The sequence below is a fragment of the Pipistrellus hanaki genome (genome assembly GCF_964339955.1).
Source record: "Pipistrellus hanaki genome assembly, chromosome: 3".
Classification (NCBI taxonomy): Eukaryota; Metazoa; Chordata; class Mammalia; order Chiroptera; family Vespertilionidae; genus Pipistrellus; species Pipistrellus hanaki.
In genome coordinates this window covers 142,172,340-142,237,397 of record NC_140505.1, presented here as the reverse complement: position 1 = coordinate 142,237,397, position 65,058 = coordinate 142,172,340, and the positions used below count along the sequence as shown (strand labels likewise).

The window sequence follows — 65,058 nt, the reverse complement described above, 5'->3', positions numbered from 1 at the left end:
TCACTGTTTTGAGAAAAAATGAACGTGGGTCTCTACGTCACATCATATATAAGGATGGACTCCAAATGTGGAGTCCAAAGGACCAAAATGTAAAAGGCCAAACAGCTCCTGGCTGGTGTGCTCAATGGGTAGAGAATTAGCCTGCATACCAAAGGGTCTCAGGTTCAATTCCTGGTCAAGGGCATGAGATAACAACATTAGTGATGAGACAGAATCATCTATCAGCTGCCTCCTGCATGCCCCACACTGGGGATCAGGCCGGCAACTTAGGCACATGCCTTGTCTGGGAGTCGAACTGTGACCTCCTGGTTATAGGTTGACGCTCAGCCACGGAGTCACACTGGCTGGGCAAAAATGATACAGCTTTTTAGCATGACTTAGTGAAAGTGGGTAAGCCTATGTGAGTTGACCTCGTGAAACCATATCTGAGTTCATACCTCAGAGAAATATGAGGACCAGCAGGAGGAAGTCCAGCACAGTGCTGCCTGTGAGAGCAGGGAGCCCGAGACAGCCTTGGAGCCCACCCTGGAGGAACGGATGATACAATGTGCGGACAAATATTTCAGAATGCTGTATCATCCAGAAGCATCGAGCCCTCCAGCAACATGGCTATCCATACAGCAACAAGGAGAGAGCTTCAAAACATAGAATTGATTGGCAAAAAGGGAGTGATGCTTATAGCACAATCCCTTTTATGTAAATTTAGAACGCATAATAGAACCACAATATGATCCAGCAACCCCACTGCTGGGTGTATAGCCAAAGGAACTGAAATCAGGATCCCAAAGAAATCTCTGCACTCAGGTTCATTGCACCATGGTTCACAGTCGCCAGGATATGGAAGCAAACTAAATGCCCACTGGCAGACAAAGGATAAAGAAAATGTGGTATAGACATACAGTGGTATAGCGTTCAGCCTTTAATTAATTTTAATATTTAAAACAAAAGAAATGTGTGACAACATAGATGAGCTTGGGGGACGTCAAGCTAAGCGAAATGAGTCAAATACAGAAGAACCAATTATGCATGTTACCAGTAACACTAGTATCTATATGATACTGGTCAAATCATAGAAACAGGAAATAGAATGGTGGTTGCCAGGGCCGGTGGGAGGTGGAAATGGGGTGGTATTACTAGTCGTCAAACGGTACAAAGTTTCAGCTCTACAAGATGAGCAAGTTCTAGCTCTAGTGTGCAGCATAGAGCCTAGAGTTAAAATACTGTATTGTTGCTGCAAACTAGGCCGAGGGCAGGCCTATGTCCCGTGTTCTTACCCGCCCCCCCCCACACACACACACCCTGATAACAGAATGCATACATATCCCAAACAACACCACACTCTTCATCAGGATTGGCATGTGTTAAAGGACACAAGCAAGCACACCAGAGTGACTGTGGGGTGAATGAGAGATCGGAAAGGGGATTGGAGAAAGAGGTAACAAATAATCTGAGAAGGGCCTTGCCTGCTTGCACAGGCCAGTGGTGATAACATGCTATCACGTGATTAACCTGTGGCCCCTGCAGGGGGAAGAGAAAACAGGACCAAGGACTGCAGAGTTTGAGTCCTGACTCAGCCAGGCACCCGTTCACGATCCTGGGCGTGAAACAGCACATTCTCCTCAGCTTCCTCATCCCGAAGTGGGGGTACGACATAGGTGGTCGTGAGGAATCCATCACGTGTTGGGCCAGAATTGCTATTCAATAAATAATAATAATAATAATAATAATAATACGGCCGAGACCGGTTTGGCTCAATGGATGGAGCGTCAGCTTGGGGACTGAAGGGACCCGGGTTCGATTCCGGTCAAGGGCATGTACCTTGGTTTCGGGCATATCCCCAGTGGGGGGTGTGCAAGAGGCGGCTGATCAATGACTCTCTCTCATCGATGTCTCTAGCTCTCTATCTCTCTCCCTTCCTCTCTGTACAAAATCAATAAAATATATTTTAAAAAAATAATAATAATACGAATACTGCCCAATCAGCGTGACTCAGGGGTTAAGCGTCGAACTATGAACCAGGAGGTCACAGTTTGATTCCCAGTCAGGGCCCATGCCTGGGTTGCAGGCTCCATCCCTGCTGTGGAGTATGCAGGAGGCAGCCAATCAATGATTCTCATCACTGATGTTTCTATCTCTCTCTCCCTCTCCCTTCATTTCCGAAATCAATAAAAACATATTTTAAAAGTAATACTAATACTAATAATAGCCGAAACCCGTTTAGCTCATGGATGGAGCATCGGTCTACGGACTGAAGGGTCCCAGGTTCGATTCTGGTCAAGGGCATATACCTTGGTTGTGGACACATCCCCGGTAGGGGGTGTGCAGAAGGCAGCTGGTCCATGTTTCTCTCTGATCGATGTTTTTAGCTCTCTCTCCCTTCCCCTTCCTCTCTGTAAAAAAAAAAAAAAAAAAAAATCAATAAAATATATATATATTTTTAAAAGTAATACTAATACTAATACTAATAATATGCTGTCCTAGTTGATAACATTCACAGCGTCCTTGTGCAGAGCTACAGGCCAGCGTGGTGTCAATACCGCCACTCTGTTCCTCTGCCTGGTGAGAGGAGAGAAAGGCTACCTCTCCCAGCTCCTGGCTGTCTGATCTCCCTGGTCTTCTCATCCGGGCGGCAGCGAAAAAGGAGAGGTTTGCAGAGCGAGGTGAAAGCCGCTGGTTGCGTCCGAATGTGTGTACCACACGTGTGCGTTTTCAATTAGAGAAAGGCCCCTCGCCCTGCACTCCCTGGCTGCTCCCCTTGGATCAATACTTTACTTAGGTCTTTTGTGAAATGAAATTTATATTCACGCCCCACTGTTCCCTTAGTAACAATCTCCAGCAATCAGATCTGCTCTCTGGTGGAAACGGCCTTTGGAAAGTGCCTGTGCGGTGCACAGTGGCACAATCTTACCTTTGCCAGAAACTGTTTTCTGATGTAGCCGGTATCTTTTTCAGGAAAAAAAAAAAATGTTTTTAGCTACATTTAAGCAGACTTCACAAGGCCTGAAAATAACTATAATGTGGTTTTCACCCCACAAGGGGATTCTTAAAATATGAAAGTACTGTTTGGAAGCATAGTCAAGTACTTCTGAAACACTAATTTACATTCCAAACAATTTTTATGCTAATTACAAATGATTCTTCCTCAACCACTAGGTAATATTTTATGTTACTGTATGTACCTGAAATAAATAAAATTACTTTTTTTCCTTCCTTTTTTTTTTTTTTTAAAAAAAAACACAAACAGTATTCACTAATTCAAAATGGTCTTTCCACAATTCTTCCAGATGTACACTAGTATTTCAGAATTTGATTGCATAATATTGAAGTTAAAAACAGGTTTATCGCCAAAGCCGGTTTGGCTCAGTGGTGGAGCGTCGGTCTGTGGACTGAGAGGCCCCAGGTTCGATTCCGGTCAAGGGCATGTACATTGGTTGCGGGCACATCCCCGGTAAGGGGTGTGCAAGAGGCAGCTGATCGATGATTCTCTCTCATCGATGTTTCTGGCTTTCTATCCCTCTCCCTTCCTCTCTGTAATAAATCAATAAAAATATATTTTTTTAAAAAAACAACAAAAAACAGGTTTATCACAGTTGTCTACAGGAGAGAGTTGTGACTCAGACCTCCATTGATTTTGCCTTTCGCTTCATCGAGAAAATGGAAGCCCCCCGATACTCTCAAATGCTTATGTCAAACCATACCCATAAACTCACCGGCACCCCCATCTCTCCCCCTCAGGCCCCCCTTTCAGGTTCTTGGGTCTTAATGACCCTTCGCTCTTCTGAATGAGCCTCAGCTCGCCCTTCTTAGCATGTCCTTCCCACCAGGGCATGAACTTGCTGCAAACAAAAGCTCCACTCCCCTTCCAACCACCTTACTCTCTCCCCTCCCCCCTCACGGTCACATTGATTGGGAAGTCTCGGTTTCCTTGCTCCCACTCACTCCCAGCACTGTTTCTGGCGATGCCATGGAAACGGATCCCTTGGAGGTTCCCACTGGCCTTCTTGTTGAGGAAGGAGCCCAGTCCTCAGGTGACCTTTGGGCGACATTTGACTGCGGGTCACTCCCTCCATGGCTTTCCTGACATTCACTGCGGTCTCCCTCCGGCCTCCCCCAGACCTCCTTCTCACACTTCTGGTAGGCTTCTCCTATAAACACTGGTGTTCCCAGTTCTGTCCCAGCCCCCTTCTCCTGGGTGAGCTCTTTACCCCTTGGCTCTAATGCTCACTGATGACCTCCACATCCCTGTCTCCTGCCCACACCTCCCTCTTTTTTTTTATATATATAATATATTTTATTGATTTTTTTTTTATAGAGAGGAAAGGAGAGGGATAGAGAGTTAGAAACATCAATGAGAGAGAAACATCAATCAGCTGTCTCCTGCACATACTGGGAATGTGCCTGCAACCAAGGCACATGCCCTTGACAGGAATAGAACATGTGACCCTTGGTCAGCAGGCTGAAGCCCTATCCACTGAGCCAAACCAGTTATGGCCCTCACCTTCCTCTTGAGCTCAGACTCAAGACCCACCTGCTTCTGGAAGGCTCCTTAGGTGTCTTCCAGGCGCCCCACATTCACCACACCCAAAACAGAACTTGTTACCTGTCACCTCAAACCTGCAGCATCGCTGATGTTCAGAGAATATTACTATTCAAGCAATCATGTGAGATTTGTTCATGATTTATCTCCCCCCCACAACCCTCCACATCAATCAATCAGTCAAACACAAAGTCTTGTCGATTCTGTCTCCAAATTATCTCTCCAACTTGATCACCTCTCTCCATCCCTACCCAGCTACCAGCATCTCTCACGTAGGTTAGTGGGACCTCCTCCTTGTCTCCTGCATCCACCTCGCCTCTCCAGGCCATCCTTCACCCTGACGCTGGAGAAGTTCCTCTGAGATACAAATCCGTATTCCACAACGCTCTCCCCTGAGTGCCCCTGCCCTCAGCTGAAATTCCAAACTCCTTATCAATAGGCCCTTACTGCCTGACCTGACCAGGCCCACAACCGCTCACATCTCTTTCCACGGCCCTCCTTCCTCTTTGCGCTCCAACCACACTGCCCGTCTTCCTCCCAGCTCCTTACACCCACAGTCCATGTTTGTCTGCAGGCCTTTGTGCGGACTGCCCCTCTGTCCAGAGCACTCTTCGTCTGACTGACCGGGTTCCGAGCAGATGCGTGCGGCGGTGTGACAGAGTGGACTTCCTAGAGAAGCAGGCCGGGCTTGAATTCCAGCTCCGTTGTCTCCGAGCTGAAGGCCTGGCTGTAAGCCTGTTGACGAACCTCCCTGAGCCTCAGCGTCCTCCCTCAGCCGGAGAAAGGAAGAACGACACCTGCTGCGTCTGGCTTCCATTGCTTTTCCTTTTCCACTACCTCACCCGCCTCTACCTATCCACTCTCAGGTCCTGCTCCTGGGAATTGTCCTTTCTGCCCTGTTTGTGAACAGGGGTGGTTCCTGGCAGCCATGTTTTCACAAACATGACCCACTCCCGACAGATCACTGGGTCAGAAGTGAACGCCTGATCTCCTCCGGACCCTCAGTCCTACCTCCTGAACGAGGAGTTGGGATCCAGGGAGAGTCACACGGGCGTCTTTGCTGTGCTGGACGGTGCGGAGACCCCAGGCTGCCAGGAGCCGTATGCTCCTGTGAGGATGAGAAGCAGAGAAAGCTGGTCGGCATCAAAGGAGATGAAAGCAGATGCACAATGAAGCGAAGGCCCAGAGACGAGAGACACAGGGCAAGAGTCCTGTTTGTTGGATATCCGGCTCCCAGTGACTGACTGAGGCCAGCTGCCCAGAGCCTGGCAGAAACCCCTGGATCCTTAAAGTCAACATGATAAAAAAAAGTATTTTCTCAAATAGCTAGTTTTGGATTATTGGAAGGAACAAAGTCCTAAGCGCTTTACTTATCTTACAGAGTTAGTGTGCAAGTTAGAAATGAGGTATGTACACACGTGGTAGGGATTCAATAAATAATAACAATACTATGTTTACTAACACATTCAGTGGATGAATGAGGTAAGAACTGATTAAGGGATGTCAGAACTCTGCATTAATTTCTCTAGAATAGTTTCCAAAACAGGCCCCAAGGCTTAGCATTGCGATCATTCCATGAGTATTTTTTTAATTAAAAGCCAATCATATTTCGGTAATTTTGAAAGAAATTACACATAATCTTACCCTACCAAACTGAGGCAAACATTTCCTTTTGCATACATGCTTCACATACTTAAAATCATGGTGCACATTCCATTTTGTTTCTGGTATTTTTCACTTAACGTTTCATAAACATTTTAATATTTCCACACAGACTTTATAATCATAATCATTGTAATGATTGCATAATATTTAATACACTATATTATATAATTTATTAGGCATATATATTCTGCTTTTTATTTTTGGAAAATAAATCGTGCTTTGTGGATAAGATTCTTTTAAACTAGTTTATATTGATTTAATTATAATAGTAGCATATAGTCATTTTGAAAATGTTGATGATGTAAATAATAAAGAGGCCCTGGCTGGTGTAGCTCAGTTGGTTGGGCACTGCGCTATGCACCGAGAGGTTGCCGGTTTGATTCTCAGGCAGGGCACATGCCCAGGTTGCAGGCTCCATCCCCAGGAGGGAGCGTGTAGGAGGCAGCCGATCTATGTTTTTCTCTCTCTTCCTTTCTCTTCCTCTCTCTCTAAAAATGAATTTTAAAAAAAGTTTAAAGGGGAAAGACTTGTAATTTTACCACCCAGAAGTAACTCTTGCAAACATTTTGCTAAATATTCTTCCAGCTCTTGTTTTGCATAATTTAATAATAAATATTAGATTATACTATACATATTTTATAACCTGCTATTCCCACACTTTAACTATATCATCGACATAGTTTTGCCACTAGAAACTTTTCTGCAATCCTTTATATAGATGTACTTTGCATGAATAATTTTCTATTTTTGAAAATTCATTTGTTGCCAATATTTTGCTATTTCAGCTGAAACTGTGATGACATTCCCGAGTTGGATCTTGATGCATATGTTTGATTACAGTATTTCTTTAAGATGAATTCCTACAATAGAATTCTAGGGTCAGGAAGTATATGGATATGCTTGGGATAACTTCTAGGAGTGAAATTATGAGGCCCAAGTTTAGAAATGCTTTAAGGCTCTTGATATATTGCAGTTTTGTTTTTGTTTTGACTTTTGTTTTGTTTTGTTTTGTTTTACAGGCTGCCTCCATTTTCAAGAGTGAAACTTCAGTGGTGGAGGAGAGAAGAGTGTTGATTTTTTGTCTTCTCAGAGTCACCTCCTGGAGGAGAGAGAAAAGGTTTGCACTGGGTTATGGGACCAGCTCTGGGCCCTCTTCCCTCCCTCCCAGCACCCTCCAGGGCAAGCTCCCCTTGCATTTCGGTGTAATGACAAACACCACAAGACTCGGGTTCTAGGTGCTGGTTCCACATTTTACTGACTAAAGTCTTCAGCAAGTCACTTAGGTGTTCTGAAGCCTCAGTTTCCCATCTAAGTGAGGCTAATTATGCTATTAGTAGAGGCTGGTACACGAAATTCGTGCACTGGAAGGGGGGTGTTCCTTAGCCCAACCCGCACCCTCTTCAAGCTGGGAACCCTCGGAGGATGTCCAACTGGATGTCCCACTGCTGGCAGTCAGACATCCCTCTCACAATCCAGGACTGCTGGCTCCTAACCACTTGCCTGCCTGATTGCCCTTAACTTGCTTCTGCCTGCCAGCCCAATCGCCCCCAACTGCCATCCCCTGCAGGCCTGGTCCCCGCAACTGCCCTCCCCTGCTGGCCATCTTGTGACAAATGTGGGGGCGGCCATCTTGTGGCAGCCATCTTGTGAGGGCGTTAGGGTCAATTTGCATATTACCTCTTTATTATATAGGATGGAGTCATGGACTTTGTCTCAAAGAGAAAGAGGAGTAAAAAAATCAATTCTAAATCTTTATTCTAAGTCGAGCATTTGGTTCAGCCCCACAAGGAAGCAGTGGTGTTCAGTGCCAAGCTCCGTTCCTGCAAAGATGATGGCGTCCTGCTGGTGGAGAGTGTTGCATTATGGGATTTCACCCACCTGGCTGGCTGCAGCAGGGTGGGGAGTGACCCCCATAAATTCCTCTCTGTGGCCACCACTGTCTGCATCTGTCCTGGGGGTTAGAGTGGTGGCTGGCCCACTGTTGGGGTTCCTTGGTTTTATTTAATATACAACCCTTTTCTTTGCCAAATCCAGGCAGCCCCTGGAGGTTCCCATGGCAACAGCACGCCTGGGAAGGACCAGCTTGGGGGGAAAACCAGATTTTTTTTTTTTAATTGTTAAAAAAAAAAAAAAAAAAAAAAAACTGGCCAGAAGCCACAGGCAGGGGCAAGCTGGGACAGGCTCCCGATAGTGGGGCTGGTCCTGAGACAGAAGACAGCAGAGGTGTGAGCGCAGGCTCCGAGCCGGGCAATCTGGAGAGCAGCACCCGGCGCGTTCTGAGTGCCTGCTGTGACCAGACACCATTAAATGTGCGGTGTTTGGATTGACTTGTTTGATCCTCACGGCAAACCTGTGAGGTAGGACCATTATTATCCCGGCCTTACCAGTTAGGGGACCGGTATGGTGAGGTTCAAGACTGGCAGCCTGCATTCCGGGCCTCTAGGAAGCCACAGCTCTCCTTCTGTCCACAGCCGTCCACTGTTGGTAAAGGATGGTCTCATTCTGCCGTCCCCCACATTTGGCAAGATAAAAATGATTTCCCTCCCATTGCTGATGAGGAGCTCAAAGGTCAGAGTGGGTGAGTGATGGGCCCCGAGTCACACGGCTCTTAAGTAACAGAGCTGGGACTTGAGCTCAGGGTCTTTTTTCCACTAAGTGGATCCGGGCTGCTCTGCGCTCATATGGGCAGGCAGGTCAGGATTGCCCAGGATAGCTGTAGGGGTTTGTGGGGGGAGGGGCATGTTTCTGTGCCCACCCTTTCTCTGCACATCCGCACACGCTCCCGCACCAGCCCCGGCCCAGGCTGTCCTCTCCCCGCCAGGCACGGCCCCTCCTCACCACCAGCTGCCCAGGCAGCTGAGTCTGCCCACACCTGCGTGCCCCCCGGGAAAGGCAGCCAGAAGGCACGTCTCCCCACCTCACTCATTCCGCGCCACTAGGCCCCGCTTCCCAAGGAGGGAGAGACTCCCAGAGGCCTGTGAGGCCGCTGGAACTTTGGGGATTTCTTTCCTAAAAAAAGAGTGAGGAGCCTGCATTTCCGAGCATGGAGCCTAGGCTGCGTAAGGTAGGGAAGTGTCTGCCATCCCTCAAGGGCACCGGCCTGTTGTTCTTCCAGTGCCCCTGTTTTACTTCACATGTTTGATTCCCTGTCCCCTGATCTGGTTATTTTCTGGATGGTGGCCTTTGATGTTTAAGAGTCCTACGATGCCCGCAGTAAACGCAGTGGCCTTCTAACTATCTGTCTGTCTGTTTCATCACCGACAGACCATTCTATGCTTCCAACGGAGAGGTTACCTCTGCGGTCTTGAAGGAAAATCACGTTTGCTGAAGATCCATCACGGCACAGATGTTGATCGCATGCCTTCCCCGTCAGAGCCAGGGTCTCCATGGGGAAGTGTGGACGCCGTTAGACCCACCGCTTCCCACCTCTGCAGAGACCAGGGGCCTTTAGACCCACCGCTTCCCACCTCTGCAGAGACCAGGGGCCTTTAGACCCACCGCTTCCCACCTCTGCAGAGACCAGGGGCCTTTAGACCCACCGCTTCCCACCTCTGCAGAGACCAGGGCGGCAACGGCAGCCTCCTGTCCTGCCAGGTTCCCTCTCGGGGGGGGGCTAGAGAAGGGAAGGAGACCTGACGGGGCAGCGTTAAGGTCCGCTCCCCAGCTCCATCGGCCTGACTCTCTGCCTCCACCCAGTTCCCTCTGAAAGGCCCACAGTCCGTCTTTAGGATTTGAAACGGTCCTAAGAGGCTCGGACACCCCAGCTTTCTCCCCCAGCCGCAGACCCCGCCACGCCTCAGCGTGAACCCCGTGTCTGTTCAATGTCCGGCTGCAAAGGATCAGAGAAGAGTTAGCACACTGCAACCAGCTCCCAGTTTCCCCACTTGTGTAGAAGCCAGCCATGAGTTTTCTTTATTTTATTTTATTTTTTAAATACATTTATTGATTTTTTTCAGAGAGGAAGGGAGAGGGATAGAGAGCCAGAAACATCGATGAGAGAAGAACATCAACCAGCTGCCTCCTGCACACCCCCCACTGGGGATGTGCCCGCAACCAATGTACATGCCCTTGACCGGAATCAAACCTGGGACCTTTCAGTCCGCAGGCCGACACTTTATTCACTGAGCCAAACCTGTTTCAGCTATGAGCTTTTCTTTAGAGGACTGGACATCCATGGGCAGGGCAGCCTGGCCCCCAAAGTGCAGTGGGCAAGGGGCAGAGGCTGCAGACACAGGGAGGAAGAGAGCCGGAAAGTGAGGAATGGGGGCTGGTGGGAGAGTGAGCCCAGGAGGGATCGGTGGTAAAAGCATGTCTATACCGTGTTGATATTCCTCTGGTGAGGAGTGGGGGGAGGGAGGACATCCTGCTGTGTGAGCACTGAGCACCTGTGCCCGCCCCCCACCCCACCCCCGGCCTGGCTCAGGCATGCGGTGGGTCTTTAGTAAGTGCACACCAGAGCCGGTGGTTATGTTGATAAGATGACGGCACACCACTCAGTCTGCAAAGTCCAGACTTCTGTCTCTCCCACCCCCTGGGAATGTCATAAATAAATCCCTGGACCTGTGCCAAGAAGAATTTCAAGGCTTCTCTGCGTGCGTGTGTGTGTGTGTGTGTGTGTGTGTGTGTTTTCAGAAACACAACAATTTTACATGCTGCTTGGTATGCAAACTCCCAAGCAACCCACGGGGGAAACGAGGGCTGGGCCCCACAAGGAGAAGGCAGAGGCAGGATCGGGCCAGACTGGGTCAGGCAAGCAGCGGTGAACAGCGCAGGTCCCAGCCAGCCCTGTAGCTGGCTCCGATAACCTGGCTCCCAGACACCCCGTCGGCCCCAGGCTCAGGTTGCCCAGCCCCCGCCCCCTCGGGTTTGGCAGTGTTCTCCACCAGGTTTCTGCAGAGTGCCGGGGTCTTAAAATAGCATGAAGGCGCACACACTCAGACGCTCGTGTCAGTTCCTGTACCACAGAAGGATCACAAAGGAGGGAGAGCGGGGAGGGGAGAGAGAATGGCAGGGCATCCTCCTGAGCAGAGAGCAGTGTGGGTGTGAGGTCGGGGTGGGCGCTTGGGGTGCGGAAGGGGATGGAGGAACAGGCAGGGGAAACTCCCAGAGGGCAAGAACGAAGGACTTCAATGGAACCATTCCCAGGGCCTAGCCCAGTGCCGGGCACACAGACATCAATACAGGTTCCAGGGTAAAGAAATGATGGATGGACCCTGGATTCGATAGAACATAAGATGGTAGCAATATGGTCCAACTTCAAATAGCAAACTTAGAAATGGGTGCCCCGAAGTTAGAAGATTCTATCATTCCGTAAGTATTTCCTGGATGTCACGAAGGAAATGGAAGTGGTGGGGATTATGATCTGTCTGGGGAAGGAGAGGTGAACACACCCAAACGATGGAGTTTTGGGGGGAACGGGGGTGGCTCCGGGAGGAATTGGACCCGAGCTCCTTCTGAAGGCAGGGAAGTGTTCCTTGAGCTGGTGTTCCAGCCACGGCTCCTAATCTCCGTACCAGACAAACACACTCACACCAGTGGAAGTGAAAAGAGGATTTCCTGGAAAGATACATGGAAATCTCAAGCAAATGCACTGTGGAAAACAGGCCAAATCTCATGGGGTCGGAAAAGGCAGGGGGCTGGGTATGTGCTGAGGACAATTTGACTGCCACAGTGGGCGAGGCTGGAGGGCATGTGGGTACATCCGCCTACCAGCAGGCATACCTGGGTAATCTCCCCCACCTTCTCCCTGCCGCTGCCCCCTCTCTTCTCCCGGCTCGTCCTGCTACCACATGGCCCAGCATGGCTTCCGGGCACTCCTCTGTGGCACCCACCACCATCGTAGTAACTGGGTTTCTATGCCTCGTTAGTTCACATGCTCACGAAAGAGCAGCCGATTAGCTCGGCCAGTGCATTTTATTGCGTTCCCTTGGTTCAGATGCCCAACCCTGGTGCAATCATGTGTGGCTAGAGGGCAGACTGTGCCCTCACCTAGGAGAAGGGGTGTGGGCAGGTGAGAGCCATACGCTCTTGTCATCCAGATAGGACAGAGGGAGCAAGGGCTTTCCGGGCACAGGAAGACTATGAACGAGGGTGTGTGTGTATGTGTGTGTGTGTGTGTGTGTGTGTGTGTGAAAGAGAGAGAGAGAGAGAGAGAAAGCCAGGATAAAAGGGGAGCTGTCAGGGCTAGAATTAGCTGGTGACCTTGGCCATGTTTTCTAAAATCTCTCTATGTCTCAGTTCCTCATCTCCACAGTGGGTAAACAGTATTACCTCTCTTATGGGCTTGCTGTGAAGAGTAAATGAGTAACCTACACAAAGCTCTGAGGAGAGTAAATGGTCAGTCTCTGCACACTATTTTTATGTGTAGGAGGAAATATTTCTGGGTGGATATCATGTAGAGGTCTTTTTTTTTGGGGGGGGGGTGCGGTGAACTTGATTGGTAGTGCTGCATGTCAATGTAGGGCTTGCTAAGCCCCTCTCCTTCGCCAGAGGTTTGGGGAGGAGCCTGAGGGGTCAGGAGACTCTCAGTGTGGTGGGGGTTTGATTGTGGGCAAGGACTTCGCAGCAGCTGAGGGCCGCTCTTCCTCTCACTGGGGCTGGTGGTCAGGGGCCTCTTACCCCTTGGAGGGTTCACTACCCTGTTGCTGTAAACAAACTCATTGTCACCAGGAAATTAGCTTAACAAAGTGGTCACTGAAGGCAATGCCAGACCCAGCATTGAAGGTGGAGGAGTGGGTTTCACTGTTAAAGTTGCAGGAGAGCCTAAACCGGTTTGGCTCAGTGGTAGAGCATCGGTCTGCAGACTGAAAGGTCCTGGGTTCGATTCCGATCAAGGGCATGTACTTTGGTTAAGGGCATGTACTTTGGTTACGGGTGTGCAAGAGGCAACTGGTCAATGTTTCTCTCTCATCGATGTTTCTAGCTCTCGATCTCTGTAAAAAATCAATAAAAAATATATTTTTTTAAAAAGTTGCAGGAGACAACCCAGTCCTAAGGTTGACCCAGGATGTCCTTGATGGAGCCCACTGACACCTGCTTCATTACCTTTTTTTAAAAAAATATGTATTTTATTGATTTTTTTACAGAGAGGAAAGGAGAGGGATAGAAAGCCAGAAACATCGATGAGAGAGAATCATCGATCAGCTGCCTCTTGCACACCCCCAACCGGGGATGTGCCCACAACCAAGGAACATGCCCTTGACCGGAATCAAACCTGGGACCTTTCAGTCTGCAGGCCGACGCTCTATCCACTGAGCTAAACCGGTTTTGGCTTCATTACCTTTTTGGTGTCATTGGGTTGGTCAGCTTTCTCCAGGCGGTAGGTCAGATCCAAACCCGACACATTGAGCGTGAGGACATGAAAGCCCATGCCAGTGAGCTTCCCATGCAGCTCGGGAATGACCTTGCCCACAGCCTTAGCAGCACCAGTAGAAGCAAGGATGATGATATTCTGGGCAGCCCCTTGGCCATCGCGCCACAGCTTCCCAGAGGGGCCACCCATGATCTTCTGGGTGGCAGTGAGCCATGGACTGTGGCATGAGTCCCTTCACGATGCCAAAGTCGTGGATGACCTTAGCCAGGGACGCCAAGCAGTTGGTGACCATCTTGAGGGAGTTGTCACACTTGCGATGGCTCACACCCACCACAAACATGGGGGCATGGGCAGAAGCGCAGAGAGGACGATCCTCTCGGATCCGCTCTCCGAGGGAGACCCAGCCTTCTCCAAGGCAGTGAAGGCACCAGTGGACCCCAAGACATACTCAGCGCCAGCATCACCCCCTTGGACGTTGGCCAGATCTCGCTCCTGGAAGATGGAGATGGACTTCCCGTTGGTCACAGGCTTCCCAGTCTCAGCCCCGACGGCACCTTTAAACTTGCCCCGAGTAGAATCCTACTGGAACATGTGGACCATGTAGTTAGGGTCAAGGAAAGGGTCATTGATGGCAACAAAGTCCACTTTTTCAGAGTGAAAAGCAGCCCTTGTGACCAGGCGCCCAATAAGGCCTAATCCATTCACTCTGACCTTCACCATCGTGCCTCAGGGCTGTGGCTGGTGCGGTGCAGGAAGACGGGCTGTCTGTCTGTCAGACAGGAGGTGCTGAGAGCTTCATGTAGAGGTCTTGATCGCCAGGTTTGGATCTTCTTGTACAAGTCACTATCTTCTCTGAACGTCAGTTTTTCTGTCTGTAAAACAATGGGATCCAACAAAATACTTTCGAAGATCTGCTCCAGATTTAGGATGCATTCATTTGGCTGGGTGCGATGGGTCCATAGAGAGCCTGTGTGTTTTCAAGAAGCCAGATGACAACATGAAAGGGACCTTCTCGGAACACAATTCTGCAAGGTGTGCCTGGTCACTGCAGGGAGCCGTGGCCAGGAGGGAGAGCAGGGGTCGCAGTAGCAGCACCAGAAATGTGTGGAATGAGATTCTGGACTGTGGCTTCCCTGAGGACATGGAGGAAGTGGGGGCAGATAGGCAAAAGCTCACAGGTCCACAATAAGAGGGAATAACCAGGAGAGCCATCCTGCTTGGCCACTGGGCATGCCGGAGAGAAACTGAAGTATGAGTCATCAGGGCTGAGGGCACAGACCTGTTTACCAAGGAGGCACTGGGGTAGAACAAGGTCAGTGTGAGGGTTAAAGAAAAGAAAGAGGCTTGCCTCTGAACTCATGCAATGGCCTCTGGAGCAGAAAGGGAACAACGAGAAAAGCCGAGGGAGGGTTTTCTTTAAGATGGAACAGCTCATCACCATCCCAAGAGACCACTGAGCACAGACTGCACGCTGCTGACCACATCGAGTCCCTGATGCTGACCAGGGCCTTTGGGCTTCTCAGACCGACAGCAGTCCCTCTAACCAGCGTCCCATCCTCAGCCACCAGGCACATCAAGTTCAAGTTCCTTCCATTGCCTAAGCGGCCCTCCCTCTGCTTCCTTCAACTCCCTGGCTCTTCTGCTCTCCCACCAGCCCCCACACCTCACCTCCTACCCCGTCAGCCTCCAAATAGCTCCTTCTCTGGTCCCGCCCTGGGTTGCTGACTATTTCCAGAGGAAATTGTACCATCAAAGAAAGAGGCATGGTATGACCTTTACTCTCTGTTCTGCAACCCTAGCCTAATGCCGTCTTGGCAATCACTTCCTGCTTTTCTAAGTCTCTGGACACCACTCCATGTTCCACAGTGACTTCTACAGATTCTCGTCACTCTCTTAGAGTACACCCCCCATACATACCACCCTGCCTCCTGACCATATTGTCACACAACAAGTGGCCATGAATGAAAACATCCAAATGGCCCTCTCATGCCTAAAACCTTCTCTGTTCAAACCTCTTTCCTCTCGCCTCCAGGAGGGTAATAGTCTCCTCCAGGCCAAAGCTGCTACCTGTGCCTCTGGGTCTGGATCCTGCGCCTTCGTCACCCCTGGCTTCTGGAGTCATCACTCACTCCTTCTTCCTGTATCTTTGAGCAACGCTTGGCTCCTTAATAACGATCTGCGTTGCAGTCTCTCCTTCTTATGAAAGCAACAAAACGAAGGAAGCACTGCTGTGATCTTGTGTCCTGGAAATCCCCCTTTGTCTCTTTCTCTTTGTCTAGTTTAGAAACCTGTATTTTTAAATTGGATTACTGAGTCTATTTATATTTATTATAATCATGGATATCTTTGAATTTATTTTTACTATCTTATTTTGTGTTTTCTATTTATTCCACTTCAACATTATCCTTTCCCTTTCCTTTCTTGCCTCCTTTTTGGATTATTTTTATCTCATTCTATTTCCTTCCTTCTCTCACCCTGGGTGTTTCCCTTCTATTAGTCAGTATCTGACCATTGACAACGTACACATGGGTTCATACACAACTTATACCTTTCAATTAAGCTCTAATGTTTAAAGGGTAGTTACCATGGGCATGCAATTCTAAATTGGTTGTTATTTGTTTGTTTGTTTGTTTGTTTGTTTGGATTTAAGGATGCAGGTTACATTTCTTGGGGTTTTGCCTGTGAGGATTCCTCGTGGTCTGAGTTGACGATGGGTTCCTCTGAAGATGATTCGCTCTTCCTCCTCCCATGTCCAGGAGTGCCACCAGCCCAGGATCACTTGAATCTAAACAGTGTGTAGTTTTTCAAACCACCCAGGTAAGGAGACTGTGGAATAAAATTAAATCATGAAGGCCAACTTGGGGTTATGAATCCTCAATAAAGATCCCCCCACCCCCATTCTCACTCAGAGGCCATTTCCCTCCCAGTCTTCTGGAAGAGTGTTCCTAGTTCATCGGTCATACGAAGGTATCATCACCCTTTGTGAGCCACAGCTTTGTGCGGGTAGTCACTTATCAGCCTGCCCGCTTTGGGCAGACCGAGGTTTTGTGTCCTGTATCCAGCTCGCCTTAGAAAACCAAGGTTCAGCCCTGGCTGGTTTGGTTCTGGATAGAGCGTTGGCCTGCAGACTGAAGGGTCCTGGGTTCGATTCTGGTCAAGGGCACATGCACAGGGTGTGAGCTCGATCCCCAGTGTGGGGTGTGCAGGAGGCAGCTGATCCATGATTTTCTCTCTTCATTGATCTTTCTAGCTCTCTCTCCCTCTCTGTTCCTCTCTGAAATCAATAAAAGTATATTTAACAAAAAAAAAAAAAAAAAAAAAAAAAAAACAAAGAAAGGGGAAAAGCACACACAAACAAACGAAGATCAAAGTGCAAGTTCATCTAGTATACAAATGTTCTCAAGGGGAAAGCCAGCTTTAGTGTTCTGCTCTCCTATCTCTGTTCCTTAGTTTTGATGTGAGTGTTCTTTGCTTTCTAGATTATTTACCAAGCATTCTGAGGTGTTTCTTCAGCAGGAAGATTGTGGTTTATATTCTGAAGAAAAAACATATTTCCCCTTCGCATCACAGCCACTTCCTAAGAATAGATGGCCTTCAGTCTTTTTAAGCCTTCACCTCCCATTCACTTGTAGCCTCCACACCATCTTCCAGGGAACCTGCTCAGGGAGGCATGACCAATGGGCTTCACGGTATCAAATCCTAGACCCGCTTTGTTCCTTATCTCCCTGGAACCCTTCTTAACATTAGACACCGCTGATCATTTGAGCCCCTCTCCTGCCTTGGTTTCTATTCTTTCCAGGTTCTCTTCTATTCCTCTGATCGTTCCTTCTCTGTCTACTGCTTTCTTATAGTATTGATGTTCTACCAGGATTCTCTCACCCCCTCCCTCACCCCCACCCCTAGTTGTTTGAGTAGGTATTATAAATTATACGCTACTGACTTCCAAATCCATATCTCCATGGCTCCAGGTACCTTCCGGAGGCCTCAGTGCCCAACATCTTCCTCCCAACCTGCCCTTGCTCATCTGCTGAAGGGAGCCACCAAGCAGCCCGGCAAGTCAGATGACCCTGGAGTCGTTTGGGGCCATCCTCCTTTCCTCCTCACTTCCTATATCCAAGTCACTCCTGCAGCTTCTCTCTCTTTCAAACCTCTCGAATCTATTTCTCTTTCCCATTTCAGTTGCTGCTGCCTCCGGTCAGGTCCTCCTCCTCCTGTCTTGTCTGGGCCACTGAAATTGCCTCTGGTTTCCTTTCTCCAACCATCTGCGCCAAGTTCAAGTTCATTTGGATCAGCAAAGTAGTTTTTCTAAAACACACATACATTGCTTAGAACCCTTCCAGTGTCCTGGAGAATAGTGTATATCTACGTCTGTCTATCTTTCCAACACTACCTTTCAGCTCCCCCGCCATCCTCCTTCGCTCTGCACTCCCCGGGGTGCTGCCATGCTGCTCACAGTGCCCTTAAATGCCAGGCAATTTCACTGCAGTGTCTTGCTCATACTGCTCCCTGTGCCAGGAGCAACTTCCCGCCTTGCCTTGCCCCATACGAGCCTGTCTATCTAGGAAACATTCTTTTATCTTCAGCGATAGCATGGCCTGTTCCTGACACCCTTCCTGCCTCCTCAGCTTGTCCCCGTGGGGTTGAACCATCACGCCCTCCTAACTGCCCTCTGTGAACGCTTACCGGTGTATGCTGTAACACATGTTCTCAATCCTCCCCCGAGGATATGTTTCTTGATTTTTAGAGAGAGGAAGAGAAAGAGAAAGAGAGAGGAAAAACATCAAACATCGATCTGGGAGAAAAACTTTGATTGGTTACCTCTTGTACGTGCCCCAGCTGGGGTCGAACCTGCAACCCAGGTGTGTGCCCTGGCTGGGAACCGGACCACCAAACCCCCGCTGTACCGGGCGATGTTCCAACCAACGGAGCCACAACAGCCAGGACAGCACTCCGTTGCTTTTTAAAATGCATGTTTTATTAGATTGTAAGTTCCATGAGGGCAAGGACTTATCTACGTGTATAGTTGTGCCTTGGATACGATGTGTTTAATAAGTGTTTGTAGCATGGGTGACTGAAGATGGGCTATTGCCTTCCTGGGGTTAATACCACTGCTATTTGCACCAAGGCAAACTGTGCTGAATTCCCCAAGAGGTGGGGTGTCTGGATTTGCTGCAAGCAAGAAGGCAGCTGTAGCACCAGGGGGTCTCGTCAGTGGAGCTGGGGAGGAGGACTTTTTCCTGGAAAAGGGAATCCTGGCGGCTCGGGGGAATCTCTGACGAAGGGACAGAGCGGGGCTGGCGAGGCGTTCATAGACTGTGATTTGGGTCCCGTCCTGAAGGTAACGAGGCATAGAGAAATGGACACTCTGCTGAGGCCTTCAGGGGTGGGAAGCGAGCCGGGCTGCAGCAGGGGGCACAGTCTGTCCCATGCAGCTCAGGACCTAAAAGGCAGGGTCAGTGCATCACCTAGGACTGTGGTCGGCAAACTGCGGCTCACGAGCCACATGCGGCTCTTTGGCCCCTTGAGTGTGGCTCTTCCACAAAATACCATGTGCAGGCGCGCACGTACAGTGCGATTGAAACTTCTCGGCCCACGCGCAGACTTCGGTTTTCGGCTCTCAAAAGAAATTTCAATCATTGTCCTGTTGATATTTGGCTCTGTTGACGAATGAGTTTGCCCACCACTGGCCCAGGAAATCTCTGACATGAGCAGCTGCCTCAAACTCAGGAATAGGGTGGGAAGCATGTTACTAACCTCCCTCCCCCACCCCATCAAGCCTCATCTCACGCCTTCAGCTGGCTCTTGCAGATCAGGCTCTGAAAAAAGCACGAGATGCTTCAATGCCGGAGAAGGACAGGACCAGCAGGCTGTAGCGTCGACATTTAATTATACGTGAGCCTGGGCACGTCACTCACTCACCTCGCTTCGGTCTCAGCTGCCTCGCCCATAAACCGAACACACCCTGGCATGCCTCAGCCACTTCCCAGGATTACAGTAAAGGTCGAAGCATCACTGTAAGAACAGCCATTCTTGCCGAAACCGGTTTGGCTCAGCGGTAGAGCGTTGGTCTGTGGACTGAAAGGTCCCAGGTTCCATTCCGGTCAAGGGCATGTACATTGGTTGCGGGCACATCCCCAGTAAGGGGGTGTGCAAGAGGCAGCTGGTCAATGTTTCTCTCTCATCAACGTTTCTAGCTCTCTATCCCTCTCTCCTCCTATCTGTAAAAAATCAATAAAATAAAATAAAATAAAATAAAATAAAATAAAATAAAAAGAACAGCCATTCTCCTTCTATCACTCCCTGTGCATCAGAGACCACGCTAGGTGCTATGCTATGCCTCCTGCCGTCCTCACAACTCCTCTAGGAGGTAGAACTATTATCAGCTCCATTTTTTAAAATATATTTTATTGACCTTTTTCAGAAAGGAAGGGAGAGAGCGAGCTAGAAAAATCGATGAGAGAGAAACATCGATCAGCCGCCTCCTGCACACTCCCCACTGGGGATGTGCCCGCAACCAAGGTACATGCCCCCTACCGGAATCGAACCCTGGACCCTTCAGTCCGCAGGCGGACGCTCTATCCACTGAGCCAAACCGGTTTGGGCTATCAGCTCCATTTTACAAACAAGTGAATCGGGGTTTAGGGAGGTAACATGTCTTGCTAATGTCCAATGCTAGCAAGTGGCTGAGTGAGGTGGCGTTTGATCTGGGGACCCAGTGGTCCGGGTGCCTGGGCGGTCTATTCAGGTGTGTGGCTGACCTTGCAGTGCAGGAGCAGAGCTGCCCCCGGGCCCTCTGGGACTCTTGGTCTTGTGGCCACAGTGGCAGAACCTCGCAAGATGTAGGAAAGAACAGTCCCTTCAAGCCCTGGGCCTCAGAGACGTGCCCCAGAGGGCTCAGCATTGCCTTCCCAACCACAGGGGTGGGTCAACATACTGTATGGAACAGCGGCCCCGAAAATTCCTACCCAGCCAGCACCTGTGAACTGAACCTACTGGGACGTAGGATATTTGCATATGTGATCAAGTTATAATTACGTCAGCTCCTGCTGGGTTAGGCTGGGCCCTCATTCAGTGACTGGTGTCTTCATAAGAAGAGAGGCATTTGGACAGAGATACACACACACAGGGGGAAGACGACCATGTGAAGACGAAGGCAGAGACGGAAGCCATGCTTCCACAAGCCAAGGACCGGGGAAGAACACCAAGGATTCTGGGAGGCCTGGTTCCTCCCCGGAGCCTTCAGGGAGAACACGGGCCTGCTGACACCCTGGTTTCAGGTTTCCAGCCTCCAGACCTGGGAGAGAATACATTTCTGTTATTTTAAGCTATGGAGTGTGTGGTGTTACAGCAGCCCCAGGAAGCTAACGCAGTCATAGTGCTGTGCCCACCACAGCTGGGAGCCCAGGGTGGGGGTGCCGCAGAGTCTGGGAGACCAGTTTAATGGGCTGGAGGGGAGGTGCCTATGGTGGGTGGGGGGGAAGGGTGGGGGAAACGGGGAGGAGGGGATTGGTGGTGGTAGAGAAGTAGAAAGGTGAAGGAGGGCAGTATAAAAATAAGGTGTTTACTCATCTAGCTACCCTGACCCATTTGTGGACAGTGCCCCTGCATGACTTTGCACGTGTGCATGTGGGGGGAATGTGCGTGGGGGGGGGAATGTGTCTACAGTCTTGTGGGGGGTTTTTTTCTGGTGAGGATGAGGCTTCGTCAGGTTGGTGATAACTTACAAAGTGAGGACTTCATTTGAGAAACTCCTCCTTTTACCCTTTGGTCACCATTTCCAACCCTCGATCCTAAATGATAAAACTGGACTTAGGTTAAAAAACTTGCCCAAGTTGTCCGTTGGTAAGAAAAGGAGAATTCAGATCCATAATTCTGGCTTTTTTACAATCTCAAGTTCTTTCTTAAGCGAAAGAAAGTAAACTCTTTTCAGATAGAGGTGATTTTATCTTTTATAGGCATTTTCTCTGTATTTGAAAGTAACACTTGTTTATTTGTAAAATGTTTAGGAAACACCGAAATGTTTAAAGAAAAAGTAAAAAATTATTCTGGCAATGACTACTGATAATATCCTCCCGGTCCTTTTTTATGCAGAAATATGGTATATTATAATAAAATTAGAGTAATGCTGTAAACAGCTTTGTGTGCTTTTTAAGTCCTGACCCTAGGATATATAAGGGGTCCCCAAAATATATACTTTTATAACTGACAATCAATTTTGAAAATGAACTGTATGTTAGTAAACACTGACTTTATAATCACTCAAAGCATGTATCATCTGGGGGGACATCCTGTATTTCCATTGATTTGAGAGAAGGGGGAGAGATGGGAATGGGTTGCCTTCTTAAGGGTCCTGACCCTGACCAGGGATGAACCCGAAACCTAGGTATGTGCTCTGACTGGAATTGAACCCTCAACCCTTTTGGTATATGGGACCACACTCCAACCAACTGAGCCACAGCACAGGGCACAACTTCGGCTTTTGCTTTTTAATTTAATATTATCTCATGTATCATTATCATTCACTTAACATTTTCTCACTTTTTAAACCATACCTTTAATGACTAAATAATGCTCCATCCTAGGGATGGGCCACAATTTTTTTTTTTTTTTGTCTTTTATAATTGCCTAGTGACTAGCCCTTTACAACGATAAACATGCAACAGTTAAAACTTTTCATACGCATTTATTCTGTATTATTTCCTGAAGACAGGTAGGGGATAACACATGAGCATTCTGAGGCATTCTATACAGAATGCCAAATTGTTTACCCAGAAGATTCTACCTAGGCCGGAGCAGAATGTGGGTGCCTCTCCAGCACCCTCCCCGAAATTGAGGACTATCCTCCAAGAGCCTCAGAATGCTCTGAGAAGGGGCACCCCATCACCGATCACACAGGTTGCTGGGCGCCCCCAGGGCTGCAGACGGGGGCGAAGACCCTGCTGGGACGTGAGGCGGGGCAGCGGGACTAAGGGAACCAGAGAACGCGGGGGACGCGCGGGACCTCCGATGCGGGGAGGAGGCCGGTGCTGATAAGAGAGCCGCACCGGGTGGGGTGCAGGGGCGGGCGGAAGCTGCGCGCTCCCCTCGGCCTCCTCCCAGCCGCGCTCTCCCCCGCCGGCGAGGGACTCACCCGCCCGCCCCTTTAACGGGGACACTCCCCTTTAACTCCCAGCCGCACTCTCCCCGCCGGCGAGGGGCGCCGAGGGGCGCACCCCGCCCGCCCCTTTAACGGGGACACTCCCCTTTAAGGCGGGCGCCCGCGCGCGCCCGGCCCCGCCCTTCGGGTGCGCGCGCGGCGGCGCGGGGCCGGCTCCGCCGGGAGCGCACGTGCCGGCGCCGGGCGGGCGGAGGGGCGGGCGGCGGGAGCGGGGCCGCGGGAGGAGGAGGGAGGCGCCGGGGGCGCGCGCGCTGGGCGCTGCTGGGCTGCGGCGGCGGCGGCGGCGGCGGCGGCGGTTACTATGGCGGAGTCGGCCGGAGCCTCCCCATTCTTCCCCCTCGTCGTCCTCCTGCTCGCCGGCGGCAGCGGACCCGGGCCCCGGGGAGCCCAGGGTGAGTTCGGCGGCGGGGGGCGGGGGCCGCGATGGGGAGGGCCGGGCGAGGGCGAGGCCTCGCGCCGCGGCGCCCGGGTGCCAGCGCGCCCCTTCCCCACGCGCACAATATGGCCGGGCGGGCGGGGGGCGCGGAGGAGTCGGGGTGACCCCGGTGTCTCCTCCCGACCCCCGAGGCTCGGCCGCCCAGCCTCGACCGAGCTCACGCCGGTGGGGGGGGGGCCCTGAGGACTCGAGCCCTCTCCCAGGCGAAGCTGGATTCGGGGAGCTAGCTCTCCCCGGGGGTGGTGCTCCAAGCACCCCGATATTTCATAAAGGGAGGGCAGGCTTCTTTCAAAGAAATGGGGAGATCCTGCTTTTGCCCCTCCGCTTGTCCAGGGTCGGGGTCTTCGTGTCCTCTCTCCGGGTGCTCCTGGGGGAGGATGCCGTTTCTCCCGCCAAGACTGTGGGGCTGCGGCGGCAGGGTCTGTGCTTCCCCAGGCGCCCGGGGCGGAGAGCCCTCGCGCACCTCCCAGGGGAGGGGACGGGGTCTCTAACCTCTCCTCCCGATCCTGCACTGGGGGCGCCTCTCCGCCTCCCCCTCCTCCCTCCCCCCTGCTCCTGCCGCGGAGTCCCATTTCCCCGTCGCGCAGCCCCTGGAGCTCAGTGGGGCCATCCCCCCGCCTCCCATACACGTGCCCCGTGGGAGCGCTTTGGAGGAAGTGGGGCCCACAGGCCCCTCCACCGGTTGGGAGTTTGCCTTTGGAGTCCCTCTCACCCTAGGACACCAGGTTCCAGGATGGTTAATCTTCATCTAGGTGTGTTTGCTTTCCACCTCGCCTCCCCCCACCCCACCCCAGGGGGCCCATTCAAGTTGCTCCCTTCGTGGATGCCTTTCCGGGGAAATCCTAGAACCCGCCTCCAAACCCTCCAGATTATTTAAAAAAGATCCCACCCCTGGCCCTTGGTCAGTACTTATTTACCTTCCCCACTCCCCCTCCCCCCTCACATTCCCGCACCCTCACACGTCCCTCACCTGCCAACCCCCACAGCCCCTGGCTCCCCATGCCACCCCCACCCTTCCAGCTGCAGAGGTGGGTGCCGCTCTGTGGCACCCTTCACTGGGTGTGTTATTTATGAGGCTCTGTGGGGCTGAGAAGAGCAGATGAAACCCTAAAATATTTCATGTAAAGAGAGTTGTCTCCGATGTGTTTTGGCATTGGGGGAGCAGATGAAGGTTATATTTGGCAGTTGTATCGAAGCGATTATTGACCCACAGATGGATCTGGGAGAGGCGGTCGGGTTGTCTAGGCTCTGGTGTGCGAAGCCTGCTGCTTTGACTTCTCAGCAGCGCCTAGCCTGTCAGCAGTGGGAGATCAAGTGTGTGTTCTGTGGCTCTCCTCTCCTCTCCTCCCCACATAATGGTTCTCAGGTGGGTTCAGGCACCAGCCAGTCCAGGAAGGACCTCACCCCACTTTGGAGTGTCAGAGACAAGTTCATTATCTCAGCTCTGACGCTGTGCCCAGTGGGGCAGCCTGTGCGGCGGGGTCTTTGTTCAGGGCTGATACTCCTGGTAGGCACCTCGCGTGCTCCCGGGTGTCCATGCGCCTTGCACGGTGATAGCCCGGGGAAGGTGTGTGATCACGGCCTGACATTTAAGATCATGGCTTTCGTGGAGAATGTTTTCTGGGCCTTCTTGTGGGCCATGGTTTTGGGAAGTGTAACATCATGTTATTTCTCTCCTGGGGTAGTAAATAAGGAGACTTGGCCTTCGTATTTGTCATCTGATATGTGTATGAATAAACCTTTAAATTCCTTCCATAGGAATTTTTATCCAGCCCCTGCTGTATGCAAGATCTTTAACTGCCGTTTCCCTGTTAACTTGTCGTGTCTGTGGGCTTGTTGTGAGCTTAGTTAAGAATGTTTAATTGATAATCCAACTGGTTCTGAATGGGGCAGAGTTCATTTTGTGTGTGTGTGTGTGTGTGTGAGACCTTCCTAAATTGGATGTTTGTTGGGGTGAGATGGGTGGTCAAAATAGGGAATTAGTTTCTTTTTTTGGTGAATTGGAAATTGGGTTGTGTGTCCAGCAAACATTCTCCAAGGCCTTTAAACTTCTTGGCCAGACACTCCAGTTTTTTCCGGGACACAGCTAGTTGCCAATAGTGCATGCTGCGGAGACCACTGTTGCAAAAGGCCTGAAGTAAAACGTCAGTTCTGGGAAAAGAGAGGCTGATGATAACAAGAGGTTGATTGCTTTCCTCCCCTGCACTTCCTCTGTGCGCTTCCCTAGGTGGGCCGGGGAGCCGGGGAGCCCAGCCCTGCTGCCTGCTGCCTGCTGCCTGCTGCCTGGGCAGGACATGGGGACAGCAAGGGAGAGGTGGTTCTTTTAACCAGTGAATTAACTTCGCCTGAGTAAAAGGCCAGTGATCAGGCGAAGGGCTTCCGGGTTATAAACAGCATCCATCCGATAGGTGCACCAGTTTTAAGCCCTCTCCGGGATTTTCACTTTAGCATGTAAAAATGTAAAATTACATACAGTAGTTAGTAAGAGAACACACTCATTTCTTAAGACAGAAGCAATAATGGCAACATTTGAGCTTCTGATAGGAACATTTTGAATTTCTTTGAACAGACTAAAAATCTCATTTCGGGCCAAGTCCTGTCACTGTCCCGTGGACGTGGACGTGGTTTTGAAGTACAGGTGGGAGTGAACTCTTGTAGAGAGGAAGAGAATCTCTGGTTATTTTGTTAAAAGCTCCTGGAACCGATGTGAGTGAAACACAGTAAAATGGCTCCTCTGGTTAAAGGTTAGACCAGAGGTTCCCGCCCCACACCTTCGTTCCCTTTCAGGTTGTCCTTGACCAAGTCCCGTGGCCTGCCGGTGCCTGCCTCGGTTCCCCCTCGGCTAAGGAAGGAAACGGTCTGTGCCACTCTCATCGGGACGTTTGTGGGACCGACTGACTGATAGCCAGTTGGCTGGGAGGTATTTTTAGACAGTTTCTGACTTCAGTGAACAAGCAAAGTTGCGTTACTTTCTATCTTATGGGGCAGAATAACATAGCCACCGCGTCACAGGGTGGTTAATCTCTTCGTATCTGTGCATTTTTGTAGATGAGTCAGGTTTCCTCGGTTCATTTCTGACTTTTGACAGGCCCCTCCATCGCAGACCCGGCAGCATACCTGTGCTAATCGAAAACAGTGCGGAGGGAGTGACCTGCTTTAGGCTTTATTGGTTTGGCAACGTTTTGATTCTTACGCAACCCTGGGTATGTTTATGGCGCGATGTAAATGTTACATAAGAACATGGAGGCCGAGGTGGCCGGCCCGGTGCCTGTGATCAGGGAAGGTTAGGCTTCATCCTGAAGGACCTTGGCGGCCTGCAATCAGTGCGGGAGAAGCGGCACTTCATTTCCCCCCAGAAGCCTTTCTGGCTGATTGTGCCTCTCAGGTGGACTGCTGTGTTATAAATAGGTTTACTCGCCACTGGTGAGCTAATTGTAACCTTGCTACCAAAATATGAATCAGAAGGCGAGGCGAGGAGCCGCCGCTTCCAGCAGGTCCTGTGGCAGGAAACGCTTGTTGCATTCTGGAACATGAGTTGAATTGCGCTGCAGTCTGTTCTCATAATAACTCGGGAGCACAGGGTGTCGAGGTGGAATGGGATTGTCAGCTCACGGTGCTGTGGGGCTTTCTTTTTGAAGGTTAAATTGGAATACTGAAGTGGCTCTTTTGTTTTAATTTTGAAATCCTTATTGTTTGCTGTTCAGTTTTTGCTCAGAGCAGCAGTGAACATTAATTCTGGAATCCCGCCTCTTTGTCTTGAATTCTTGTGTTGTTTGTCTGGTGTAGCAGGGGCTGGTGTAAGGGGGTCTTATCTCATTTTCCCTCTCTGTATTTATACAGTGAAAACCCTAGAGTCTCGTTCTCACCAGCCCCGCTCCTGCCAGCGCTGCGGGCCCCGGAGCCCCGGAGCCCGTCCGTTCCGGGACGGGGGCTGCCGGAGCCTTTTAAGGAATCGGCTGCTCGGACCTGACAGTGCCCACAGTCTAACTTGCATGCTCTCACTCTGCATGTAAGTGAGACTGCTTCCTGGCCAGGTTCGAATGCCTGCTCCTGGTTTTGCTCACCTCAATTTCTCTCTCACACGTGGTTTAACCTGAGCTTGGGCTCCGGAGGCTCCATCTCGGGCCTGGTGTGTTCCCCTGCCTCCGGCTTCTCTGTCATGGAGAAAGGTACTCATTGCAGAGTGCACTCGTATCTCTCTGTCCCTTACTCTGTAGAGTTGCCAGAATTTAGTTGTGAAGTTTCCATCCCAGGTAATCTCACCTGCGGTCTGGGTTTCAGACGGTGCTACTTCTGGCAGCTTAGGGGTTCTTCTCTCTCCCTCCCCCTCTCCCTCCCCCTTCCTCCTTTCCTTCTCCCTCTCCCTCTCCCTCTCCCTCTCCCTCTCCCTCTCCCTCTCCCTCTCCCTCTCCCTCTCCCTCCCCCTCTGCCTCTCTCTCTCCCTCTCCCTCTCCCTCCTTCCCTCCCTCCACACACACACACACACACACACACACACACACAGTCCTTTTCTCTCTCTCTTCACTTAGTCTTAAGCCTGCATTTGTCTTGCTAAATATATTAAATTTAGCATAATAAAAGTAACTACTTCTCCCTTTACAGTATCAATCAACCCTCATATTTACACAATTACATACAGGAGAATTCTTTATTTATTCAGATGGGTTTGTGCCTGGAATGGTTCTTGGCGTGAAGAAATAATAGAGAACAAGATGGACAGAGATCCATAAATCCCTGATTGTCATGGAATTTACAACTGCAGTGGCATAGACCAAAAATAAAGAAGTAAACGCAGTGACCAGTTGTGAGTCTGTGAAGACAGTAAACCAGGATGCTGGGTGAGAGGGTGCTGGGAGCTGCCCTCTCGCATCCACCTGGCTCTGTGGAATGGGGTGCTGCACTCACCTCGTTATTTGTGGTCGTGATGTTCTGCAAAGTCACTGGAGCACTGAGTGATCAATACGGAACCAGTGCTCCAGGGGACACAGAGGGTTAGGGTCCTGTGAGCCACTGATCACAGCATCACCTCAGTCCGTGCACCACCTTGTCTTCCTATTTTTGTTTAAGACACCTTGTTTGACATATATTGTTGATTATTAAACATTGAACTTAAGGCCAGTAGCATATAACACATGCCTGGACAAAGCTTTTCTAACATATGTATTTTCTCCATGAGGCACATCATGTTCTTAGCATTTCAGCACTACTCTTGAAGGCCATTTTAAACTGAAATCGCCTACCAAACCACAGAAGGGCGAAAAGCACTGCACTAAGTAGACCATGAAAAGGACGCATATGCCGTGTAAGAGCTGAAACAGGCGGAGCGCGGCCTGTCCACCTCAGCGGGGACGTGTGCGTTGGGGGTTCAGATTTTCACCCCTCAGTGCATGTCCACAAATGACCGTGAGAGTACCGGTTTGGGGGTTACAAGTAAATTTTAGCAATTAGGCTGATTCACAAATACTGAATCTATGATTGATAAGGATCAACTGTATTTTGTTAAAACTGTTCAAATAATTGATGAGAGAAAATTATTACATTCAAGTACTCCTGCTAAATGGTTTTATTGAACCAGGATTTTAATATATATAATTAGAAGTCCCATTTGCAGCCTATAAATAAATTAAACACACACACACATATACACACATAGAGGGAGAGAGAGAGAACTGTGGTGTCTAAAGATTCTTTTAATCTGGGGGAGATAATAGATCAACCAAAGGACTTGTGTACATGCATATAAGTACAAACAATGGACATAAAACTCTGGGGAGGGAGGGTATGTATGGGAGGGAGAGAGGGGGGCAAAAAAAATCAATAAAATATATTAAAAAGTAAATAAATAAATAAAGATTCTTTTAACATGTTTATTGAGCACCTTCCATATTCTAAACCCTATTGTTTACAGTAAACAAAAGGAGACAAAAATGCCTTTCTTCATGAAGCTTACCTTCCTGGCAGATGAGATAGTCAATAAAGAAATAAAATATTGCTACAGCCCACCCTTTACCTCCCACCCCCCAAAACTCCCAGCCTTTGATATACACACATCTCTTCCAGTTACTCAGCCAAACATGAGTACAGGTACCACTGTGAAGGGAGTTTGTAGATGTAATTAAGGTCCCAGATAAGTTGATCTTCATATAGGGACACTGTTATGGTAGACAGAACCTAATCAAGCTAGCTAGTCCTTTGAAAGCAGAGAATTTTCTCAGCTGATTGCAAAAGAGGAAGGCAGAGATACTCCAGCTGGCTTGAAAGAAAATAAACATCTGTATATGAACTGCCCCCGGGGCCACGGGGGCCAGGAACTGTAGGCCAGACTCTAGGAGCTGAGAGTGGTCCCTGGCTGTCAGCATCTGGGGGGAAATGGAGATCTCAGCCCTTGTGCACAAGGCAGTGGGGTTTGCCAACAACCAATGAACTTGAAAGATACTTGAGACCTGGTACTTGGCCATCCCATCGCTCGACCTTGCATGTGAAAAGTGCTTTGACCACGTGGCTTTCATCTGCTGCCTGTTGCCTTTTCCTAGCTATTTGTGAGTATTTGGAGGAAGCAGGGAGGTTTGGGTGCTTTGGTTATAGTGTTTTTCAGGTGATTGTGATGTGCATGCACACACACACACACATACATACCCACACACAGGGTGGGGCAAAAGTAGGTTTACAGTTGTGAGTACGTGAAACACAGTTTATTCTTGTATTATCACTTATCGCTTATTGTATTTATTTTTAAGTATTTGTGGTGAACCCACCTTGCCCCAAATCTTCATTTATTATCTTGGTACATGTTTGTGTATTACATTTTACAAGGTAGTAGGCACGATTGAATCAGATTCGATCAGCGTTCGTTTCTAACATCCAGACCAAGCTGAACGAGAGGGATACTGAGGAGTCGTCTTTGCCCTTTAGAAGTTTATACACAGATTGACTTTTTGTCTGCTTGTTGGAACAACCACAAAATTACGAAAAGTTCATACCCTTATCGACTGGGTGACAGGAGTAATAAAAGCTTCTGATTGACTGGATGCTTACTGCACACTCAGGTGCTGAACGGAGGCACTCTCCTCCCCATTTTACCTAGGAAACAGTGGGGGCTTACAGAGGGTAGGCCATGGGCCGAGCGAGGTCCGTCTGACTCCAAAGCATGTGTCCTAAATGCTGTACTATCTAGTGTGATGCCTACTCAAGTACTTGTCTAACCAGGCTCTGCCTCCAATCTCTCAGTTTTCCTCCATCCCCGTGCTGAATTTAACTTGGGAAAATACACCTTCTGCGGTGTCTGATGGTTTCACTGTTTTTATGTGGCCTCCAGGATCAATGCCAGACCCCTTAGCCTGGCATCTCAAATCTGTCCAGTCTGGCCTAGTCTTACTGTCCCATCTGTGGCTGGAACCTTGGTATTGTCTCAGCTTCCCATTGACTGTGGACATGCCTTGTGCGTTTCTTGGCCTTGGCCTTCTTTTAGCCAAATCCAGCAGCCTGCAATGTGGGCCTTCCTTGTCCTCCTGTCTTTCCCCGGTCAATGATCCGATCCTCTCTGCTTTTCTCTTTGGTACTTGTTGGTAGTATGGAGGTGTTTAGTGTCTGCTCCTCCCATTCTCCCACCCTCTAGCCCCCCAAAATTGATGCTAGAAACCGGCTTATTCTTCTTTACATGGCTTTGTCCTGTCACAGAGCCTTGCATACTTTAAGTACATAATAAATTTCCTTATTTCTGTCCTCTCAGCAAAATCCTAGGTAAATAATTCCAATTCTGACCTATAATTTTATCATCTCCTGTATATGCAGTTTTTATCCCAGTTACTCAAAAATATTACAGACATGCCAGGACCGGTTTGGCTCAGTGGATAGAGCGTCGGCCTGCGGACTGAAAGGTCCCGGCTTCGATTCCGGGCAAGGGCATGTACCTTGGTTGCGGGCACATCCCCAGTGGGCAGCTGATCGATGTCTCTCATCGATGTTTCTAACTCTCTATCCCTCTCTCTTTCTCTCTGTGAAAAAATCAATATAATATATGTTTTTAAAAAAATATTACAGTCATTTTGTGAGTTGCTTGGAATGTCATAATCTCTCTTCCCACCTCACCTCTTTCATCTCCCATTTATTCTACCACCTATTTTATTCCAGCCAAACTAGCTTGATTTCAACCTCATTAGTTTTATTCTCAGCCCTGGCTGAATTTTTCTTCTCTTTCATTGTCCCAGATGCCTGAAACAACCATTCCTATCCTTTTTCTGCTCATGTACACCATCTCCTTTCCACTCATCCATAGTATCATAAATAGATCAGGAAACAAATACAAAATATCACCATAAATATCCTCCCTGCCCTAATGAGCCACAGATATATCTACTTACACACGAAAACAATGTTTTGCATGTTCATTGTAAACTGTTAGTAAAGGAGAATTACCAAGTTACTAGTAGATAGTTTAAATACGGTGGCCGAGTCGGAACATTGGACATGCTCCATCGTAATGATGTCACTCACTCTGGTTTTACCTTGACATTCTCCCAAACAGCAGGTGGGCGCTTGCTGGATGCTCAGGTATTTACAGTCGGCCATAAATTAAGTTGCATTGACAGGTCTCTTTAGCATAAACATCAAACATCTCTTTTGAAGGAGAACAAAGCTTTCTTTCTCTAGACCTGAGGCTTAGGGGTGAACTTGTTTAAACAGCTCTCCCAGTAGAATGTCAGACAGGCAGTTTGTAGAATAGATATAGTGTGAGGCTGGCTTTTCAAACACGTTTCTCTCACGCAAACTCCATTCCGAGACCTTTCCCCAGATTGGAATTAAATACCAAGTTTATCAAGTGTTTTATTGTTAAATCTGTGTGTGTGGTTTTCTCCCCTCCTCATACAAATAGCTTCCTTTATGAAGTCAGTTACATTTTTTTCATAAGTGCTTTTCCCAGTACATTTTGTGTGTGTATGTGTGTGTTTAGGCACCACCACTACACATATGAAATTTGACTTTATTATGGCTCTTGGGAACTTGAGAGGTTTTGTTTTACAATCACCTTGTGAAAGGTAAAGTTGTAACTTGGGTCTTTTTTTTTTTTTTTACCAATAACATCTGATTACTTTACTGCAAGATTTTTCTACTTCGGTTAGTTAGAGCTTTGGCTGCTGGTATAATGGCAGCGCCCCATTATTCCCTCCTATACTTCCCCTTTCCAGGAAAGCCTACCTCTGTTTTGTGACAGTTTATTGCCAAACACCACTTTCTTTAAAAAAAAAAACATTAAAAAATTGTTTTGATTGATTTTACAGAGAGGAAAGAAAGGGGGATGGGGAGAGAAAGAGAAATATCAGTGGGTTGTCTCCCGAATGCTACCCCACACACCCAGACCAGGGATTGAATCTGCAACATAGTATGTGTCCTGACTGGGAATCAAACCTGCCGCTTTGGCGTATGGAATGATGCTCCATTCAACTGAGCCACACCAGGCAGGTGATACCTCCATTTTAAATGTGTGTGTGTGTGTGTGTGTGTGTGTGTGTGTGTGTGTGTGTTTCAGAGAAGAAGGGAGAGGGAGAGAGACATAGAAACATCAATGATGAGAGAGAATCACTGATCAGCTGCCTCCTGCGTGCTCTCTACTGGGGATCCAGCCTGAAACCTTGGCATGTGCCCTGACCAGGAATTAAACTGTGTACCTCCTGGTTCATAGGTCAACACTGAACCATTGAGCCACACTGGCTGGGCAATATCTCCATTTTCAAACTGAGGATTTTCATAAACACATTGGCTGTTGTCTAGATCAATAATTACTGTAGCCCTAGCCAGTTTGGCTCAGGAGCTAGAGCGTCGGCCTGTGGACTAAAGGGTTCTGGGTTGAAAAGGAGTGGGAGGGGAGATTAATTTGCTTTCTGGATATTTAATATAAATGGAATCATATAATGTGCTACTTTTTTCACTTAACATAATGGCTTTTAAAAGTTTATCCATATTGTAGTATATGTCAATAACTTATTTTTATAGCTGAATAATACTCTATTGTATGAATATGCCATATTTTGTTCACCCATTCATTATTTGATGGGTATTTGGATTGTTCCTACCTTTTGATTATTGTGAATAGTGCTGTTACGAACATTTGTGTATACATTTTTGTGTGAACACTTGTTTTAATCTTTTGAATATACTATAGCTAGGAGTAGAATTACTGGGCTATATGGTAACTCAATGTTTAACTTATCGAGGAATCATTGAACTGTTTTCCACAGCAATGTTTGAGGTTTCAGTTTCTCTCACCAACACTTGCTGTTTTCCTTTTTCATTTCCTTTTGGTATGAAGTGATACCTAATTGTGGTTTTTTATTTGCATTTGAATTTGAAATTCACTTGCGTTTGAGATCTTGTTGAACATCTTTTCGTGAGCTTGTTGACCATTTGTGTATTTTCTTTGAAGAAATGTCTGTTCAGGTCCTTTGCCCATTTCTTTAAAATTGTCTTTTTGTTATTGAGTTCTTTATATATTCTATTTACTAGAACATTATTAGTTATATGATTTCTTTTCACCCTCTTAATATTTGTTCTCCTTTGGTGCACAGAAGTTTTTAATTTTTATGAAGGCTAATTATCTATTTTTGTTTTGTTGCTTGTGCTTTTGGTATGATATTTAAGAGACCATTACCAAATACAAAATCAAGAAGATTTGCCCCTGTTTTCTTTTTTAAGTTGTAGAATATAGGTTTCACTCTTATATATAGATTTTTAAATTCATTTTGAGTTAGTTTTTGTCTATGGTGGAAGGTAAGGGTTCTATTTTTCTTTTCTTTTTTTTTATGTGGCTATCCAGTTGTCCAGCACCATTTGTTGAAGACTAGTCTTCCCCCCTGAAGGTTGTAGACATTCCTCTCAAAAATCCGATGATCTTAGTTACATAGGTTTGGTTCTCACAAGTCTATTTCATTGATTTATATGCCCATACTTATGCCTGGGGTAAGTTTTGAAATCAGGAAGTGTGAGTCCTCCTTTATTTTTTTAATTTTTCAAGATCACTTTGGCTATTCAGTATCACAGAGTTGTGTAGACTTGTGGTCTTTGTTCGATCCTAAGGAAGATGTAGGGGATTTGGATAAGGTCCTTGTAAGAATAATTAAAATGATCCTGGCGTGTGATAGGGTATTCCGGTAGTTTGGCCTGTCTGATGGAAAAACGAAGGCTGAGGGGACTTTCTGACCAACTTGTAAAACAATGAAGAGTAAGGGCAGCACAGGCTGACTTGGGCACCGAATTTCGGATGCGCTAGGAGGAGGGGGTTGTCTGGTGAAGTTTGAAGTGGCAACGGTAGTGTGCTTGTTAAACAGGACAGCACTCCACCCAGTAACTAATTTGATGTAACTTATCTCCAAGAAGTACTTAACATAAGCTACAAATCATAAACACTGTAGCTTTAAAACATGTTAGAACATTCACAAACCTTTATCTCCCAGGACAGACGTGCCTGTTTTTCGGTATGCCTCTCACCTTGTGTGGTGTGTGCCACCACCTACACTGTGTCCCCTGGTGATATGGTCTCAGGCCTGATACTGGGTGAGTGGTTCTGAGGAACTCCCAGTGTTCACAGAGGGCACCGGACCGGGGTCCTGCCTGTGGTGAGTCTGTCTTGTGGGGCCTGGCTGTGTTAGTGCCTCCAAGGCCCGCAGCCAGGCCCAGTCTGCCCAGGCGGGGGCTTGTCAGCCTTCATCAGCCTTCCTCAAAACACAGCCTCGCTCACAATCAAATCTGCATTCATTTCTTACCACAAACCATCTTCTCACCATACTTTGGAACCTTATGTTCAAATCCTGCCAAAGCGGTTTTGCCTTTTTAGTTCAGGTTTGACTAGCTTGTTAATAACAAAATTCTGTGCTAGTGGGAATTTTGTTCCTACCCCTTGTTAACTTGTTTGTGTGTAGAATGATTTTGTTACTCCTCTGTGATTGGTTTTCCTAATTGTGTTATTTCAACTACGTTACTGTTAGATATGTGTTGTTTATATTCACGTGTGTAGATTGATTTAACTTGATGAGTCAATATGAAACATTATAAAGGCTGTTATCCGTAATCCAGATTTAGCTTTCAAAAACATTGAAATTAGGTTTGTGATTTATAGCAAATTTATAGTAAATTCAGATGTTTGTGTAATTTTATTATCACTTTGTTTTAGTGAAAAATGAATATTTACAGAATGTCTGCCTTTAAAGTTCAGGATAAGGTATATAAAACTTAAAGCAGAACTTCCCAGTGTTGGATCAGTGAGGCAAACAATGTGGAATTTAGAAATAAACTGGATTCTCATTCCAGCTGGAGGGTTTTAGAGGTCACCTAGTCCAGCCTCTTCTTTCTGGTTAATCATGAGGAAAATAAGGTTCAGAGAGGTTAAGTGACTTGCCCAATGCCACGCGACTCACTTACTGGCAGAGCTGAGGCTCCAACAGCACTTGGTGCTGTGGTCTCGCTGTCACTTGCCACTCCCCAATGAACGGATAAAGAGACAAATGTTAAGTGTGTTTGAGTCTTACATTGAGAGTTAGGATTAAAATTTATTGAGCATCTATTTGGTAAGCACTTTTTAGTTTCATTGAATTCTTACCTAGCCTGTGACATAATTACTAACAGTTCCACTTTACAGATTAGGAATCCAGGTGCATGGGGGTTCCTCACTTGCTCAAGGTCATGTGATTAATATCAGAGCCGGTATTTGAGCCAGGTCTTTCTGACCCGCTTCCTGCTGTGATGCCCTGCCGCGCTCCAGCGATAGGAACGGACACCTCTCCAGGGGTGCGGGCAGTAGTGGTGGTTACATTAGAAATAGATCTTTTTCAGACTTGTCACTCATTGTAAAACACATAGACTACACAGAACTTAACGGGTGTTTGGCTAATCTTTATACCATTTCTGTAAGATAAATGGCATTTTTTTGGTTGGGCAGCCAAGGCCCAGAAAGATTCAGGGACTTGCTCAATTCCTTATCGCAAACCCACAAGGCCCTGCTCCCAATTCCGGTCTTCGTCCAGTCTAGCATAGATTTCACCACTTTTGTTCTTTCCTGTCTTACACGAAGATTGGTTAAGTACTTCCCAAAAATAATGAGCCACGTGTGGGTGTGCTCCTCTCCGGGATGAGTCACCGCCCTCGAAAGGGGCCGGGAACCAATGAACGGAGGATAAGTATCTGGAATCAGAGACTCCTGGCTCCCAATCGACGACTCTGAAGTGAGCTTTTTTCAAAAGGCGGCTGCGGGTCTGGCCTGTGTGTGCCAGGGAGCTCAGAATAGCCCTCTTGGAGTTGTTCGCTTTCCCTTCTCGCTTCCCAAAATAGACCCAATGCTGTTCTCCTCGCTGGATGGCCTGGCGCATGCATTGAGGGGAGTTCACTCCACAGGGAACCCCTTTTGTGCTTGAATGTCCCCCCTGACAAAAGGAGTGACTGTTGGCTTCCCTGAAGTAATGGGACGACAGCCTGAGTAAAAGAGATTTGAATTGAGCATTCGGAAGGTCACAGAAGTAATTTTGTTAACAAGAGGAATAAAAGAGGGAGCAAATAAAGGTATTTGGGAGGAAAAATGGAGAAGGTTCTTTAGTCTTTCTTGTGTCTAGAAGGGTTGGGATTGAAGTTTAGGAGGCACTTCCTTTTAAAATTCCTTCTAGATTTGGAATGTAGCCTGAAGAATACCTGCTTTAAACTTCCTGCCTTTCCGAATGTAACACGGCCCCAAGCTCAGCAGGCAGCTACATGTCCTGGAATTCCTCCCAGCAGAAAGGGATCTGATCCGATGCTGTGAAGGAAATAACCACAGGCCTTGCTGCTGTTTACCTGTCAGTGCTCTCTCCCTTGTTTCCTTGGCCGGGACGGCAAGGGATGGAGCCTGAGAAAGGAGGGGTGTGATCTGAGATATTTAGAATCTGCCTTTGGATTTGAAAACCAAGAGGTGCCTCCCATTGCATTGGAGAAAGAGACAAAGATAAACTGTTGACAGCCTAATGGGGTGAGTTACAACGGGCTAGGTTTTCATGGGACTGGTCATATGTGTCTCTTCTCTAGGGGCCTCACTCGGTGTCCAGGTAGCATCCACCTAGTGTCTAGCCTGGGACCTGGGGGGCCCTACCACCTCCAGCCCCTGATGGTGAGTGCGTGGTTCAGCACTGAGTCCCACTTAAGCATGGTAGTGACTAAGCCACACTCCTGCCCCTCCCAGGGGTCAGGGCTCGGTTAGGCTCCTGGGAGACAGTGCTGGGCAGAACCAACTGCTGCTGTCTGAGCTATTCCTGTTAGACAGATAAATTAAGGAGTTCAGACTCCAGGGCTGCTGAACTAGCTTTCAGAGGCACAAACTCACTTATAGTAATTTCCTGTCAATAGTCTACACTTATGTATACTACACATCCAGCTAAACTCTCTAGGCCCAGAGATGATGGCATACACTACCTATTTTTTTGGGGGGGAGGGATATATATTACTCTTTAAAGTGATATCCTGAGACCTTTCAGAATGGGTAAAACACATTGAGTGCTTTTTGTGCATTAGCTCATTTAGCCCTCGCTATAACTTTATGAGGTAGCCACTGATATTATCTTCTTTTGGCATTGTTTTTGCCCCTCGTGAGAGAGGTGCTTGACTTGGACTAAAGGAAGAGGGTGTTAAACAGTCAGGGGAAGCTTTTCTTTTTTTTAAATCCTTACCTGAGGATATGTTTATTGATTTGTGTGTGTGAGAGAGAGAGAGACATCAATGTGAGAAACATCTATCAGTTGCCTCTCGCAGCACCCTGACCGGGGTTGAACCCTTAGCCTTTAGGTGCACAGGATGATGCTCCAACCAGCTGAGCCACCCAGCCACGAAGTCAGGGGAAGCTTTTCAAAGAAAGTGATGTTTGAGCTGAATTTTAAAGGATTTGTAAGAATTGGCCAGGAAAAAGAGCATTGCAGCAAAAGATTATATGAGAGCATGCATACTGACTGCATTCAGGAGACTAGGCATCTAAATTTAAAGAAAAACGTATTTCCCTGTCACAAAATTATCTGTATTAAGACTAAGGCAAAGTTCAAAAGGCAGTTTCTCTGTGTCTCAGAGGCATAAAATAGAGCACTGAGAGGAAAGTGGTGGGGCCTAGAAAGTCTTGTTTGTGAGCTGAATAAACAGGTGAAAGGTTGTGTCTCCATTGACGATACCATCTTTCTGACCCAATCTCTATAAAAGCTCCTTACTTTGGAACATTAAGGATGCTAAGGAATGCTATTCTAAGTCTGTGAAAGGACCTCGGATAAGATCTCATCTGTGATGTCAATGTCTACTCCCAAATTTCCTGCAGCTCTGCTGTGTACATGCACCAACTGCCTACAGGCCAACTACACGTGTGAAACGGATGGGGCCTGCATGGTTTCCATCTTCAACCTGGACGGGATGGAGCACCATGTGCGCACCTGCATCCCCAAGGAGGAGCTGGTCCCCGCCGGAAAGCCCTTCTACTGCCTGAGCTCCGAGGACCTGCGCAACACCCACTGCTGCTACACCGACTTCTGCAACAAGATCGACCTGAGGGTGCCCAGCGGTGAGCGGACGCCCTGTGGGCCATTGGCTCATCTTGGGGAGAGGGCACCCCTGTCATTTCATCCTTCTCTGTGCTTCCCAGTCCCTTGGCTTGGTGATAGGTAAACTTTTTGAAGTTCCCTAAGGTGACGAGGGATGGGATTGCTCCCACACCAGGTTTGTAGATTAGAGGATGAGGGAGACAGATTGTTGTCAAATTGGTCCCAGAGGTGAAAGCTGCATTTTGGATGGCGGCCAAGTGGGAGAACCAGGCCAGGATGGGCGAGAGGAGGAGGGTATGGGGGAGGGGAGAAGGGAATGGGGCTGATTCTGAAGGAAACAACCCCAGAGCCTCATGAAGGGAGCTTTTGGGGTGAGGTGAAGGCAATGATGGAAAGAGGGGCTACAGCGGGGCAAAGCAGGCAGTGATCAAGGCTGGGAAGTGTTAGCTCTCACCCCCCTGCAGGTCTGCCATTTAGCAGGCATCACTGAGGAGACAGGAGCAGAGCTTCAAAGAGTTATAAGTTGAAGAGTGGATCTTGGCATCTGTCTGGGAAAAGTACCATAAATGACAAAGTGGGTTATGGATTTGACTGCTGCAAAGGGCACTGGAGAGTTTGCATTTGAGAGCAGACAGACTCCCCAGTGAGACGGGAGAGGTCAGGCACGCCTGGGCGTGTGGGGCGGGACAGGGCATCCACTTGGAGGAGGTGTGGGGAGAAAGGAGGCAGTGCCCTCCCTTGTTTTCACTCTTTGTTCTTTCCCTCTCAGGGCACCTCAAGGAGCCGCCTGAGCACCCTTCCATGTGGGGCCCCGTGGAGCTGGTCGGCATCATTGCCGGCCCCGTGTTCCTCCTGTTTCTCATCATCATCATCGTTTTCCTTGTCATTAACTATCATCAGCGTGTCTACCACAACCGCCAGAGGCTGGACATGGAAGATCCCTCGTGTGAGATGTGCCTGTCCAAAGACAAGACGCTCCAAGATCTCGTCTACGATCTCTCCACGTCGGGGTCTGGCTCAGGTAGCGGGCTCTTCCGGCCCTGTGTGTGTGGTTGGCCTTCGGCACTGCTTCCCGGCGGGAGAGCGCACGCGTGAGGAGAGCCGGGCCCTACGCTTGTTTCTAGCAGCATCGAGTCTTTTGGTTTCATACTTCCCCTTCTTGTGGAGTCTGACATGTAATGAGATAAGGGGGTCACAGGAAATCTTTCGTTCCCTAGGATTCCAAAGGTCAAGTACAGAACTCTCTCTTCCAGAAACGCTGCCTCTCCCCAAGCTCTGTAACCATACATCTATTAAAATTCACCTGGTTCCGCCTGAGCGGCCGACTGATCAATTTAAGGGCCCCTTTTGAGAAACAGGAGTGTGCCGCGTTCCTGGGAGGTGGTGGCAGCTAATCATTGATCTCTGAGCACCACAAGGGGAGTTTAAGGACACTGAGTGGAGCTGAGCGCTGGGCTTGGTGAATCATTGACTTGTCCCCATTGCCCAGGGGTTTTCATGCGGTAAATAAAGGCAGCTTGGGCTTCCAGCCGGCGTCAGCTCCGTTTCTCGTCCTGCCTGTTGGTCACCGAGTCTTCCTTAGATGAGGGAATCGAACCAAACACTGGGCCTTGTCCTCAGACCAGGATTGGCGAAAGGGAATTGGATTGATCAGGTCTCAGGGTGTACAGCTCAGCTAGCTATTAGAGATGAGTATGAAGATAAACAATTATTTTAGTGATGGTGGTATTCTGTTCTTGTAAAAAAAAAAATCACAAAAATCATTATTGTTGCCATTGTAGCTAAAACATACAGAATCATATTTGTGAGAACTTGTGTTTATGTGGTGTATTTTTTTTGCCATGTGACAAGACTGTTCTATAGGGAAATTATACCGTCAGTCATAGCCAGACATTTCTCCTTGAACACAAGGAATACTGTGACATCTCTTGAATTTTAGTGGTTTTGCCTTTATTAAGCTCTGCAGTAGAGTGTGCCAAAATGATGGATGTATTAAAAGCTGTATACATTTAGGAAGAGAGAAAATAGATGGCCTGTTCTTTGATGAGGAGGAAGGGCAGTGGTTAGAACTTCCTTGACTGCCTGTGATTTGCCGTCAGAGGAGATAGCTCGGTTTTCCGAGTCCAGCTGAGGCTCTGGAAGGTGTGTGGTGTCAGTCAGCTGGAGTAGAGTGAGTGGTAACCTTTTCTCTCTGGATGGTTTAGTCCATTCTTAATTCGGAACGTGCAGCGCTTCCACGGTGTTGGAGTCTTAATCTGTGGATTTAAAGCGAGTAAGTCCTTGCTCTTACATGACTGTCAGTTCACATGAACAAATACATATGGAACATGTATGATACAGGATGAACCACGGTAAGAAGGGAGCTGAGCCAAAGCTGGATAAGAGACGGAGATGGCTGGGAAAGGTCCTCCAGAGGGGGTGCACGCAAAGGGGTCTTGAACACTGAATTTGACTTTTTAAGGGAAATGAGAGGACAGGGAACGTTCCAGGCCAAAGAAAATGTCTTGAGCAAAAGGACAAAAGGGCATGAAACTTCACCGGGTGTTTGGAGAATGACAGAGAGTCCGGCGTGGTGTGGCCACGCTGGGGGTGGGAAGGGACAGGCTGACCAGGAGGAAAGGACCTTTGGTGCTGTGCTCTTTCTGGCAAGATCAGAGGCATCTACTGAACCGTTTCCTGTGGAAGGAGTTCTGGCAGTGTAGTGGAGGATCAATTCGTTCATTTGCCAACCTCCTGTGAGAGGGCAGGGTGGGGTGAGGTTGTGTGTGGGTTGCAGGGCAGGAACAGGGTGAGATGAGAGGCAGAAAGACCAGTTGGAAGTGTTTTTAAAGAAGGGCCTGAACTAGGACTGGCACAGAGAAGATGGGAGTAGGGGTCTAATTTGAGAAACATTTTGCTGTCTCTATACTGCATATAGTTAAAAACATGAACTTTAGAGTCAGACAGTCCTAGGTTTTAATTCCTGTATTGCCACTTATATGCATTTGGGCCTCACTTTTCTCATCTGTAAAATGGGGATAATAAAAATGCCCACCTTAGAGATACTTGTGAGGAAATGAGATAATTTATGTTAAGCCCTTAACATAGTGCCTAAAGCATACAGTAAATGGTCACTTACACCCACAAGAGTTAGGGATTAATAACATTTTTTTATTTGGTCAAGGAGAGTAAATGAGAGAGTTAAGAGTTAGTCATGATGGTAGGGGTGGATTGGTTAGATAGGGAGACATTGAATGAGTCAAATGAGGCAATAAATGAGTTCTAGAAAGACAATAAAATTAATCTTAGAATAAGCATGGGTAGTCAGTCTCCCATTCTGCATCTGGAGCTCCACCTGTGAGCAGAACTTTGATCTCTAGATCCTTAGATGCCCTGACCACAATTTGGATTTCATGGGCCACGCAGCACTGCCCTCTAGTGGCAAGTGAGCAGAGCAGCCAGAAGGTGCTCCCAGTGCTCAAGGCCTCACTTCCATCTTTTCTGTCCTTTTACATGTTCATCTGCATAAGGTGGATGTGGATGGATTGGCCCACAGCTGGCTGGTTACAGAGCTGACAAATCTGGTCAGATGTTTATATTAAAATCTGTCACCCACGCTCACTGAGAGGATAAATGCTTAGTCAGGAACAGCTGATCCTTTGCATTTCCCTTTCTGTGTTCACTCTCAGGCGCTGCCTGGCTTAGTCTTCTGGTGGGTTGCCTGGACGTGTGCGGGGCAGCCACAGCTCTCCCGGACAGGGCACCGTGTGGCCTGGGGCACGGTGATGAGGACCTCCGGGGGGGCAGTGCGAGCGGGCGTTACAGAGCCCAGCAGGTGACAGTGTGCTTCCTGCCACCCTTTGTCCACAGGGCTACCGCTCTTCGTCCAGCGCACAGTGGCCAGGACCATCGTCCTACAGGAGATCATTGGCAAGGGCCGGTTCGGAGAGGTGTGGCGCGGCCGCTGGAGAGGGGGCGACGTGGCTGTGAAGATCTTCTCTTCTCGTGAAGAACGGTCTTGGTTCCGGGAAGCAGAGATATACCAGACAGTCATGCTGCGTCACGAGAACATCCTCGGATTTATTGCTGCTGACAATAAAGGTAAAGAAGGGGCTGGGTGTGGAGACAGCGTGTCCTAAAGCCAATCATGGCACCACACAGAGGGGTGACTGGCCAGCACGGCTCTGTTTGCCTTCATAGTTACTATCCATAGAGAGAGAATCTAAATCTATACTACTAATAGAGGACTGTGCAAATTGTCCAGGACACCGTCACAGTAACCACCGAACAGCAGGCTGCGTGGGGCGACCAGGTCAGCAGGGGGGACAGCAGAGAGGTGGGCAATTAGGGGCGATCAGGCTGGTAGGCAGAGGTGGTAAGGGTGATCAGGCAGACAGGCAGGTGAATAGTTAGGAGCCAGTGGTCCTGGATTGTGAGAGGGATGTCCGACTGCCGGTTTAGGCCTGATACCCAGGATTGAGCCTAAACCAGCAGTTGGACATCCCCTGCGGGGTCCCAGATTGGAGAAGGTGCAGGCTGGTCTGAGGGGGCCCCCCTGCCCCGTGCACGAATTTTGTGCACCAGGCTTCTAGTAGGGTAATAATTTTCAAACTTTTCTCTACAAAAATCTTACGTAGAAACCCAGGTTACTTAGCAAGAAAATAAGCAGTTATTAACAGGTAAACAGGATAAAGCTCTTGCCCCTCCTGCTCACTTCCCTTCCAAGACACTCTCAAACCTCCCCTCACTCCCCCTAGGGTAGTCCCTGAGGGGCCCTAGGCAGTTTAACTTGAATAAAACTGGAGGGAAGAACTGTGGCCTCAGCTCCTGCCAGGAAGGGATGGCCCCAGAAAAGCACGTCGTCCACGTTCTGTGACACCCCAGCAGCAGGCACAGTTTTGCAGCAAAGCAGTGCCCTGCCTGCCCCCAGAGTGCTACCTCGTGCCTTTCAGACTCAGCCTTGGGCCCACTTATTTCTGAGGCCCTTATTTCCTCCTCCTCCTCGCTCCTGTTTTTGCTTTTGTTTTTGAGTCTCTCTTGGGTGACCAGGCACATTGCCATTTTTGAGGAGCTCATTCCCTACAAAGGGATAGAATAATGGTTTATTATAGGATGTGATCAGGTAACACTGTTGTAGTGAGCACAGTCGGGGTGAGAAGCGGGTCCGGGAGGGCACACCTGAGCTAGGTGGAGGCGAAGGTGCAGGAGCTGGTCAGAAAGCAGGGCCGGTGGAAGGCTCACTCAGACAGGGGAGCAGGGTGAGGTGTGTTTGGGAACCGGCAGGTAACTTGGGATGGCTGTTACAGCAGAAGACGTGGTGAGGTCACGGAGGCCAGATGTGAGGGCCTTTTTGAAAGGAGTGTGTTGTTTTTTTTTATGAGATAGTGGGTGGTAACTGAAATTTCATTCATTGATTCAATAACATCTATTGACAACGATGGGCAGGACCTCTGCCAGCTGCTTGGGTCATCGCACCTAAGAACAAGACCCAGTCCCCACCCTCACAGCCCTGGGAAGAGGGGACGGCAGACACACGGGGAGGTAGTCCGTCCACTTGGAGTCAAGACCGTGAGGCCGTGGGCTCGACCGTCTGGGAATCCCCTGGCCGTTGTGACACAGTTTGTTCCAGGGCACAGCGATTTTTAGGAGTTAGTGTCTACACAGCCTGTGGAAGATGCTAGTATTTATGTTTCCTTCCTCAAACTGCAGCAGGCCGTCATTTCTCACATTGCTGTGGGGGTGGGTAGTGATCCCAGCTAAGAGTCTTGGTTTCATACACAAGGGAAAAAGCGGAAGAGAATTTTTTACTCCTTCTGAATGAAACAACATCGCCTTAGAATAAAATTTAAATCTTACATATATTTTAAAGGATCAGAAGATGTCTTCCCTTTTGACTTATTGGCAGGGTCCTCAAGTCTTGGGGCTGGTTGGCGTGTAAGGGTGTGTTGAGTGGACCCCTGTTCAGAGAAGCTAAAACTAGTGCTGATGGATCTGGCAGCTGTGTGAATCGGGCCTGGCCTGGCTGTCGAAGCCACATTGGACCAGAGGAGAGGAAAATGGGACTCCTCTGACTTGCCTATTTTATTGATTTTTTTTAGAGAGAGGAAGGGAGACGGGTAGAAAGCTAAAGAAACATCGATGATGAGAGAGAAGCATCGACCAACTGCCTCCTGCACACCCCCCACAGGGGATGTGCCCACAACCAATGTACATGCCCTTGCCCAGAATCGATCCTGGGACCCCTCAGTCCGCAGACCCAATGGTCTATTTACTGAGCCAAACGGTTTCAGCCTGACTTGCCTTTTAACACGATATGTAGTACAGCATAGGGTCCTGGAACTAGCACTGGCCTGGAATTTAGAAGATCTCAATCCAATTTTCACTTTTCGACTACAGCATAATCCAATTAGATTGACAGCTTTTGGTTTTACTTTTTCTCCCCCTCCTCTCCCCTGCACATCCCCACCCCCACAATGTGTAAGAAAGAGTGTGTGCTCTGCACCTTCCATTGCCCTTCTGAGGGCGAGATGACCTCTGGAGTACTTGGACCTCTGTGCTCATCATGCCCTGAAAAGCTGTTTGGCCTGAGATACAATAATGCACAAAGGAGCCCTTTCCTACTCAGAGCTCATAACCTGGAAAGAGCAATGGATTTAGGGGAAGAAATGCTACAAATGAGACAGGTGCTGGGGCTGGGCTCAGGGTCTTGGAGACTGGGGTGGGGGAAGGTAGAGGAGGTTATGGGGGAGGGGAGGTAACTGGTGATTTAAGGAGACTTGAGCGCACGATACAATATTCCGGGTGATGTGTTACAGAATTGCACACTGGAACCTATATAATTTTATTAACACATGTTACCACAATAAGTTCCGTTTCTGAAAAAGGGTCTTGCCGCGGAGAGGACCTGCGAAGCCGTCCTCTGGGCGGTGGTGGACCAGCCGGTCGTGGTTGCTAACACAGATGAGCGGTCTCCTCAGGGTCAAAGCAGTGTTACTCTCTCTGAGCACACGCTTCCTCTTCTGGAGGCCTCTCGCTTCAAATTTGGGGTTACAGTGGGATGCTTTCCAGAACCCGACAGCCTCCTATGAGAAATAGGGGAGCAGGTCTGAGAAAGAAATGCTGTTCTCCCGGCCTCCCTGGAGCCCGAAACTGGTAGACAGCGCAGATGAAGGGTGCAGAGAGGGCCTCGGAGGTGTGGAAGCGAGAGGTGGGAGTTGGGAGCAATGGAGTCCCTGTCCCACACATCTTCCGTTCCTGCTGTAACCTCTGTGGCTGTGCTTCTTACCTTGCCTGGTTGTGGAACTCTTCTGTGGTTCTCTGCAGATAATGGCACCTGGACACAGCTCTGGCTCGTCTCGGACTACCATGAGCACGGCTCCCTGTTCGATTATCTTAACCGGTACACGGTGACGATCGAGGGGATGATCAAGCTGGCCTTGTCTGCTGCCAGTGGGCTGGCGCACCTGCACATGGAGATCGTGGGCACCCAAGGTGAGTGGACCCGCCAGGGGCAGCGATGCTGAGTTCACTTTAAAAGCTTGTACCGGCCGGAACTGGTTTGGCTCAGTGGATAGAGCGTCGGCCTGCGGACTGAAGGGTCCCTGGTTCGATTCCGGTCAAGGGCATGTGCCTTGGTTGTGGGCACTTCCCCGGTGGGGGCTGTGCAGGAGGCAGCTGATGGATGATTCTCTCTCATCAATGTTTCTAACTCTCTGTCCCTCTCTCTTCCTCTCTGTGAAAAATCAATAAAATATATTTAAAAAAAAAAAAAAGCTTGTACCATCCTGATCTGGTCCCCGGACACCTTTTTACTGAGAAAGCTGGGGCTGGACCCCAGGTACTGTCGTCTAATCTGAAGGAGAGGGCTTTGGGCTTGGCTTGAGTGCGCACAAGAGGATCTCCAGGCTTCTGCCCGCCTGCCTCCAGCACTCCCCTGGAGGCTCTCGTGGGAAAGTGCAGGAACTGGCCATTTCTTGGCCTGGCATAGTGTTGGTGGGTGAGCTAGTGTTCGCTGAGGAATCACCTCAGAAGTCCACAGTGCACAGGAACTCAGGATTCAACAGACTCTGTGACGGGAGCATCAGTTTAGTAATTTCACACATTCATTGTTGGGGCTGAAAGACTGCCTGGTGGATTAGACCCTGGGCTTCCCTAGACTAGGAAGCTTTTTCTGGAGGCATCCCTGTTGTTGGCTGTAATGTCAGCGCTTTAGGAAATCCTGAATCTTGTCACGGTGGCAGGGTGTGTTCCCTGATGCCTCGCTGACCAGGGCAACAGCACTTGCTGGCCACAACAGAAAGCCAGCCGTTAAAGTTTGGTCCAGTTCTTAGCCGCTGCCAGGTATCAGCAGTCCTTACTAATGGGTGGGTGATTTTGTCTGATCTGAGACCTAGCCAACACAGCCGCTTTTCTTCGAGTTCTCTGCACTTCGCGCGCCGGAGCATGTTGGCTCAGGGAAGGTGAGCAGTAGCAGTAGTCATAGTAATAGCATCTGTCACGCATGCCCTTCTGAGCTCATCACTCACCTACGTTAATGCATTTCTCCTCGAAACGTTTCCATGAAGTCAGTCCTGGGGTTAGTCCTTACGGTTGGTTAAGTCACTTTCCCAGGGTTACTGGGTTCGTGGGAGGCAAAGCCAGGACTCAAACTCAGGCGACCTTCCTATCATTCAGTCTGGCTGTAGACTCTTGCTTGTGACATTTTTGCTGCCCTTCTGTAAAGGTCCCTGTTTCTCCTCTGCCAGGGAAGCCTGGGATTGCTCATCGAGACTTGAAGTCGAAGAACATCCTCGTGAAGAAGAACGGCATGTGCGCCATCGCAGACCTGGGGCTGGCCGTGCGCCACGACGCCGTCACTGACACCATCGACATCGCCCCGAACCAGAGGGTGGGCACCAAACGGTAGGAAGGCCCTGGGCCTCTGCCTTTGCCCTCTGCCCGCCCTGAGTGGTCCATGTGTGCCCTCCCTCGTTGTGCAGGAGAAAGCCAGAGAGGGTCTGCTGACCGGTTGAGTCTCAGGGAACTTGACTAAGTTGTTTTGTTGCTTTTCCCTCCCCTTTGACCTGAATGAATGAATGACCCAGGATCCAAATGTGAGGCCTGAGGTGACCCCTCATTTATGCGTGCACGCACGTGTGTGTGTGTGTGTGTGTGTGTGTGTGTGTGTGTGAGAGAGAGAGAGAGAGAGAGAGAGAGAGAGAAGTAGTATTAATTAGCTGAGAGGGACTTTGATGACTATCTAGAATAATTTTCACATTATCTAAAACCAGGTAAGATAAGATAAAGAAGTAAAGAATGAAATTTAAGCGCAATCCATCACTGTGGCTACATTTAATTAAGTCCAAGACCCCAGTAGCAACTATAATATATATATATATATATATATATATATATATATATATATATATATATATCTCCCTGTGACCCACAGTAAATACCTCTGCCAAGAAATCGAAACATGCTAAAAATAAATCTTGATGTTAAAAAGCAGAGGTACAAGTAAGAGTAGCCTATACTGTTTCCCATAGCTATGCTGAAGAATTTATATTTGAATCCAAAACATGGGGGTTTCCAATAAAAACATTGATCAGTTCCTCATCCCCAAGGGGCTTTTTTGGGTGATGCCCACACTCTGAGGCCTGAGTCAGGGCTTCGATGGAAGGAGAGAAGTCATCTCTTCCTGTGTGTGATCCTGTTTCCTTTGCTGTTGCAGATACATGGCCCCCGAAGTGCTTGATGAAACCATTAACATGAAGCACTTTGACTCCTTTAAATGTGCTGACATCTATGCCCTCGGGCTTGTGTATTGGGAGATTGCTCGAAGATGCAATTCTGGAGGTACTTTTCTCTTCTGCCTTTTCTTGCTCCTGCCTCCCAGTCTAGGATGCTGACCACCGGAGGATGTTGGTGTTCTACTGCCTCCTTTCTTTCTACAACCTGTCAGATGCCTAGTGACAGACGCCATCAATCACAGCGTTCTCATCAGATATGAGGGAACCTTGGAGGTAGCTGTGCCGAGGGTGTGTTTACTCTTTGGAACAGCTTCCAAAATAGTGCTTTACATTGTGGTAAACATTCTGGAGGCCTATTTGGCTTTTTAAAAATTTTAAACATTGTTCTTACTGGTCCTGGAGCTTGCGGAAGTCCCGGGCAGGAATAGCATGAGACTACTGCAGGGGTCTCCTTTGTACAGGAGGCGTTGGATGCCAACACACCGGCTCTCAAGCTGCGCTCCTGGGGAACATGGGTTTCATTGACAGATTAATAGTGGTAATTTCTCAATTTGTAGGACAAAGCTTACCAGTGTGTAGAGTTTTCTCAAAATGAGTTTTTCTCTTGTACTTTTTCTTAAATCTTTGGAATTTGCTACTGCTCACTCATGTCAGAATCGTGTAAAGGGTAGTGTCAGGTTTAGCTGAGAACATTTTTGTCATCAGCTTAGTACGTCAGTATTTTACAATGACTTTTAAATATGCTGCCCTCAGCCACCTATCTCTAAGAAATTCCAGTCGGGAATGAAATGAAATGAATTAAAAAGAACTGGTGAGTCTTCCAGCTAGACCCCTTTCTGTCTTAGTTTTTTTTCTGTCTATAATATTTTTGGTAAGATCCAAATTATGGAGAAGGCACCCAGATATTCATAGAATTGTACTTCTAAAATTTTGATCCTTATATACAGAAAACAGATTAAGAAAATCTGGTCACACAGATCTTAAACTGAGTAACTGAACTTGTTCTTTCTCATATCATCCAGAAATTGGAGCTAAGTGTATAATAAAAATAATGCTAATATTTACCCCTTTTATGTATAAATTAGTTTAATCTTTATTATAAACCTGTAAAGTGGGTACTAATATTGTCACCATTTTGCAGATGAAGAAAATGAGTCCTAGATTAGCTAATTTGTCTAAGATCATGTGGCTGATAAACTAGGATTCACCCTGTGGTAAGTTGAGGTCAGAGCTCAAGCTCTTAACTACCCCTGAAATAGCTACCAAGTCAACTCTATTGTTTTTTGTTTGTTTGTTTTTTATTTCATAGAGGAAGGGAAAAGGAGAGAGAGAGAACCATCAGTGATGAGAATCATTGATCAGCTGCCTCCACACTCCACACTGGGGACTGAGCTCCCTGCTGGAGCATGTGCCCTTACTGGGAATCAAACTTGATCTCCTGATTCTTAGGTTGATGCTCAACCACTGAGCAACACTGGCCGGGCTGGACTCTATTTAAAAGTCTCCTGTTAGCTCCGGATAGCAGAATTTTTTCTGGAAAAAGGCATGAGAAAGTTACATGGTATTTTTAAAAATATATTTTTATTGATTTCAGAGAGGAAGGGAAGGGGAGAGAGAAATAGAAATCAATAATGAGAGAGAATCATTGATCGGCTGCCTCCAGCATGCCCCCCACTGGGGATTGAGCCGGGGATCCTTCAGTTCACAGGCTGACATTCTATCCACTGAGCCAAACTGGTTAGGGCACATTGGATTTTTTAAATTAAATTTTTATTATGGAAAATATTTCAGTATGTAGCTCTGATTTCCAAAAATAATACTCATAACACTTTTTTAAATGAACATTAATTCTTAATATCATTTACATCAGTTAGTGTTGCTATTTCCCCAATTTTCTCCTGAACAGTTTGTTCAAAATTAGGGTTAATGTTTATTTGTTGCAGTTGAATGATGCATTGCTTAAATCTCTTATAATCTACTAGAGGCCCAGTGCACTAATTCGTGCACAGGTGGGAACTGGCCAACCTGCCCAATGCGGGGGCAATTGGGGGCCAGGCTGGCCAGGGGGAAGGGCCACAGGAGGTTGGCTGGCCAGTCCCGCCCCCTATCGGGGTTGGGGTGCTGATCGGGGCCCTGATCAGGTCAATTGGCTGTCACAGTGCATGTCATAGTGAGTGGTCCTTCTGGTTGTTCAGTCGTTCTGTTGTTCCGGTCACTTGGCTTTTATATATTTAGATAGGTTTCACCTCCATTTATTCCCCCATGGTTTTTTTAATTGGAGAATCCAGTCATTTGTCCTATAAATTTTCCTGTTTGTCTCTTCATGGAGTTCATGTGACTTTTCTGTGATAGTTACATTTAATGACTACAATCAGATTTTTCCCAAAAAAAAGTTCTTTAGTTACAGGGCATATAGTGCTGGTAACTCTGTTTCTGTGATGTAAACAGCCATCGATGATAATAACAAGGTGTCTAGTTTGAACAGGAAAGCCAGGAAAAATACTTGATTTCCATTTATCAAAATAACAAGTTTGTTACCTATCATCTTACAAAGGTGACCATGATTTTGAGGGGTTTGTTGTTTCATTTAAGTATGAACTGGAAGTATTTTTTTTTAATTGGTGGATTTTAAATATTTGTCTCCATTAAAGTTATTATTCATACTGTTGCACAAATGTTCTCATCTTTGACTAGTTGGGAGCTTTTCAAGTTGGTGCCTGTCAGCTTGACCTCAGTAGTCTTTGATAGTGTTCTTGCTTTTTGGGATGAAAGAGATGTTTCTGGCTAATCGTCTGTACCTCCTGTCCCATCCCTAGATCCAGCGAGCTCTCCACGGAGCCCATTCCCGCCCGTGGGACGTGGTGTGTGCAGGCCACAGTGTGCTTGTTCTCATTGGAGTCTGAGTCATCTCCTCCTCCTGCCGGTAACTCAGTGGACATTTCCTTTTCTTCCAGGAGTCCATGAAGAATATCAGCTGCCATATTATGACTTAGTGCCCTCTGACCCTTCCATTGAGGAAATGCGCAAGGTCGTATGCGACCAGAAGCTGCGGCCCAACATCCCCAACTGGTGGCAGAGTTATGAGGTAGGAAGCCCCCCTGCCTCCTGCTGCTTTTCCGTCTTGTGGTTTTTCTGCCTTACCTGACAGTGGGTCCAGCCCCTGAGTGTGTCTGTTACAATACACCACTGTGCTATAAGATACTAAGCCCTGAGAGGCCACCGTCCCTTGCCCTGGGCACTGTAGGATCCCCTTTGGAATCCACAGCCTAGTACAGTGGTCGGCAAACTCATTAGTCAACAGAGCCAAGTATCAATAGTACAACGATTGAAACTTCTTTTGAGAGCCGAAAACCGACTTCTGCGCACGGGCCACGAAGTTTCAATCACATTGTACGTGGTTGCCTGTACATGTTATTTTGTGGAAGGAGCCACACTCAAGGGGCCAAAGAGCCGCGTGTGGCTCGTGAGCCGCAATTTGCCGACCACTGGCCTAGTAGAAGAAATTGGCCCTGGGGACACAGATGAGATAGGTGGTCAAGAGGAGACAGAAGCAAAAGCCTCGTGGGCGCTGTTAGACCTGTCTAACTGGAAAGTGACATAGTGAGTACACGTCTGGGCAGGAGGTGGCCTTTCGAACAATCCAGAGGAAGGGAGGAGGATGTGGAGAATTTGAATTTGGGGGAAATGGCAGCTGAAGTGAAGAGGGAACAACGTGCCTGACTGGCGTAGCTCAACAGTTGAACATCAGCCTGTGAACCAGGAGGTCACGGTTTGATTCCGGGTCAAGGCACCTGCCCGGGTTACAGGCTGGATCTCCAGTATGGGGCGTGCAGGAGGCAGCTGATGAATGATTCTCTCTCATCATTGATGTTCTCTCTCTCTTCTTCTCCCTTCCTCTCTGAAATCAATAAAAAAATATATATATTTTTTTTTAAAAAAAAGAGGAAGCATTTTATGGAAAGAATTGAAATGACAAATTTATTATACAGATTCCTAATAAACACGGCGTTCTGGGTCGTAGAGTCTTCAGGGGGAGAGGGTTTGCCTAGCTAAGTGCACTTGGGCCTCTTTTTTCTTCATAGCTCTGCTTTTTATTTTATTTTTATTTCAGAGAGGAAGGGAGAGGGAGAGAGAGAGAAACATCAATGATGAGAGAGAATCATAGATTGGCTACCTTCTGCACAACCTCACTGGGAATCTAGCCTGTAACCTAGGCATGGGCCCTGACCCAGAATGGAGCCCTGACCTCCTCGTTCATAGGTGGCTGGCTGCTCAACTACTGGCAGGCAGCTCTGCTTTTTAGGAATATACCCACTAGAGGGCGCTTCTGCATTGACAAAAAAATTACCAGTAGTTCACATTTTAGGTGGTGTCCTCTCATTGCATAATACAGCAACATTTTCCAAATGTTCCTTGGAACCCCTGGTTGGGTTTACTTCAGAGGATGAGTGTGAGGTTGGAAGAGTTGCTTTTACTGCCCTGCTCCACCCTCCGTTCAGTCACCACTGTTTGTAATGTTGGAACTCTACTCAGGAAAGGTGGGGGGGAATTTTTCTTCCTGTCTGAAAATTCCACTGCTAACAGGAATTTTGAAAAACAGTGGCCTAGAGCAGCAATCGAGGAACTTCGTAGCCCTCAGTCACCGGTAGTGGTCCTCAGGTGACCTCCCATGTCCCTCCTGGCTGGACGTTAAGTGGTCACTTGGGCCATCCTGGCGACGGCAGAGGAGCTCTTTCTGCCTCTGACAGGATTGCTTTCAGGGGTAGTTTCCATTGGGGCCTTACTAACTGTTCTTTTAGAAAGTAGCAAGTGGCCCTGACCGGTTTGGTTCAGTGGACAGAGCATCAGCCTGTGGACTGAAGGGTCCGGGATTCGATTTTGGTCAAGGGCGTGTACCTTGGTTGCAAACTCGATCCCTGGTCCTTGGCCCTGGTCAGAGCATGTAGAGGAGGCAACCAGTTGATGTGTCCTTCGCACATTGATGCTTTCTCTGTCTCTGTCTCTCCCCCTCCCTTCCACTGTTTCTAAAAAAAACAACCAATGGAGAAAATATCACTGGGGTGAAGATTAACAAATAAACAAACAAACAAAAGTGGCAGATGAGCCCTGGCCAGATAGAGCATTGTCCTGATATGCCAAAATTGTAGGTTTGATTTCTGGTCAAAACACATACAAAAAAGCAACCAGCCTGACCGGGTTGCTCAGTGGGTGAGCATCAACCTATTAACCAGGAGTTCAATTCCTGGTCAGGGTATATGCCTGAGTTTCGGGCTCAATCCCCCGGGTGGGGCAGCCAATCTGATTCTCTCTCATCATTTGGATGTTTCTATCTTTCTCTCCCCCTCTCCGTTCATCTCTGAAATCAATAAAAATTATTCAAAGAAAAATTAAAAATGCAACCAGTGAACGCATAAATAAGTGGAACAACAAACCAATTTCCCTCTCGCCCTCCCTTCTTTCCTCTCTCTAAAGCCAATAAAAAAATTTTAAAGTAAAAATAGAACAATAATCATGAAAATGGATTCTCAAACCTGAGAGAAATGATTGTCAGACCACAGGTGGTTGTGGTGTTTCTCTCCAGACTGCGCAGGTGATGGGGAGCGGCTCGCTGTGCTGCAGGGAGCTCCTTCTCTGCTGCCGCTTTCTCCTTGTGCCTGCACAGCTGTCCCCTGAGGAAGGGCAAGCCGTGGGGACAGGGAAGCTTGCAAAGTGTTTCCCTGAGTTCAGAGGGGAGAGGAGGTCCTGGCAGACTTTCCCTGAGAAGTGAGGGGCCTGGGAACCAGAAAAACTCCCGCCGGGCAGGGTCACATTGATGCCTCTGGGTCTCTGCAGGCGCTACGAGTGATGGGGAAGATGATGCGAGAGTGCTGGTACGCCAACGGCGCGGCCCGCCTGACCGCTCTGCGCATTAAGAAGACCCTCTCCCAGCTCAGCGTGCAGGAAGACGTGAAGATCTAACCTGCTTCCCGCCCCTGCCTGCAGCCTGGGCAGCGAGGACTGCACGGAGCTGCCATGTCGAGCGTACGACGGAGGCCTACCTCTCGTTTCTGCCCAGCCCTCTGGCCAGAAGCCTGGCCCGAAAGAGGGACCGAGCCCGGGAGACCCGCTCACTCCCACGTTGGGTTTGAGACACAGATTCCTTTTATACTTACCTCCTCGTGGCATGGAGACTCTGAGCGAATTGTGTGAGAACTCAGTGCCACAACTCAGACTGGTTGTAGTGGGAAGCCCCGCCCAACCCGGTGCTCCTGGGTGTGTCCAGGAGGGGCGCGGCGCCTGGAGGGCCAGGTGAAGCTGAGTGCCGAGCTGCACTGAGATTTTCCTCCAGGCACAGCCCAGCGCCGAGGCGGCCGGAGCCGCAGCGCAGCCCGCTGGCAGGCAGTGCTGGCCCCGTGCTCACCTCGCACGGACATCGGCAGGGCTGCCCGCGGGGACAGAACCCGCTCCTGTCTGTCCAGCTAGGTGTGCATGTGCTGAGGTGTGTCTTCTGTGATGCCTGGTCCGTGCCACCGTGTGTGTGTGTGTGTGTGTGTGTGTGTACACGTACATACATGTGTGTCTAGGTGTGTACTTCCCTGCTTGAGCTTTCTGTGCATGTGCAGGTCAGGGGTGTGTTCGTCATACCGTCTTCGTGCTGGTGCCTCTGTTGAGTAGTGAGCAGCGTCTCGTTTCCTGGTGCCCTGCCCAGAGGTCTCCTCCCGGCCCCGGCCCCGGCCCCAGAGCTCTGAGCCGCGGTACCTCCTTTCCCACAGCCCTCTGCCCGCCCGGGTGAGCACTGCTCTCCGTTTCAGGCCGGAACCAAAGCTGGCCCAGTTGTCCGGGGCAGGCGAGGCTTGTGGGTCCTAGTGTGCGGGAGGGGTGAGTGGACGGGGAAAGCATCTTGGTGTGAGTCTGGGCGTGTGGGCAGCGGCCACCGTGGGAAATGAGCCAGCCCCGGGCACGGTCCTCGGCAATCGAGGAAGGCTCGAGGCGTTGGGAGCCCAGACCTTGGGCTCGGATTAGAATGTCACATCTCTTTCCCGTCCCGGAGTCTGGAGACAGCCGTGTATATTATTGGTGGTGGGTTTGGGGGGAGGGGGAGGGGACAGGGAGTGGGGAGGGCGTGGGGGAGGCATCTGCATGGGTCTTTACTGGATTCTCTGATGACGGTGGAGGGAAGGTAGGAGGTTGTACCCACGTCAGGGGCCCTGCTAAAGGGAACAGCCTGAGCCGAATCATATTTAACCTGAATGTAGTATTTAACGACGTCTAGAAGCACGGTTGTGGGTGGTGGTTTGGTCACCATATCTTAGGTATATAATAACTTTGAAGCCATAACTTTTAACTGGAGTGGGTTTTTTGTTTGTTTTTTTGTTTTTTAATTATTTTATTGGGAGGGTCTAGATTTTAACTTTTTTTAATATTATTAAGTTTTTATAAAAGAAAAACCATCTCTATGTGATGATTACCTCTCAATTTATTTGTTTTTAAAGAAATCCCTACAAAATCAACCACAAAAAAAAAAAAAGAAAGAAAGAAAAAGCTCCAATCAAGTGCACATAGCTCAATCACACTGGAATGTCTGTCCTTGTCCTGAGCCTGTCCCGCTCCCCAGGAGAGACCCGTCCTGCCCTGGGGGCTCGTCTCTCTGCTTCCGCCCACCCCACCCCAGTCCCACGAGTGGTTTGGGGCCAGGGCCCTGCCTTTTGTGCATTGTCCAGCCGGCTGCACCTCCTCCAGGCATTTGCTCTGCTCATGTCGGTGCCTGTTGGGTGCCAGGCACTGCGCTCGGTGCTGGGAACATGGCTGTGAGCGCTGAGGAAGGACCTGCCTGTTCTGAGGCCAGAAGTTTGGTGCAGTAGTTGGTTCTGGAACGCTTGCTCTCCCAGAAGAAGACCGCTGAGGAGCCAGGACTCCTCCCACGCCAGAGAGACGGGTGGTGGGCACCGGAGCCCGGTCATGGCGTTCCTCCTGATCCTGCCCCGGGAGGCGTGTGGATCCAGCGTCACGGCCGCCCTGCCTCCGGCCCAGCGATTCTCTGCCAAAGCTTGTGGAGGAGGGGGCGCCCTCTCCCTGCCTCGTCTCCCGACGCCCCTGGCCCTTCTATTTATTTTCCTGACGTGTTGCCTCTTTCCTTGTGTTAAAGGAGATTTCCCCTAACTGTTTGGGCCAATTTACTGGCTATTGACTAATTTCCCTTGAATACCAATTGTGTCATCAGAGGACTTTCTTTCCTCACCTCTGCTGGCCCCTCGCCCCTCTGCCCTGCAGAACCTGGCGGGCTCTGAGTGATAACGGGAATAGACTCCTGTGCCCGTCACAACCAGCCTCTGGGATCTGCCAACACTCCTCAGCCCAGGGACTCCCACGCCACTCGCCTGCTCCCTCGGTGGCCCTTCGTCCTCCCCGCACGGCCGTCCAGCTCCTCCCCCCGGGGAAGGCTGGGCAGTTTTGGGGGGAAGCTCCCGTCCTCACCCTTGCCACTCTTAGCCGTAAGCGTTAGGAGTCTAGAGAGTTGGGGAGAAACTACAGCCTGAAGCCGTGGTGTTTGGCCCCCTGGGCTCACCCTGACCCTCAGGGCCACCTGCACCTCTGGATTCTGGACGCAGACCAAGACCAAGCCCGTTCTTCTGCTGCCATCAAGGCCCCCGAACGGCATTCTCGGTACTTCTGTTTGTTTTTGTACATTTTATTAGAAAGGACTGTAAAATAGCCACTTAGACACTTTACCTCTTCAGTATGCAAATGTAAATACGTTGTAATATAAAAAATCTTTTGTTTTAATATAAGAATGAGCCTGTCCGATTTCTGCTGTACATTATTAAAGTTTTATTCGCAGAGCTGTTCTGGTGCCATCTGTATTTTTTTAAAGTAAGTCCTTACTGATTTCAGAGAGGAAGAGAGAAACATGATGAGAGAACCATTAACCGGCTGCCTCCCACACGCCCCCACTGGTGATCGAGCCTGCAGGCTAAAGCTTCTGTCTGAAGGCTAAAGCTCCATCCACTGAGCCAAACGGGCTAGGGCCTGGTGCCATCTGTTTTTCCATCTGAGTTGCTCCCACTGGGCCAGGTAGCAGGTCAGAGGAGCTGGCCCAGCCCTGTCGGGGCTCCTGAGACTCCTCTGTTCCTTGGAGGGAGAAGGCCTGGCACGTGAGGGAGTGGGACACTGAACACCTTCTCCTGGGCTTTGTCTATAGTTTAGTCTTACATCATTTTCCTTTTTAGACAAAAGAGGGTCTTGATCCAGCTTAGTTGCAAACCACGTCATCGTGAAGACAGCCTACAAGCTCTCCTTGTTTGCTTCTCCTCGGGTGGAGTGTGAATGTGCATTTGGGGCTTTGGACGTGAGTCTCCAGTGGTTCCTCTGGCATTCTCAGGGTGTGGGTGGCTGTGGATGTCTCCAGGCTGGGGGAACCTGGGATAAAAGTCCTAGAATCAGAATTCCACGTTTAGGTGGGACCTTAGAGGTACCCGCGCCTACCACCCATTGGGCACAGCTCCCCACCACGTGGTTGTGGGCCACGTGATTTCGAACCTCCCGCTGTGACGCTCGGGATCACACCTTGCACGTCTGCTGTGGAAGGCGTCCTTCCTCACGCAGAACCGGGCAACCTCCGTGTGACTTCCATCCACAGGCGCTTCAGAGCGCTTTCTCTCTTCCTTATAAGGCCATTGTAATACGTGAAGGCAGCTGTCATGTCATCACGAATCTTGCAAAGCTTCGGGTCTCTTCAGTTAATATCAGCAGACACTTACGTGTGCTGAGCAATGCGCCCAAATTTGCTTTATGTGTTTGATTGCTTTAATCCTAAAAGCGTGTGAGGTGGGCATCATTGTCCTCTCTTTATGGATTAGGAATCGGGGTTAGAGAACTCAAGTAGATGGCCAGTAAATCCAATAAGCACAGCTCACAGGCTGGAAAAGACCTTGGGTTTAGGATGTCGGACTGCAGCCCTTTAGCCTTTGTCCAGCCTCCGTGGTCCTCTGTTCCTCCCCAGGCCCGCGGCTCTTCGCTGAGCCTCTGGAGCCCCGGCCAGGAAGGACACGTAACTTTCACCTCGGCATCAGCTGGCAGCACAGACCAGAACGGGAGTCCTGGGCTGTGCCTGACACTGGCAGGTCACATCCCATGGCTGCGTCTCCTGTCTTGGGCTGAGTAAAATCCAGCCTCCTTCCTTCGTCCTTTATAAGGGAGGTTGAACTCAGGTGCAGGACCGCATATGTTTAATTACCCCGTTAAGTTTTACCATGGAACCTGCCTGTTGCTCCGGCCTGTCAATATTTTAAAATTCTGATGGTTTGCCCAGACTTTTTCCTTGTTTTCCTATCTGAGACTGTGGGGCTGGAGAAAGTCTAGTAACTTACTTTTCGAAGTTGGCTTTTTAAGTTTGGCATCTATCCCCATTTCCCAGGTTAGCTGCTGATTAAATGCTCGCTGGCCACAATTCTCTGACGCACAAGGAAACAGCAGAAGCCCCAGTAGCTTGCTGAAGTGGCCAAGTACTGGGGCCGCCGCCTCTCTTTGACCTACCTGTGTGTCGGAAGGAAAGGGGAAGTGGCTTGTAGCTAATCTCAACCCAGTTCAAAAGGCAGTCGGTCACCTTGCAGGCATGGACCTCTAATTCCCTAGGCTATGGATTGCAGGTTCAACTTCATTCTGGAAGTCAGAATGCCAGCCATTCTGGTACCTCTTCATGTGCCCTCGGAGGTTACTAACAGGGTTTCACCTTTGTAAGGCCCAGTCCAGGAGACCTGAATCCATTTGGCTGGTGTGTCACTTAAGTTTTGTTACACACATTTTACATTCCTGCTTCCTCCTTCCCCCCAGGCCATGTCTTGTGATCTTCGCAGTCTGGAAAACATGATTGCTAAAAACAACCAAAACAAAATAAGGAGTAGAGTAGGAGCCTTCAAGAGACAGTTGGGATCATAGAGGGATGCAGAATGAAGGTGGTGGGAGGGGAGGAAACTTTGGATCCAGCCAGGAATGCTGTATTAGGGTTCCCCAGAGAAAGAGAACCAGTAAGGTGGGTGGGTGGGTGGGTGGGTAGATGGATAGATAGATTTTTTAAAAATATATTTTATTCATTTTTCACAGAGAGGAAGGGAGAGGGACAGAGAGTTAGAAGCATCAATGAGAGAGAGAGACATCGATCAGCTGCCTCCTGCACACATCCCACTGGGGATGTGCCCGCAACCAAAGTACATGCCCTTAACTGGAATCAAACCTGGGACCCTTCTGTCTGTAGACTGGCTCTCTATCCACTGAGCCAAGCCAGTCAGGGCAATAGATAGATTTTTTTAAGGAATTGATTCATGGTTTGGGGGCTGGCAAGTCTGAAATGAGGCCAGCACGCTAGAGAGCCAGGGAAGAATTGATGACGCAGTCTTGTGTCCAAAGGCAGCCTGGAGGCAGAATTCCTTTTTCCTCAGGGACCTCAGTGTTTTAAGGCTTTCAGCGGAGTGATGAAGCCCAACCACATTTGCAAGGCAATCTGCTTTGCTGAAATTCTACTGATTTAAAGGTTAATCATACCTCAAACATGCCTTCACAGCAATGTCTAAGCTGGTGTTTGACCAAGCACCTGGCAGCACACCCAACAGAGTTAGTTGATGGGCACTCCATGGTCAGACAGGATGGCATAAGGAATATGGCAGAGAGCCCTGGGTCTGTCTGAGAATGCTCTTTGGAAGCCAAGGATAGGGCTCATGGGGTAGGAAGGTTTAAGGAACAATTAATGAATATTAATAAGTAGATTGTTATTAAATAAGCATTTGTTGAGCAACCGTAGTGTGTAAAGCAGAAGGCAGAATGAACAGTCTGACCCCTTTTCGCCACAAAGAGAAGACCTGTAGGGAGGGGATGATGAAGCAGATTTTGGCAAGTCCCACTACAGAGTGATGGAAGCACAGATGCCGGGCCTAGGGGACCACAGGACTGCCCTCCGGGCCCCTTGCCGGCGGAACAGACTAGTAAATTGGTAACTATAAGGAACTCAGATAAGGGCTGTGATAAGGACAGACACCCACTGCTCTGGGAACTGAGGACAAACAAGAGGTTGGGTGCTGGAAAACAAATCAGTTTCACTAAAAAAGAGATGTTGACAGGAAGCCAGGAAGGCCGGTCAACAACCTTAATTGCTCTAACCTTTAGTTGAGATATTGTTAGCTGAAGCAGCCTCCACCTTGTTTGTCCCATGTAAGTCTCTGTTATTTCCTGCCTAAGGGCTAAATGTAATTTCTGTTTATGTTGCCTAAGATGTTTTCCCCAAAGCTTCAATAAAAGGGATGACAGGGCCAGAGCAAGAGTAGTTCTCCCACTAGAGTTGGACTACCGCCTGGCCCCCCATATCGCCAATTTCTTCAAAGTCTCAAGTCTCTTCATTTATGTGCGGCCCTTCTCCAGAACCGGAACCCGAACCCTGAATTTGAACTCTTTCCACGTGGGTCGTGAAAGAGATTCCTATAGTTGGGGTCAAAAGAGGCGACATCTCATCTTTTCTGGAGCAGACACTGGCCTGCTGATTGAGGAGAGGAGGGAGTTTTGGTCAAAACGAGTGGGTCACCAAGAACCACGTAAGAGTACGGCTGGTGCAGGGGAGCCAGGGCTGCAACGGAGCCGTCACGTGCTGAAAAAGCATTCATTCAGGGGCCACCAAGGCCATCACTTCCCGTGACAGCTACCCCTAAGGTGCTAACCTATCAGTCATTTTTTTCCCCTCTTGAGTCTGGACGTGGCCTCCACATTTTTCTCAGCAGCATGCTTATGTGGAGTTGTCCCATAGCGCCTCTCGGTCGTTCCCGATGCAGGGAACGGGCACGTTAAAGCAAGGCTTTACGCAAGGGCGTGATGTGACCCTGTAAGTGGGGACAATCACAGCACTGACTCCAGGAAGCAACTGCAGTGGTGGTAGCAGGACCAGCTGCAGGAAAGGGGGAGACTGCTGGTAGAATGCACGGGTTTGGGGCGTGAGCAAAAAGCAAACAGTGAGAGAAAGAGGCGTGCTGGCCAGTGTAAACAGGAGAGTCTTAGCCTGGTGCCCGCTGCTCTCCCCCGCCCCCTCCGAGAGGGAATGAACCAGCAGAGCAGCTGTGTTAGCCAAGAGGGTGGAGACCCGGGGAACCTGGGTCCCTAAGAGCTGCCGCTTTCTGTCCTAACTGAAGCAGGTAAACCATGCATACCTCTGTCCTGGAGGGTGCTGTACGGAGAGCAGGAAAGCAACCCTCCTTCCTTCCACCAGTCTGACTTGTTCAGGCTGGAGACACCTTGCCACCCCAGCACAAGAGAATCTCTGACCTCTGGGTGGGACCAAACTCGGAGGCCACCCATATCCAACGGAAATAAACGGTCCTATCTTCTATCCAACATGCAAACCCCCTAGAATCACGTCTGGGTTGGGCTGGATGCCCCTGCCGCGGGGGTCCCCCTGGCCACAGCACTACACTCACACTAACCCGTGGGAACTGCTGAGCAATAGGAGTCATTCCGAAACACAACCACTCCTTCCCTGTCAGCTGCCCACCGGCTGTCCATGCCTCCCTCAGTGCCATGCAACTGGGGCCCAGCCCCTCATTCCTGACCAGAGAGCCAGCTGAGTCCCAGGCCTCCCCCACCCCCACCCCCCAACCCCCTGCAACACCCAGAGAGGAGCCCCGGTGGCAGACGGTCATCCCTCCGGCTCTGCCACTGAGTGAGACTCCAGAGGGGCCTGAGGTTCTGGAGCGTGAGCAGGCGGCTGGGGGTGAGATCCAGCTCTCCCACTTCCACTTGGGGGCTGTGGAGTGTCCGGGCAAGGGCTTGTGCCGAAGAGAAGGGCGTCCTACCTTGTCCTTGTCTGTGCCCCCAGCACAAGCCGAGCCCTGTCCTGCGAGCGGGGAGCTCGGGCGGCTGGGGCAAAAGGAAGCCAGGCGCGGGGAGCTCCTCCTGGAAGGCAGGGGGCTTGCCCTTGGGAATGAAGTCCCGGTGGAGTGCAGATGTCCGAGGAGCCAGAGCGACGGGGCTTTTGCAAGGGGCTTCCCAGAGAGAGGAGAAGAGGGGATTGGCGCTGGTTCGGGGTGCGGGCAGAGTGCAGCACGCTCCCTCCCACCCCACCCCCCTTCCCAGCGTCAAGGAGCTGCAGGAGACGGATGAGGAGGAGATGCCAGACGAAGGCTCGGCCTCGGAGGCAGTGCTGGAGGCTTGGCAAAGGCAGAGGTCAGGGCCTCTGTGCTGTCCAGCGGAGGTTGCACACCTGGCCGCCCGCCAGCCTTCTGCCTTCCCGGTGAGCTCCTCCTGCAGCGGGGCAGCGCCGGCTGAGGTCACAACGCAGCTTCCTCTCGGTGACGTTCTGAGACTCCGACCTCGGTGGCTAACGTGGAGCGGGGCTGCTCCGGGGAACACAGGCCCTGGGGTGGGAGAGTTGGGGGGACCCACACCACCAGCTGGGGTTCCCCGTGGAGTCCTGGCACCAGCCCTGCGGTCTGATTTGAAGGTTTTCCACCGGAGACTCGTGACCACCAGAGGGCATCACCGCCCCACGGTGTGGTGTCATCACGGCCTTTTCCCTGGAGAAGCTGGGGAGGGGAGGGTGGAGGTGGGAGCGAGCAGCCAGGAGCTACCAGCAGCGAAGGAAACGGCCCCCGGGGTCAAGAGCCCGGGATCTCCTGGTGATAGCACCTGTTCAGCCACCCTCTTGGCCTCGGGTTGCCTCCTCTGTTAAACGAGGGCTTTATCCACATGGTAACCCTTCGGACCATGAGGCCCTTTCCAGCTCTGAAATTCCTGGGTTTGGGGAATCGTGCAACGACCCTGACAGAACTGCATCCCCCATGCCCACCCTCCCTCTGGGGCCCTCTGCCTGGCAGGAGGAGGGGCCTGGCGACCTTCTCTGGGGGTGGCCTCTGCTTGGAGGCGGGAGGCAGACCGGCCTGCATGCTGAGGGGGTCTGCCTCCGCCGCGACCTGGAGGACCGTCTCCGCAGGGCTGTCGCCCGGTGCTGCGCTGCCCACGGCGCCCTCGTCCCCAGCCCCCGGCAGGGAGGTGTCGGTGAGGCCGCCCCTCCGGGGGAGGCAGGGGGGCGGCCCTTTCGCAGGTCTCTGCGGGGATAAGCACAGGAATACAGAGAATAGAAACCATTGCCTCTGCCGCCTTCGCTCGCCTCCCACCCCCGCCCCACCCCCAGCGCAGATGCCGTCGGGAGCAGGCAGCAGACGGTCCAGGGGTCCATCTGTGCTGGTGCTTCACAATAGAGCCCGTGTTTCCCCACCCACACCCCCTCAGCCCCTCCGCCGATGGCCACTTGGCGGTGCCAAGGGGAGAGGTGGGGGGAGGAGGAGGATGAAGGCACCCTGGGAGTTAGCGCTCGGCTCCCGGCAGTCCCCCCTCCACCCCTGCCCCCCACCCAACAGGCGTGCTGTCATCTGGACTTGTGTGATCACCGAGGGGCAGAGAGTACCCCCTCCCCCCCACACCTCCTGCAGGGCGGGGCCCGGGGCCTGGGGTGGGGAAGAGACAGACACAGAAAGTCAAGGAGACAAGGAAGCTAGGTGACTGTGTGACAGACCCCTGAGTGAGATGAACGGGAGACAGCCTGTCCTGGCTGCCCCGGGTGGACGTGGCCACTTGTCCCTCCAAAACGCCTCATGCCAGGTGTCCGACCCCGCACCTGTGCGGGCACACTCCCTGCCAGCCCCGGAGCCTCTGTCACCCGGTGCCCGCCAGGACCTGGCCTGCGGCCGGGCTTCCCTGCGGGGAGGAGGAAGGGCTGAAGGTGACAGCATCAGAGCGTGGTGGCTTGCAGGCTCTGGAATCGGGCTGCCAGGGGTTGAATCTCAGCTCTGACACTCAGTAGCCTAGGGCAGTGGTCGGCAAACTCCTTAGTCAACAGAGCCAAATATCAACAGTACAATGATTGACATTTCTTTTGAGAGCCACATTTTTTAAACTTAAACTATATAGGTAGGTACGTTGTTATTAACCTAATTAGAGTACTCCTAAGCTGGCCTTTGCTAAAAACTCAAGGGGCCAAAGAGCCGCATGTGGCTCGAGAGCCACGGTTTGCCGACCACTGGCCTAGAGCAAGTTACTGAGCCTCGCTGGGCCTGGGCTTCCTGTGTGTAAGGGAGGGTGATCACACCTGTGTCACAGGGTTGTCATGAGAACCAAGTGAGTTAATTTGTGTATGCAAAGCATATGCAGAGCAGGGTGCACAGCACATGGTCCGTGTGCGTGAATGTTAGCATCAAGGCTGACACAGGGACAGCGCTCCCCGGCCTTGGCCTCTGTGCAGTGGCTGAGGTGGTGCTGGGCACCCTGTGGGGGTTACCACCCTGCGGGAGTTCCCCGCTCCTCAGACGCCAAACCTGGCCTTTCCCTTCCTCCTCTCACTTCTTATTCGGGCACCTCTGACGGCAGCGCCGTCAGCTGGGCCGCCCCACCTCTCCTGCGGCCTGGGGCCCTCAGCCTGGGTCAGAGCGGGGCTGAGCACACCCCAACCTTGAACTCCGGAGCAGCGGAGGGAGGCACACCGCCTCCCCATGAGTCAGCTCCTCAGTGTGCTGGGGAGGGGGTGGTGAGCTCTGACGTCAGGGGCTGAGGACAGGTTTCCCCAGGAGGGGCCACTTCTTCCCCTCCGAGGGGCCGGCCGGGATAAGCCCTCCGTCTCCAGGGTTCCCACCCCTTTCCTTCCCCTGACTTGGGGGGCGGAGGAGGCCTCTCTGACCTCCGCTGGGGAGCCTGGCCTCGCCCTCCGTGG

The 65,058-nt window shown here is 49.7% G+C and overlaps 1 protein-coding gene across 3 annotated transcripts; it reads left to right on the top strand.

Moving 5' to 3' along the window:
- The first annotated feature begins 22,870 nt into the window (after window positions 1–22,870).
- Window positions 22,871–57,163, top strand: ACVR1B (activin A receptor type 1B). Of its 3 annotated transcripts, none has more exons than XR_014794468.1 (10): window positions 22,871–23,063; window positions 38,415–38,654; window positions 39,404–39,655; window positions 42,484–42,714; window positions 45,937–46,104; window positions 47,358–47,514; window positions 48,326–48,450; window positions 51,299–51,429; window positions 54,177–54,725; window positions 54,764–57,163. XR_014794468.1 is itself a non-coding variant. In XM_084877459.1 (9 exons), the coding sequence occupies exons 1-9, from the start codon at window positions 22,973–22,975 to the stop codon at window positions 54,300–54,302; spliced, it is 1,521 nt and encodes a 506-aa protein (XP_084733585.1). In that variant the 5' UTR covers window positions 22,871–22,972; the 3' UTR covers window positions 54,303–57,163. The 3 variants fall into 3 exon arrangements, 1 of the variants encoding a protein (XP_084733585.1); XR_014794469.1 differs by having other exon boundaries at window positions 54,177–54,822; window positions 55,817–55,838; XM_084877459.1 differs by having other exon boundaries at window positions 54,177–57,163.
- Window positions 57,164–65,058: the final 7,895 nt, after the last annotated feature.

Excerpts from the sequence above, each read along its gene's own strand:
- ACVR1B (XM_084877459.1), top strand. The coding sequence starts at position 22,973 with ATGGCGGAGTCGGCCGGAGCCTCCCCATTCTTCCCCCTCGTCGTCCTC. Across the intron at positions 47,515-48,325 it reads CAGAGGGTGGGCACCAAACG|ATACATGGCCCCCGAAGTGC; the intron begins GTAGGAAGGCCC and ends TTGCTGTTGCAG. Across the intron at positions 48,451-51,298 it reads TCGAAGATGCAATTCTGGAG|GAGTCCATGAAGAATATCAG; the intron begins GTACTTTTCTCT and ends CTTTTCTTCCAG.